The sequence below is a fragment of the Dasypus novemcinctus genome, chromosome 6 (genome assembly GCF_030445035.2).
Source record: "Dasypus novemcinctus isolate mDasNov1 chromosome 6, mDasNov1.1.hap2, whole genome shotgun sequence".
Taxonomy (NCBI): Eukaryota; Metazoa; Chordata; class Mammalia; order Cingulata; family Dasypodidae; genus Dasypus; species Dasypus novemcinctus.
In genome coordinates, this window is record NC_080678.1 from 18,502,690 (window position 1) to 18,573,421 (window position 70,732).

General features: G+C 48.9%; 1 protein-coding gene across 4 annotated transcripts; it reads left to right on the forward strand.

Moving 5' to 3' along the window:
• The first annotated feature begins 16,539 nt into the window (after positions 1–16,539).
• RGS10 (regulator of G protein signaling 10) lies at positions 16,540–54,230 on the forward strand. 4 transcript variants are annotated; one of them, XM_012526068.3, is made up of 6 exons: positions 16,540–16,680; positions 27,713–27,831; positions 29,412–29,498; positions 40,250–40,393; positions 51,517–51,603; positions 53,764–54,230. In XM_012526068.3, the coding sequence occupies exons 1-6, from the start codon at positions 16,632–16,634 to the stop codon at positions 53,908–53,910; spliced, it is 633 nt and encodes a 210-aa protein (XP_012381522.2). In that variant the 5' UTR covers positions 16,540–16,631; the 3' UTR covers positions 53,911–54,230. The 4 variants fall into 4 exon arrangements, with proteins under 4 accessions (XP_012381522.2, XP_004447779.2, XP_012381528.2 ...); XM_012526074.4 differs by lacking the exon at positions 16,540–16,680 and adding an exon at positions 22,062–22,156; XM_004447722.4 differs by lacking the exon at positions 51,517–51,603.
• Positions 54,231–70,732: the final 16,502 nt, after the last annotated feature.

Consider the following 70,732-nt stretch of genomic DNA (forward strand, 5'->3'; position numbering starts at 1 on the left):
GCTCAGGGCATTTGCATGTGCTTTCTACTTGACCTAAAAAGCTCTTTTCCCCACTGTCTACCTGGCTGTTTTTGTCAGCTTGTCTTTTCTTTCATGGATCTCTTTCTCAAGTCTGCACACACACTCCCCCTATCTAAATTAAAGACCTTCTAGTTATACTTTCATTAAGCACTTTTTAAAAAAAAACTTACGGTCCTTGAAACAATAGACAGCATTTGCATATGACTATTTGATTAATGATATTCTTCCAGACCCTAAACTTCACAGGACAGGGATTTTGTCTGTTTTGTTTGCCACTGGTGCCCTAGTCATAGTGCCTACTCAATTTATGATTATTGAATAGTTGAGTGACCAAATGAGTTTATAGGAGGAAAATTTGCAAACAATTGCTGATATAGAAAGCTTAATGTGGGCCTGTGGCCAGAAAGGAAATAGACGCATTGTGTGTGAAACTGGAGCAGTTGGCTACATCTTAAAATAAGGTAAATGCATTCGTAGGAAAAGCAGTATAGGTTGTTCTGCTTCCAGGGCACAGTTGCTGAACCTCCCAAATTGTCCCTTGGGTAGTTTCCAAGGTCAACCCGATCATTTAGAGCGCCCCCTAGTATCCTAGGGTGGCTACTGCTGGTGGTGGAAGCCTGAGCTCTCAGCTGTTTTAGAGAATGGACAAGCCTGCTTTTTTTTTTTTTTTTTTAAATGAAATTTCTTCATTGTCTTTTTTTAAAAGTCAAGTCTACTTTAAGGGGCTTGTGGCAGTGGTTGGAAAGGATATCAAGAGGAAAGCCAGTCTGGTTGCAAAACCCTCCCCTGCCCCTGTCATGCATGTCTCCCCACTGCCTCTTCTCTGCCACCATCAAGTCACTCACTGAAAATGTTACTGTGGGGAAGTGGATGTGGCTCAAACAATTGAGCTCCCACCTACCACATGGGAAGTCTGGGTTTGGTTCCCAGTGCCTCCTAAAGATGAGCAAGATGGTGAGCTGACAGGATGGGCTGGTGCGGCAAGCTGACCTAACAAGATGATGCAACAAGAGACACACTGAGGAAAACATAATGAGAGACCCAACAAAGTAGGGAATATAGGAGGCTCAAACGATTAGGCACCTCCCTTCCACATGGAATGTTCCAGGGTTGGCTCCCAGTGCCTCCTAAAGAAAAGAAGACCAGTGTACAACAAACACAGCAAATATAAACAACAGAGGGGGTGAGGAGAAATGGATAAATAAAATAAATCTTAAATTTTTTTTTTTACTGCATTCAGTATTGAGTGGGCCTTTACTCATCTGTTGCTCACTGCCAGACTTTTCATTAGGACAGAGTGTTTAGAACAGAGTGTTCAAAAGAGAGATACATAGAAATCTAAAATTCATAAAAAGATCTCAAAGTGAAAAAATTAAAGTTCTGGGAATATAGAACTGGGAATACACATAGTGAACTACATAAATTTTTAAAATTTTATTTGAAAATATTTAGATAATTTTGTTCCCATTTTCCCCCCTATTTTCAATAACTTACCTTAAATGGAAAACTTTACTGTGGATATAAAAGACACAAATTTTTAAAAATTTTGTAGATCACACTGAAAATAAACAAGAAACCCATTACTGCTTGGGACTAGATAATATCTTTCTCTTAGGTCTGTTAGTACCATCCAAATTCTTATTTTCTCTTTGGCAGAATTAGAGTCTCAGCTTTCTTTGTAGTAGCTGACTGTTCTTAGATACTTTTCCTTTTGAAAAGCAGTACTATTCCTCATCTTTGCTTTATCAAGTGCTTATTTTGTGTGATAAAACTTAGTTATTTAAGATATTAGGTGATCTAAGACCATACCTAATCATCAACTTATTAATGAATTTCCTCTTGACTCAAGATGATTTTAATCTACCTCTGCATTAAAAAACATTAGAAATGAGGAAATAATGTGGATCACCACCAAGCTCAACAACGCTAGTAGGTTCTAGGTACCTGCAAAACAGCAGATACCACGCTATTCCTTCACCGCCACAAATCCACTTAGCCTATAAAGTCAAGAATGGTACATTTGCCCTTGGAGAATTTATTGCTGTTTATGTTAAAGGTGAAAAAACTTTCTGGTAACTCTGACTAAAAAAGGTTGAAGGTAGTGGTGGCTGAGAACAGACTCAGCTTCAGCTGAAAAGACTGTTTGAGGTTGTAAATAGTACTGTTATAGAATTTGAGAGAAGTTCAGTTACTTGAGTATAGAGAGGCCAGGACTCAGGAATGATTTTGAGAAGGAAAAATGGTTTATTGACGGCCGGCCGGACTCAGGAAATTTCTGTTTGAATCCCGAGCCCCGAACAAGATTTTTTAGTCCCTTTTATACAGAGAGGAAAGGCCAAATGGTCCTTTTGTTTCAGTTCTCAATAGGCTTGAATTAGCATATATTTCCACATCTTAGTAAGCTTTTAGCATGGACCTCAGGCATTCGATAAGCTTTTAGCATATTTGCTTTGCATTTGCCCTGAATACTTAAAGTATATAGACCTTGCATTGTTAAACTGTCTCCTGCTCACCAAGGGCAGGACTGCAACCTTTCATCATCCCACACCCACAAGTCACAGATAGTTTAGGTTATCTCTGAAGAGACAAAGAGCCTGCCACCCATAGCCCACATCATTTCCCCCCTTTGCCAAAGTTTAACTTGCTAAGCTTTGGCATAATTATTGTTGGAGCTATGAGGTGGATGGCTGTTTGTTGTTTTGATTGATTATTTATCAATCTTTAGTGTAGCATCCAGGACTGTTTTTAAGAGTTTAGAAGTTTTCATTCTGGACAGCAGAATCCTGGGGCGGGGGCCTCCTGCAGTCATCCTGCGGCCACCGGTGCTTACATGGATTTCCAGTCAGGTTCCAGATCCATCTATTAATTTTATTTTACCCTTGAAGAGTTTACACCTTTAATTTAAAAGGGGTGCTGAAGGGAGACAGATCTCTTTTCTGTAACTGCTTCCTGCTGGCCATGGGCTGTAGTCATTGCCTAATAAGGTGTAAAACTCTTAATTTATTCTAACTGGAGGAAGATGGATCTGGCATTCTGTACGAAGTTGGATGAAGTTTTCTTATGGTTATTAAGATGTTCACTCTGAAAGAAACAAACTTAATTAAAAATTTGGAATACCCGTTTTTAAAAGAGGACACATTGGATTACAGAGGTAGACAAGGTTAGGTGCCTATAAAGATGGCACTCCTTAAAAGCTGGTGGGAACAGCATATATATTCTTTTTTAAGTTATTCATCTTTAGAAAGAAATTACAACAGACACTTAGCTTTGTCTGAAGACACATTCCAAGCTGTTCAATGACTGGCACTCATTCGCTCTGTCAGATGCTCCTGGTGAACTGGCACTACTTGGGCAACTGGCTTCACTCAGGATTAGAACACTAAGTTGGAAATTCTCTTCGTTTTCACCTGTGGGAGTGATCAGAACTACAGAATAAAGGTTTTTTTACACCTTGGTTTTAATTGTACAATTTCTAGCAATTTTGACTTGTTCAATAGGTGACTCACCATCAGCAAGCAAGCCTCACCTTTGCTACACAGCAGAGTACAGTAGAATATAGAAGTTGACTGAGACTGGCTGAGACTGCCACCTTATTCTATAGACATGTTTTTAACTGTTTAGAAAATGATTTTACCAGGAACTTAACATGTCTAATATACTTCTGCACTTGATCCAAAATAGAAAAGATAACGTTATAATTATTAGGCATATATTTAGTACAGGATAAAAGTACAGCACTTAATATTAACTAACGTATTACTTAATGCATAAGGATTCAGAGTTGCAATTATTAGTTTTGAGTTTCAGGTTTGTAATACTTTACATGTTATCTCTCCATGAGAGCAGGCCATAATGCCAATTGTGTTTAAGTTTCACTTACTGTATCCTGGTATCATGGCTCCACTTAGCATGTTCTTCAACGCAGTGAGCAAGTCGCAGCATCCTTGGTCTTAGAGACATTTTCCAGTATTCTACTAGCCTGGTGCATAGTGCTCTCTGGCACTATGGAACAGTGCCAGTCTGGAGGCAGATATCCATTGTACACTTGGCTGTACCGAGTCATTATTGGCTGCTGCAGGAGCTTGAAACTGCAACGTAGTTTCCATCGACTTCAGGAGCAGAACCAGAGGCTGATATAGCAAATATTTTTAATTGAGGGGTCAGTGACCAGCCTAGCCAGTAACTCACATGGAGAGGCCACCTGTAATGTATTCAAGGCCTGGTTTGAATGCACAAGAGTTTGACAATGTTAAAGTTTATTCCTTGTTTTTATATATATTTTAAACAACTTAATGCAACACATATATTAAATGACTGTTCACTTACACAATTTTACTATGAAGATAACAGTAGGTACTTTACTTTAGTAATAGAAGAAAAATATTATTTTTCATTGTTAAAATGAAAACAGAAGATTTCCAATAGAATCAAGATAACTTTTTATTACCATTTACTTAAATATGTACTTTGCGGTGGCCTTCAGACAGGTTTTATTATCATTAAGTTATTTCTGCTACCAGTACCAATCTAAGTTTTAGTTAACAATGACTTCTAGAACTAGAACTATTTAAACATTTTCAGTTTGGCAGATGTTTTACAATCTCCTTATAATTGACTATAAACACATTGACTAGACACCTCATGTTTAAATAAACTTATTAAATTACAATTACCAAAGAAATTTACTCTATTTATTTAAGAGAGCATATCTACAATCTTTTTCCTGTAGTCTAATTTGACCAATGTGAACTTACAATTTTCATTACTCTAAAGATTTTGTATATATAATGTTAATTTAGTTTATAAATTAACTATGGGAGATTACACTCACGTTAAATAAAATTGAAACCATAATGGTTTATGCAAGGAATGTTCTCTTTTTCCCTTACAGGAAGCTAAAAACTTCTTTTCTTTAAGTTATGAAAATTAATAATTTAAAAGCATACTGACTACCAGGTTTTAAAACACATTACACAATTACTTAATTTTTTAAATCATAACCCAGGAAAGATCTCTCCATAGTTTTTATGGACTTCCTTTTACTTATTGAAATTTGTTAATAGAGCCACTAATTACCTTTATTTTGTTGGAAAGAAATCTTCTGGAAGAAAATAAGGCTCACCAGATTGTGGAGAAGAAAAGAATTTATTCTCAATCTTGCAAGAAGGGGCACAGAGCCAGATATGGCTGGTGCCCCGAACAAAGAAAAATGACACAATTTATACCGCTAAGCCTAGCATGCAAGCTTTTCCTCTGTTTTTCCATAGATTGGATACTTCAGAAGTTACATCTTATCTGAGATTTAACTTTCCCATGCAAAAGTTTGTGATTTAACTGCTTCCTCTATCACATTCCAACCATTTTGGTTTTTACCTGCTCCCCTTTGTCAAATAAGGAATAGAATTTAGTGCTGAAATGGCACCGACTTAGCTCCTTCTTGGGCATCCTTCCATTGCCCATAGGACTGGCCTAAACTGGTCTCCTCCACTGCTGTCCAACCTGGGAGTGGGAGACTGAGGCAGCAGGCCACCAGGTTACACTAATCAACATTTTTCTTATGTGAAAATTAACCTAATCTTTGTTTTTTTACATTTTATGGCTGACAAAAGGTTTAAACTGGGAAATTACCAGGCAAACTGATTCTTAATTTCCTAGCCTAGTAGATAGGTTTAATCTGCTACACCTAGTCTTGCCTTTAAAGCTTTTACAAAGAGGAGGCCCTTTCCCAATTGTTTCTATAATCAGACTTCTATGACTTTTTCATCCTGCTTAGTTTAATTAGGGCTTTAAGAATATTTATTTACATATATAACTGCATATTTAATTAACAATTTGAATAGAGCTCTTTTAAGAATTTTCATTTGTTAATTTGATATTATTATCCTGATGTATGAAGACATACACTGAGCAAATGGGCAGACACAAAGAGTTAGACACAGAACAAAACTCATTGATATTATTTATAATTTGCATTATTGTATATACTATTTAGCTTAATTTGGGGTCCCGAAATATATATTACTTATAACTGCATATTTAACCTCAACAATTTGAGCAAATAGGCAGACATGAATAGTTTGACACAACAACATAACTTTAGTTACTTTAAACTTCTAATTCTTACAAAACAAGTGTGACTGCAAAACATTTCAAAGACTCTTGAAACTCTTCTTAATTTGCACTATGACTGTGCAGTTTTATACTACGACTATGCAGTTTTACACAAGAATTTTCTTTCTTAATGGATTGTAACCAAAATGTTCTCAATGCTTTAGCACTATTTTTTTTGTTTCAGAACTTTATATTTTACTTAGAATTTAGCAGAATTTTGGATAAGCAACAAGATTAATTTTATATATATTTACTGAGGCTATTTGAAGCCTCAGGGAGACAGACTGGTTTCTCTTATGAATTGCCACTCTTCAGAACACTGACCGTCAAGGCAGGAGACTTCTCCCCCTCTACCCCCCTTTTTGATTTTGGAGATAATAAAACTCCAGTGGTCATTTAACCTTATTCCATCAGGCAGCAATTTATTTAGTTTACACTTGAATTCATGAGAGAAAGGGTTACTAATACCAGGAGAGGAGACAGTGATGTCCCAGCTCTTCTCAATTATGAAGTAACCATAGGCAAAGGCAAAGGGTGAGGTTAGGCTTGAAGTAACCATAAACAAAGGAAAGGTTAGTTTAGAATTTACACTTAAATAATAGTTTCAGGCTAAATTCACCCAGCTATAATTTCAGTTATTGTCTTTCCACTGTTTTATAATATAAATGCATTTATAAATGATTTTAACTCTTAGTTACAGTTTTTATTAATTTTTTAAAACCTATTAATTTTATAACACCTTTAAATACCTTTCATTCGACTTATAACATATTAAATGAACTTAACCATTACTTTAATTTTTCCTTTAAAGTAAAATAATAAATCTCTTGCAGTTAGTTTGAAATAAAAAGCTACTTTTCAGGATTTGATTTCTAGAACATAAATGTTCTTTTAAAAGAGGTAAGACTCTTCTTCAAACACTGAGGAAATGATGAGGTTATTAAAGCACAAGAAGCTATTTTGATAAAAGATTTTCTTTGTATATTGGTCTTACTCAATTTTAATCATAAAAATTTTCCTTCCACAAACCTTCTACACTTTCAGTATTCATTCAGGTTTTGTCCCACACTCTACTCTTTCCAATAATCAATCATTTTATCTTAGGACAAAATCATCTTCTGTTTCCTTAACAATAAAAACACACTCCATATATCCCACATACTAAGTTACCAGGCAAACTTCTTACAACATATAATTGCCATTAATACTAAACAAGCTTGTTAAAATAATGAACTTTTCTTCACTTTAAATACTTAGTAGCATGTAATACCAGAAACAGTTTTTTTGGAAGCAAGTTGGCAGGGGAGACTGGCTGCCGAATAAGTTTGTTATAAAATTGCCTTTTATTATTATTATTATCAATTCAGTTTTTGTTAAATAATGACTTTCTGCAATTAGCCATTTAAATACCTTAATTTAAACAATGCTTTGTAAAACTTTTATAATTATTTATACCCTTAAGACAAATTTTACCTTCACAGAACACATTCTCTTACTTAAATTTACTACAATACCTTCTAAGAACCTGGGCAGAATGCAAAGGTATTTTGGCTTTGACACCCTGGGGAGGGAACTTTACTGCATTTATTCTGATTTTGCTTTTTACCCCCTTCACGGCAGTTGGGTGCACAACAATCAAACAGGAATGCAGCTTATGAATAGAAGGTGTGGACTCACTGGAAAGGGGCAAGCTGCTCCCCCCTTTCCAGCTTTCAGGCGAAAATGGGCAGACAGAACCTACTCAAATTCAGCAACTCTCCAGGGGACCCAGCCACCCTGACTGGGGCAGCCCCAACAAACTTGGGTGCATGGCACGGACACAGATGGCCTCCAAGCCCCAGCAAAGGGCCAGACCAGAGGCAAGACAGCAGAGCATGCACAAACATCTAGACTCCGCAAACATCCAGACTCCTCAGTTTTGCCCCATAATCATTTCACCCCCTTGCCAATGGCAAGGGAGGGCTCCAGCTCAGCTGTAATTCTACTTTACATAAGGACACAACTCCAACAATAGCATTGAGCTGACACAGACAGAAGCACAAAGGTCACTAATTTGACTCACAAGTTTATATATATTTTCACCATGGCTGCCCCCACAGCCATCACAAACCTCAGAACACTTAACATTTGGTATAAAGTGAATTCATTCACAAATTAGCACCATAACAAAAGATTTCAGCTAGACTTTTCCACTGTTTAAACTTTACACCCAGACCAAACTCCACCAGAAAAGCCGATCCATTTTCCTGTAACCAAGTTTTGTTTTTTTTAATCTAGACCAATTTCCAGGACATTAGGACTTGAACCTATAAATAGCCCTTTTTACTAAAATCAAGACTCCACTCCTTTAGTGGATATAAGACTAGTACCAGATTCTAACATGCAGTTAGACAAACCCAAAACTCCAGGGCTTTTCCCCGGTTTTTCTCCTTTTCCCAAGCCTAGAGAGAACGGATTCCCCCCAATTTTCTGGGGCTACTAGGGTTCTCTCCGGAGGTGATCAGCCTCCCCTTCCTAGCAGTTAAAGCTAGGGCCTTCCAGACTGTGCTCACCCGGGGAGTCTTACCTTCTTCCATGTTTGGAGTTCATTTTCGTTCCCAGAATCTTTCTCTTCAGACCTTCCATTGCCCTCGATTTTCGTCGGGAAGATTCTGGTGGAGCCCACATCTTTTCTGGATTAAATTTAATCCAGGGGCGCCCAGATTTGGGGCTCACCTGAGTCTTCCCGGCTTCCTTGGGGATTTGGAAGGGGCAGCAAAATGCTACCGTCTCTGGCCTTCGTTTGTTGTCCCTTTGCGGTCGCCAAAAATGTTGTAGAATTTGAGAGAAGTTCAATTACTTGAGTACAGAGAGGCCAGGACTCAGGAATGATTTTGAGAAGGAAAAATGGTTTATTGACAGCTGATCGGACTCAGGAACTTTCTGTTTGAATCCCGAGCCCTGAACAAGATTTTTTAGTCCCTTTTATACAGAAAGGAAAGGCCAAATGGTCCTTTTGTTTCAGTTCTCAATAGGCTTGAATTAGCATATATTTCCACATCTTAGTAAGCTTTTAGCATGGACCTCAGGCATTCGATAAGCTTTTAGCATATTTTCTTTGCATTTGCCCTGAATACTTAAAGTATATAGACCTTGCATTGTTAAACTGTCTCCTGCTCACCAAGGGCAGGACTGCAGCCTTTCATCATCCCACACCCACAAGTCACAGATAGTTTAGGTTATCTCTGAAGAGACAAAGAGCCTCCCACCCATAGCCCACATCAGTACCAGGCAACAAATTTTACCTATAAATCCCTTTAAAACTTGGACTGGATCCAAAACAGCACTTTATAGCCTATTAAGTAAATGTGTGGGACTTACAGTTATTAAAGAGAGAATTTTGGTATTTATGACTGGAAGCACACAAAAATTAAGTCGAATTAATGGATTCTCCTGTCTTTGTCAGTAGAGATCCTCTAACGATTCTGATCATCAGAAATATGGAGTATTTGCCTCCCTATAAAGGTAACTCCTTTAATGTGAAGGACCTCGGACTTAAAACTTTGGATCTGACAATCTCCAGATCCTATGTTTGAGAGTGAGTCATCAAAAGCAAGGAAGGTGGGAGCCAGGACACCTGTTAGGAGGCTACTGCAGTAATCCAGACTTGAGATGGTGGCTTGGACTAGGGCCAGTGGGTGGAGATGAAGATAGTGAGAAATGTGGGATTCCAGACTTATTTTAAAGGGAGAGCTGGCAGGATTACTTGAGGTGTGAGATAGGAGGATTAGGCATGAGGTATTAGAAAATGGATGGTCAGGAATGACTCCAAGGTAATTGGCCTGAGCACCTGGATGGATGGAGTTGTTTTTAATTGAGATGGAGAAGGAAAAGGAGTTCCATTTTGGACACATTCAGTTCGAGACGTCATTTGGCATCCAAGATGAGATGTCGAGTAGGTCGAGGGTGGAGATATAAATATGGGAGACCTATGGTATTTAAAGCCAGGAGACTTGATGAGCTCATAAAGGGAGCGAGCGTGCAAGAGCACCGATTCCAAGACTAAGCCTGCGTCACACCATCAGAGGAAGGGGAGCAGGGTGTGCAACACGTGGGGCAGCAGGAAAACCAGGAGAGTGCACGGTCCTGGAAGAAAGTGTTTCAAGAGGGATGTTGATGATAGGTCAAGTAAGACAGGGACTGAGAACTGACGGTCAGATTTCCCATTGTCGTTATCACCGGTGACCTTGATGAGTTTAGTGAAGTGGTGGAGATGGAAATGAGACTGGAAAGCGTTTAAGAGAATGGGATAAGAGGAATTGGAGACAGTGAGCACAGAGAACTCATTTGAGGCACTTTCCTGAAAAGTGGAGTGGTGAAATGGGGCAACAGAGTTTTTTGTTTTGAGATAGGAGAAATGTAAGTATAACTGTGGGCTGATGTAATCAGTCTGTCCTGTTAGGAGGAAATCCCAAGTAGAACCTTAAACTTACATAAGGGATCTTCCTTTCTGGGAGCATCTTCATGGATGCAGCAGGGGACCAGGTAAAGAGTGCTATACCAGGAAGACCACTTGCCAAAGAGCCAGGTAGACTGGCATCAAGGCCCTGCTACCTGGGCCTTGGTTTCCTGATTTGCAGCCTAATACAGTGATCTCCAAGGTTCCCTTCAGCTGTGACATGCTGTATTAATTCCCTAGCACTGCTGAAACAAAGTAGATGGCTTAAAACAAGAGAAATTTATTCTCTCACAGTTCTGGAGGCTGGAAGTCCAAAATCCAGGTGTGGGCAGGCCAGGGTCCCTCTGAAGTCCTAGGAGGAATTCTTCCTGGCTTTTGGTGGCTCTCAGTCGTCCTCGCATCCTGGGCTTGTAGTTCATCTCTCCACTCTCTGCCTCGGTCTGCACGTGGTCGTCTTCTGTGTGTGTCTTTGTAGAAGGACATAATTTACATTTATTTATTTTTCAGTTAGAGAAGTTGTAGTTTTATGGAAAAATCCTGTTTAGAACACAGCGTTCCCATACATCTCCCCCTCCCCCATTATTAACACTTTACATTGCTTTGGTACCTTTGTTACAACTCATGAAAGATTATTATAATTGTACTTTTTTTTTTAAGATTTATTTTTATTTATTTCTCTCCCCTTCCCCCTGTTGTCTGCTCTCTGTGTCCATTCACTGTGTGTTCTTCTGCATCCGCTTGTATTATCAGGTGGCACTGGGAACCTGCATCTCTTTTTTGTTGCATCATCTTGCTGCGTCAGCTCTCCATGTGTGCAGGCCACTCCTGGGTAGGCTGTGCTTTTTTCACACAGAGCTTCTCACCTTGTGGGGCACACTCTTTGTGCGTGGGGCACCCCTACATGGGGGCACCACTGCGTGGCACAGCACTCCTTGCATGCGGCAGCACTGCACTTGGGCCAGCTCACCACACAGGCCAGGAGGCTCTGGGGATTGAACCCTGGACCCTCCATATGGTAGATAGATGCTCTATCAGTTGAACCACGTCCACTTCCCTAATTGTACTATTAACTAGAGGCCATAGTTAACATTAGGGTGCATTATAATTTTTACCATACTTTTTTTTTCATTTGTTTTGTTTTTAAGGAGGTACTGGGGATCGAACCCAGGACCTCATACATGGAAAGCAGGCGCTCAACCACTTGAGCTACATCTGCTCCCCACCCCCATACCTTTTTTTAAGATTTAAAAATTTATTTTTCTCCTTTCCCCTCCCTCTCCCCCTCTCCCTGCCTTGCTGTTTTTGCTGTCTGTGTAGATTTGCTGTGCGATCTTCTATATCTATTTCTTTTTGTCTTCTCTTATTTTTTCTCCTGTAGGATTCACCGGGATTCCATCCTGGGGAACTCTGATGTGGAGAGACGTTCTCTGTCGGCTGTGCCACCTCAGTTCCTGGTTCCTGCTGTGCTTCACCTTGACTCTCTCCCCTTTGTCACTTTTTTGTTGCGTTATTATTTTGTTGCGTGACTCACTTGTGCAGGCACTGGCTCACCACGTGGACACTTAGCTCGCTGCACCGGCACTTGGCTCGCCTCGGAGGTACTGGCTTGCCATGCGGGCACTCAGCTCACCATGTGGGCACTTGAGCGGGCACTTGGTTCACCGTGCAGGCACTCAGCTTGCTGTACAGGCACCTGGCTCGCCATGCAGGCACCATGTGGGCACTCGCATGAGCATTTGGCTCAGCACACAGGCACTCAAGCAGGCACTCAGCTTGCTGTGCAGGCACTGGCTCACAGCGCAGGCATGCTTTCTCTTCTTTCTTTTCACCAGGAGGCCCTAGGGATCGAACCTGGGTCCTCCCTATGGTAGGCAGAAAACCCTATTACTTGAGCCACATCCACCTCCCCCCATACCTTTTTTAAAAAAATTCCTCCCCCCCCCCCTGCAGCTTGGTTGCTATCTGCTCTCTGTGTCCATTCGCTGTGCGGTCTTCTGTGTGTCTGTATTTTTTTATTTTTTAATTTCCCTCCCCTCTTCTACCTTGCTTGTTGTTTACTCTCTGTGTCCTTTTGCTGCATGGGCTTCTGTGTTTTTTTTACTGGTCTCCCTTTTTGTTGCGTCACCTTGCTGGGTCGGTTGCCTGTGGCACTTGCCGGCCGGGAGGCAATCCATGGCGCTTGCAGGCCAGTGGCTCTCTGCAGCGTGCAGGTGAGCCTGCCTTCACAGGGAGGCCTTGGGATGTGAACCCAGCACCTCCCATATGGTAGACGGGAGCCCAGCTGACTGAGCCAGAGTCTTTTGCCCCCATTCTCTCTTATAAGGACGCTATTCACTGGATTGAGGGCTCACCCTAATTCAATATGACCTCATCTTAACTAAATGCATCTACAAAGACCCTATTTCCAAATAAGATCACACCCTAAGGTTCTGGGTGGAACTGAATTTTGGGGGACACTACTCAACCCAGTGCACATGCCCTGAATGTGTGACTCTTGAAATGCAGAGGGATCTAAGATGGGAAAAGAAAGCACTCAGTGTCCGACCTGTCCTTTCATGGGAAATTAAGAGTTTAAAGAAAGCAAAAGCAGTGTTGCAAAAATGTGGGCTTAAATATTTTGTAGAATTAAACCTAGTAAAGTTCTAGTTACTCATTTTTTTCCTGATATAAAGTATATACGCTGCAGAAACTTCATGAAACAGGGAAATATATAAAAATGAAAATCACCCATTACCTCATCATCCAGTGATAACTACTAGTAACATTTTGATGTAGCGTCCTCCAATCTTACACATATTATATATTTCCTCCCTCTACCCTGAAGTTTACTTTTCTGTATTTCTATTCTTTTCAATGAAGCTGTCATCATAAGCATGTTCCCACATCACTAAATATTCTTCACAGTTTTTACACTTGTTAAATATTCCATCATATGAATATACATAGGAATGTAAGTTAATCATTCTATTAATGGGCATCCTCAGTTATTCTAAACAACACACATAAAAGCAGGGTTATATTGTTCAACTTTACACATACATCTTTGCATCTCTTATACTTTCTTTGGCACGAATTACCAGTTGTAGAATTACTCACCAATGAGTATAAACATTTTGAAGGTTCTTATGCACATTGCCAAATACATCTTTATGTATCCGTCTCTCTTGCCTTCCAGAGAGGTTGTAACAATTTACTTTCCTCCCTTCACCATGGGAGTGTCCATTGCATCCAACTGTTTCTAACCATGGCAACTTCCTATAATTAAAAAAAAGCCACTTTTCACTGGGTGTAAACTAAAGATCATCATTTATTAATACAGCATGTAGGGGGAGCAAGAGCAATTCAGATTCCAGTAATTTTTTGCATGCCTACATGTGCTGGGCACTGTGCCAGACGCTTTCTTGTTTCTCGCTGTTGAGCACCACGCCCTTAGGAGGTAGGTGGTATCTTTTCCTGGTCCAGTCCCAGGAGGCTCTGTTTAAGAACACACAGCTGGTTTGCCATATGGTCAGACTGGTACCCAGGTCTCTTAACTCCAAGTAGGGCACTTATTTATTTCCTTATTTTACTATATGTTGCCTGCTGCACCTGGCCTAGAGAAGGTTATATTTAACTTATGCTCTGTATTCATCCATCTATCATCTACCTGTTTTGGCTGTAAACTCTAAATACATTCACTGCTTACCAATTTTTAAAGTTCCTGAGGAGCATAAAAATTGCTGAACTCTGAAGTCAACGAGCACTCTGGAATTCTGCTCCACCAGAAGACAAGTAGGGCCCTTGCCCTGTACTGACTCTCCTGGATGGAAAGGTACCACCACCAGGGTAGAAAGGTAGCTAATCTGCTTGCCCTCTTCTTGCCCAGGTTGGTTACCATAGTTTATGAGTGCTTGAAATGAGCTCAGAAAGTGGGTGCTGAACTGAGAGGAGGGATGTTTTTTGGCTGGCAAGCTCCTTCAGTCCCATGGCAAGCCATAAGCAGAACTTTAGTGTGCTTGGTGTGTGCGTGTATTGCATATATTTTCTTTGGCGAGCTTTCGAAGCTGCAGGTCTTCTTATTTATATACTTGATCTTTTGGACAATGCATGTTGAAAACTGGCTTTTGGATCCCTAGACACTTAACACAGGTATTTATAGCGATTGCACGAGAACAGCTTCTTCCATGTTCCTAAACAAAAATTTTTAACTTAGGCATGGGCTTTATTTTTGTACTTACTATCTGATAAGCTAGCAGGACAGTAAAAGTGACATGAAATGAATATATTTTCCCTTTATTTTAGAGAGGCCCTGAGAGTTCTGGGCTCAGGAGGTATTCATAGCATGTGCCACACCACACCCGGGCTTCTCAGGACAGGGTGGGGTGGACCTGGCAATGGGCACACAACTTAGCTGGCGGTGCCTCACTTTTACCCCATTGTGGCCGGCTCCTTACTTCCTGAGTTAGGATTACTTATAATTTGGTCTCTGGACAACTTTTCTGGGGAAGGGTGCTGTACACATGCCCTTGTTATTATGAGAAGGCAGTGACACTTTTGGAACCAGGACTCAGCCAGCGTTTAAGAATCCTCCTCACACAAGGTGAAACTTCTGCCTGTGCTCTGAACGGCTGCGTCCCCTTACACCCAAGTGGACGCCTGCGGGGAGCCTATCCCCACTGCTCCAAGAGCTCCCGGGGTTGGCCGACAACTGGCTGGACGCGCCGGGTTCGGAGCCTGCTCCTCACCTCTCCGGGGCTCCTCGAGGGCCAGCTGAAAAACTCTGGAAACTTCCAGAGCCGGGAAAGCTCTCCCGACCGCAGACAGCGACAGTGCTTAGAAATATCCTGAGGGAAAAAAACGGCTCCGAGGGTGGGGAGGGCAAGGAGGGAAAGGCGAGCAGCAAAGAACCCCGGAGGTGGGGGCAACTGGGATTGGGGGGTGGGTGAGGGAGGGAGGAAAATTAGCGGAAGGGGAAGCTCAGAATAGAAGAGATAAAAGAAAGTGCCAGCTAGTGAAAAAACTGTGAAAGAATGGGGGGGGGGGGCGGCGACTGGGGAACGGTTTAGAAAAATAGCAATTAGTAGAGCTAAAAATAAAGACCAATTTCGAGACAAAGGCAGCCACACAAGGAGAAAAATAAGACTCGCCCAAAAGACAATCCTTCGCAAACCAAATGGACAAGAAAATGGGGCTGACACCCCCACCGGGGCTGCTGTGCAGATGAAATGAGTTTGGAGAGGAGCGCGCGGCGGCGGGCGGGCGGCGCGAGCGGGAGAGGAGAAACCCGGTCGAGGGCGCGGCGGGACGCGAGCGATCGCGTTCTCGGCGCGCAGAGGCCCTGCCGGAAGGTGCACCACATGTTCCCAAAGTTAGCGAAGTGCCCCCGCTTCCTGCCCGGGACCCGCAGGGTGGTGTAAAACTCCCCCGGGGTCCGCTTCTGGGTGCGCGAGGCCAGGGCGCCCGCGCGGCGCGTGACGGTCCCCGGGCATCGCGGCGGCGGGCAGGCCCAGCGCGCGTGGAGCCGGGGCGCGCCGGGCTCCCGGATCCCAGCACCCGCCTGCAAGCGGGCGAGGCCTGTCGGCACTCCGCGCCGCAGCGCCTTGCTCCCGGGCTGCCGAGACAGGGCGCGAGGCCCGGGGCGGGGGGGGGGGGGGGGAGGGGAAGGGGACGCCGAGTTGGGCCCGGGGCGGCCACTGGAGCGAGGGACCACGTGGGCGCGCGAGACGTCTCGGCGGGGGTCCGAAAGTCCCGGGCGGCTCAGGCTGCCTCTGGGGGTGGGGTCGGCTTCGGATAGCTGAGGGGGGGCAGGTGACGACACCCCAGGCCGGCCTGACCCGCCCTGGCAGTCGAGGTGGGACCGAGGGGTCGCGCTAGCGCCGCGGGCAGGGTGCCCCAAACGCGCCACGCGGCGCCCGGCGGGGCGGAGAGCGCTGGGGCGGGGGCAGGCGCGCTGGGGCGGTGCTGAGCGCAGCTCCTCCTCCTCCCCGGCCTCCTCCTCCCCGGCCTCCTCCTCCTGGCTGTCCCGGGTCTCCGCCGCCGCGCTGCGGGGCTGCGCCTCCTTCCTCCCCCGGCGCCGGCGGCGATGTTTAACCGCGCGGTGAGCCGGCTGAGCAGGAAGCGGCCGCCGTCAGGTAAGCCAGCGGCTCCCGGGGCCCGCGGGCGGGAGGGTCTCGCCTTCCTCCTGGGCTCCTGCTCGGGCGCGGCTCGGCGATGCCTCTCGACAGCAGCCCTGACCCACGCAGAGCCTCTTTCCGCGGCGTCCCGCGCCTTCGCGGTCCCATCCGCGACCAAAGCGCCGCGCCCGGGAGACGCGCGCCGGGGAGGAAGTTTGGCTGAAAGAGGAACAACAGCCGTTTTCTTTTTAGTGAGAAAACCCCAAGTCCCCCCAAACTTCGGAGATGGTGTGGGATCTCGATTCCGAAAGCAGAACGTCGGGCGGGTTTCCCGCCGCTGGGACTCTCTGCCTCCGCTGCCAGCGCTGGCGGGATCGATGCTCGATCGGCGCCCGGTGGAGACGCGGCTGGACCGCGGGCACCCGACGGGCTGCCCGGCCTGCGGCGCCACGGGGGGTGGGGGGCTGTGAATGTGGGGGAGCAACAGATGGAGAGGGAACCATCTGGACTTCGAGCCGGAGGAGCGCTGATGCTAAAAAGGGTTCCGGCTTGGCTGTCACGGTTCTGGACCAGCTTGAGCCACAATTTGGGGGCAGTATGATAGGGCGAGGAGCCCACGGTGAAGATGAAACCATACACTTGATTCCCAGCCTCTTAACCTTTTTTGTTCGTAATAATAGCGACGAGCTTTGAGCGCTGTGGGCCAGGGGCTGTGTTCACCACCTTCTGTGAATTTTGCCTTCACCCTGGAGACGCGCATTGTTATCATTGACAGGAGGAAACTGCAGCCTGGAAATAGTAGGTAATTTGCAGCAAATCACAAGTTGTAGGTGATGGACAGTGAATCTTGCAAACCAAAGGTTTGCTTGACTCCAGAGTTCAGAGGCTTTGCTCCAAAATGCACTTCTGGGTAGTACTGAGAGCCCGTATGTGTTGGTCTGCTTCCTTTTTCTAATTACATTGTTTTATGAGGGGCATTGTGGTTGAGTGTGGACTGCCCATCTCCACCACTCACAGCCAGTGACCTCACTGAGCCTCTGATAGATAAGGATCTGTAAAATGGGCATAATAGTAGCCACCCTTCTTGAAGCCCTTAATTGGAGCACTTGACAATTCAGGCAAATCTTTCCATTAAATATTTAGGGTAACCCTAGTCAAGTGCCGTCTTCACCTGGATATTGTAAGGAGTTTTATCTTGTTGCCCAGCACACAGTACGTGCTCAGTTAGTGTAAGTGGCCCTGTAAGCATTTCCCTGTTACCGTTGTTGAGTCAAAGGATTCCCCTGTGGGTGTGAATTCTAGCCCTAGCCTGTTGTTTGGGAATTCACAGGCCTATGGAGCTGTGGTCAGAGGGGGAGTCTGGAGGTGAACTCCTGCTTCCAGTTCTGCATCTATGGTTCCCAGTCCAGCTATCCTGGGCGAGTTCCCTGAGCCTTTTGTGCCTCAGTTTCAATGGTGTGCTGGAACTGGCTCAAACTGGCTTCTGAGAGCCACTTGCAAATAGAACTGAGTCATGGGAGAGACAAGGTTTGAGGGTGCTGTTGCATGCAGCCGAGTTGCACCCCAGAAGACCTGACATCAACAGAACATACCTCTTTCAGGGTAACACGTTATAAGCCTGATGAAATGTGGTTTGGTCTCTGGTAGAAGGGGCAGTTGCAAAGCATCTCAGATAGGTCCTGGACACCTGGACTCTAGGAGCCCAAGTTCCTTAGGGTTTTTAGGCTATAGCCTGTCCGGCCGATGGGAGAGGACAGGTGGGCCCCTGACCGGTTTGGTCGTCACGGAGCACAAGGAAAGGAAGACACTGAGTAAGAGGAGGGGGCTGTGGGCTGGGAGGCAGAGTTCCGGGGCAGCCAGCTAAGTGTGATCCTTGGGGCCACTCGCTCATGTGCCCCTTCCAAGGCTCTCAACATTTTTTTTTTCCTTTTTGTAATTTTGAATTGTTTTTCCTAAACAGGACTTCTAAATTGTATAAGCTCCAGGCGCCACAAGAAGCTGCGTCCTTCTCTGTGGGGCCTCTGATTTAGACCTGGCTGGAGTCCTGTTTCCTCCAGCACTTTCTCCTTTAGACCCTAACTGGCTTTTCAACAAAATCCTGCTGGAGATAATATCCTTGAAGTGAGGCCTTCGAGTCCCCTCACCCCTTCTTATTCTTTCATCCCATGTTCCTCGAAAGTGTGTTCCACCAACCCTGTGGGGTGGGGAGGGGCTTGATAAAATGCAGCTTCCCAGGCCGGGCCCAGGCCCAGGTTCAATCTCGAGGAGCCAGGAAGGAGAGCAGGCTGCAGCTTCAGCAAGGCCCAGTGGAGTCCTAGGCCCCTGAAGCGCGGCAACGCCTCAAGGGAGCCTATCCCCCCACCCTGCCCCCTTCCCAAAGATTGCACTGTTCAGGATAACTGGAGGGCTGCTCACCTGAAAAAACAAAGCCCAAAGGAGTCTCCTCCCAGCCTCCCCCCCCCCAGATGAGGGGTGCAGGTTGTTGGGGGAATAACCCCTTTGGGGAATCCCCACACCTGCCAGGCAGGCCCCTTCTCCCTGCCCGGCCTATTAAACATTGGCCCATTAAACTCTCGGGAACGTTTTCTGATTTATAGCGGGGCTTAAGTTTTTATTTAAAAAAATGACAGTCCGCATAGTAACTTAATGGTTTTGTTTTAACAACCCAGCAGCAGCAGGGCAGCCTTGGCAGTACAGAGAGCGTTCCCTGTGCAAGTCACTGACCTGGGCCTGCTGCTCGGGCAGAGGGGAGCCGGCCCGACCCGCGGGACAGAGCGGCTGGGCTGGGGTCGGGCAGCTGACCCGCGGGTGTGGACACAGCACCTGGGGCCTGCAGCTGGTGGTGGGTGCGAGGGGCTCGTGGAACATTCTTTGGCCTTCCTGGCCTTATGTTCTAGCTGCAATTTGGGAACCTAGATGCCTGGCTGGCCGTTTCCAGGGCCTTCCTGGGTGAACTGAGTCCCTTGGCGGGTGGGTGCGGGACACTGGGTGCTTGCTGTTCAACTCATGCTAATTATAGTCTCCCAAGTTTCTTCTGCTTCCCCCTGATAGCTCTGGACTGCAGCAGCCTAGGGGCGGCAGTGAGGACAGAGGGGGCCCCAGGCAGGCCGCAGCAGCAGCTCCTTGATAAGAGCTGTCATGAGGTCCTGGCCAGAGGGAGACACTCCCCTGCAGACTTCCAGGGATAAGCGCCCACTGCCAACTGTGCTGACACCCTCCGCTGGGCGCCGGGACCCCCTAACCTGGCTGTCTTTCCTCCAGTCCCCTTTCCCTGACTCAGCTCTCCGCTCCTGAGGGGTTGGACATTGGCCCCCTCCCCCCCCCCATGGCGCCCTCCGTCCTCGGGTCCCCAGGCCGGGCCTCCCTGCCTCTGGCTTTCCTCGTGGCCTTCCCTCCCCTGACAGCACCGCAGCCTGTCAGAGCGGAAGGAAGCTTTCAAGACCGTGTGTCTCTCCCCGGAGAGCGGCAGAGGCCACCGCATGGCAGGGCCTTGTCCAGGGCCACCCACCTTAGAAGTGGCAGGTTGGAGAACTGGACCGTGCCCCCCAGGCCAGGGCTCCCTACGTGACCGTCAGTGTGCACTTAGTCATCTGGCTCACATACATTTGGGGGTCTAATGTGGGGCTGACAACCCTTCACCTGCCCCCCTTCCCTCCTTCCTCCAGTCAGTACATTAAAAACAGAGCCATCGTCTGCCACCTTCATCAATGCATAAAAGAAAGGACATTTTAACCCAATATTGTGGGAAAGACGTAATCTCAGATAAAGAACTGTCTGTCCCTCGGTACACGAGACTCTTCCGGTGATAGCTGCTGCAGGGAGGGGTCCTGGGGGGCTGCGGGACAGAGCGGAGAGGAAGACTTAGTTCCCTGCTCTGCCCTCTCTGGCTCCTGGATTTTGTACCATTTAAATGCAACGATCTACTTCAGGAAAAACAATAAAAAGTGCCAAGACTGCCCTTAGCCTGTCAACCAAGGTCCTGTGGTCGCATCTCCTTAGGCTTACTCTCGTTTCTTCATGGCCCAGCGTGGGAATCTTCACACCAGCCTGGGGCACGGTGGGCGGCCCTGTGGGCACTCCTGGTCTCATTTGCTTCCTTAAGTTCAAGGTCAGTGAGGAAGGCCCCGCCCTTCCTTCCTTGCATCTTCCCCTGCCCTTCCCGTTTCTCGCCCTCCAGCCAGACCACCCAGGGACGGATCCCAGCCAGTCCTCTTCCTCGCCTGTGCCCTGGTACGCTTTTTAACTTGCCTGTGCCTCAGTTTCCTGCCTGTAAAATGGGGCCCACGAAGGGATGACCTCCAAGCACTGTTCGCCATTCGGATAGGACGCGGTGCAGGCTCAGCAGACACCAGCTAGTTGTATCAGTTGTGGTCTTGCTTTCCTCGGGCAGCAGAAGCAAAGTACCTGAAGCTTGAGGGGCGTCAAACAACAGACTTGTATTTGTCCCATGGTCCCGGAGGCTAGAAGTCTGAAAATCAAGGTGTCATAGAGTGGTGCTTCCTCTGAGCCAGGGGCGGTGGGGGTGGGGAGCCTTCCTTGCCAGCGTCCGGCAGTCGCGGGCAGTCCTTGGCATTGCTGGGCTTGTAGATGCTGCGGGCTCTGCCTGCTTCACCTGCACGTGGCCATCTTCTCGTGTCTGTGTCCACAGGACCCTCTTCTTCTAAGGACACCTGTCCTGCTGGATTAGGGCCCACGCTAATCCAGTTTGACCTCCTTTTAACTAATCACATCTTCAAAGACTACATTTCCAAACAGAGGTCACAGCCCCAGGGCCAGGGGTTAGGACTTCAGGCTCTCTTGTTTCGGGGCTACAGTTCAAACCTGAACAGCTGTCACCCTCCTACGGGCCTCCCCCACCTTCCAGTCCCCTAGCCCAGTTCTGAGCCCGCAACAGGCTTTGCTCATTGATCAGAAACATTGATCAATATAAACATATAAATGGGTGCCAGATGCTGGGCTGGCCCGGAGGAAGACACAGCCTTGCTCTAACTGACTGATCTGAAAGGAAAAAGGTCTCTTATTTTGCCTCGAGGTGGGCTTGGGGGACAATGAAGCGGAGCAGAAGGGGGGCAGCAGAAGGGGGGCGTATATGTGTAAATGTCAGGTCCCAGGGGAAGCACAGGGCTTCTGGGAAGTAGAGAAAATCAACAGCAGGGTCTTCATTTCCCTCCCTCGGAGGGGGCTTCTGGGAAATTTTCTCTTTTCTGGGTCATTTTCCCTTTTCTGGGTCTCTGCCTAGAAAATGAGGAGTGTAGGAAAACTACATATAACCGTTCAGCCTTCTTGTTTCCTTCCCTCTGGTAGAAACTGGAAACCAGTGGCCATCTGTTGTTTAGTCCACTCAAAAGAGGATGTTGAGGCTTGTTTTTCCTTCTGACCTAAGGGTGCTTGAAGAGCCCCGCAGCCCCCAGCATTTCTCAGGCAAAGCGTCTCTGAAAAGGCAGCGCACGTCTGGTTTGCGTTGGACTCCTCAGGTGGATCCAGCCCATGGAACGTAAGATGTCCTCAGCTTCCCATTGTCTTGGCCCCGGCCCAGGACAGGGCAGGGGCTGGGTGGGTGTGTGCTGTGCAGGCTCCAGAGGGAGTGAAGTGACCTCTGGAAGCCCGCTGTGATCGCTCCATTTTCTTTGGGACCTCAGACTTTGTGAGAAAAAATACCATGAGGCCCTTTCTGAACTGAGCCAACCCTCTGCAACCTCTCTTCCTGCTACTGCCTTTGGTGTTTGCTCCTGTTATTATTATTTTAAAATTTTTCCATTTTTATGATCATTTTCTGCTAACTGTAGTTCACGCAAATCTCACCACCAGGGGAATTGTTTGCCTGCAGGATAGTTATTCTCGGAAGCTAGATCCTGGAGCAGTTATAAACACTTAAGTAATATTTAGATAGAGTGTTTCCATGACCCAGTTTGTTCTGAATCTTACGTAGATTACGAGTTATAACAAACTGTAACAAACTAACTCTCTGGTCCTAAATTGGGATATCTTATGTGTGTGTGTAACACATGTGATGGGATATAGGTGATGTCAGATTTTAACTAAGTTGCGGGGTGTGTACTTTCTTTGAAGACTTACTACTAAATAGAATATTTTAAAGGAGGACAATTTGTGTGTATGTGTGTGTTTCCGTGTGGCGCATGCATATGTGTGCTGCACCAAAACACTTTAGAAATTTAGAAGTCTGCCTTTCCCTGGACTTGAATGTTCAGTTTGTCTTCTTTAATAGGCTGTGCATTTGGGGGCTGCTTAGGACAGACCCTTTTAGGATGTAGGCTAATTCTTTGCTGTTGAGGGAACAGGATATTTTGTGGTTTTACGAAAATGTTATTTGATTGGGGAAATTAAATCATCTCTGCGGAATTATTCCACAGACCTTTCTGCAGGCTAACATCAAGAATCCATGCTGTAAGCATTCAGTTCTGATGAGTGCTACAGATGCCTTTGCAGTATGGATTTCCAAGGAATTAATGTCTGGAAAAGGTCTCTGTTAGCTATGACATCAGAACATCTATAATTAATGCATTACGCAATATGCTGCAAGAAACCAGCCTTCTGTGCCACGACCCTGCACCCGTTATTGAAATGATGGCTTTTACTGAAGTCAGAAACCACATGGAACCCCATAAAAGTAAATGGAAAGCATCTGTGTATTGTGTTTGCTAGATGATTCTGTACCAGTCTTATGTGACTTCTTTATGTATGGAAGTGGACTGCTATCCTGTTTTCTCAGTCTTCTCCCCACAGCATGATTATCAGTCTCTTCAAGGCCATTTTGCTCTGGCCCGAGTGTGAATTCAGATGAGCAGATATGAGGAAAAAAATGGTAATAGGGGCTCTGGAGCCAGATTGTCTTGGCTGGATCATGACCCCTCATTTTCCAGCTGGGTGACCCTGGCAAGCTACTGTGCCTCAGTTTCCTCATCTGTAAAGTGGAGATATTATTAACCACATCAGAGGGTTGTAGTAAGAGCTGAATAAATGAATATGTGTAAAATGCTCAGACCAATGCCCAACACATCTTAAACAATTTCTGTGTTAACAATTATTATTATCTAATGACAAACTCAGCTGAAGATAACTTTATTGAAAAATAAGTATTATGCATACAAACATTTGAAGGTCCAAAATGCTTTCAGGAGTCCAGGAGTTTAAAAAAAACAAAACACCTTTTTTTTTCCCATGAGAAAATGTTTTACAGTTGAACTAAACAACGACAAAAAATAAACAGAGCAGGACAAAATTGAAATAAATGCTTTCACAAACAGGTCCTTACTAGCCTGAGATCTTAAAGCTGCTAGAAAAAACATGATTAACTTTTTTTTCCCACCTGTGCAATCCAAACTCAACTTCCTGCATTTTAAATTGAAACTTGCCAATGAAAGAGACAGGAGTATTGGAACTTTGTATTCCAAGTTCCATGAGTTGGGAAGCTGTGAAATCTTGGCTTTGCTTTATTCTTATGTGCTGAAGCAAATCTCCTTACTGTTGAGAAAGTATTTGTTTCTCTTTTATGTTATTGGACAGATTGTAAAATTGGATGTGAACCGAGATGATTTAGGAAGCACTTACTTGCATGTGTTAGAAAATAGTGGAAGACTCCTCAACAGGGGACCCTGAGTAGCAGAATGCTCTAAGTTCAAGGGCAATCTCTAGGGCAGTGCCCAGTGGAGCAGATCTCTACTCAGTCTCATTGGAAGTTTGGGATAACGACTTGGAAATGAGAGATGCCATTAAGTGAGTAGAGTTTGCAAATGCTGCTCCTTTAAGATCTACTTATATTGATGCCAATCAACAACCCAAAACCAAAACATTGTGGCCAGAAGCCTTAATCATGACAGGATGTGGGTTAAAAGCTCCAGTAGGAAGGACTGGTGGGGCAGAAGAGGATATTATTTTCTCTTTATCCAGGGCACCAAAGCCAGAAAACCCAGTAGCCAAACTTTTCAAACCATGGCTATTGAGAGTAGCTGTGTCTTGCTGTATTTTCTGAGCCATCCCTGGAAATATCATGTTCTTCCATATATAGTGTCAGTGGCAAGTGTATTTCCTTACATGGGATGGAAGGGAGCCGATGGCCCAGGAGAGAACTGAATGGAAGGCCCCCTGGTTTGCCAGCTGTGTTCTGAGCCGGCCCTGGGTTCCTTGGAGGTGGTCCCAGTGGGGACAGGGCTCTTGCTCTGTCCTGTGGACTGGTTCCGTAGCTGGATCACCTTGGACAGGTCACCGCTTCCTCCCAGTCTTTTAAATGAGGGAGCTACACCGGCTTAGCTGAGTTGCATGTTTCAGAGTTGTATAATTTTTTGTTCAAATGAAAGCTGGCCCAGAAACCTAATGTACCAAAAGCAGTAGAGTGTGAGGTAAAAGGGGGTTGTGGCTACCCACTGATGGTGGGGGCAGCCAGACATCTTAACTCTCAGTTAACCGGAAGTTCTGGTTAACCCGAGCACCCTGTTGGCTAAATGGGACTCCACCGTGTGTATTTATTTGCATGAGAGTGTAGCAGTAAAAACCCAAATGTGGTTTGGTTTATTACTGAAAAGAATGTCAAGAGTTTTGGAATAATTTCAGACCGAGGTAGAAAACTTATGGCCAAAGTAGTTGTCCTGCAATAGCAAGAGGAGTGTGTGATTGCTCAAGATTGTTCCTGGAACAGCAAACTTGTGTCTCTGCATTTATTTACTTAAGGGAAGGTCTGCTAGGGAAACGGAGGAAACTGTCAAACTGTATTCTCTATGTAATAAAGAACAGAAGAGAAACGAGGGAACTGCTTGGCAGAATGAACTCTGTTGCAGAAATTCTTCTAATAATCTTTTTTTCTGTTGTTTTTTTAATGATCTCTGAACCTGATATATACTTCATTGGGAAGAAACTGGGTGGTGAGAAGCTTGGTATTCCTTCATTTACAAAGAAAGCAGGGAAATAATTTAATAACCACAAACTGAAGATTCACTTTAGACATTCATTGTTTATGTATGTTCATGTATGAATGATGTACTTCAATAAAATTTTATTTTAAAAGAAAGATTCACTTTAGAGAAGAGTCAGGTCCATTGGGTGAGATTCCTCTATTAGAGGAACGGATCTGTCCCATGTAATTCTCTTTTGTAGCCCATCTCCAGGGCATACTAAAGCATACCCTCCATGGGATTTTTGGCTTCTGCTTCATTTAGTCCAAGTCAGCCAGCAAATATTTAAAGTCCAGGTAATTTTCCCTGGTGCTGGGAGGCAATCTCAGCCTTTAAGAGATTTACATGTGTGTTGACCCCAATAGAACATCAGAGAAGAGATCACAGAAGTTGAGTTACTATCAAGTCCAGTGTGTTCTGATACAAAGTTTTTCCAAAAACATTTTTAGCTGTATAACTCTAGCTATTTCCAGCAATTAATGGTTGTAAGACTTTAAAAATTTATCTTTGTAATTTACTTTACTGATTTCTTAATTCAAAGTTTATTTTCTCCTAGATTCAAACTTTTCTTTATTGAAACACAACTCTAGCTTTGAAAAAGAAAAGCCAATGGGGAAAAAAGTATTCACTATAAAAATAGTTCACTGGATGGTTCAATATTTTAAAGAGAGGAAGAAAGGAACTACCATTCCTTGAGAGTCTCCTGGGAGCCAAATACCCTGTTGGTGTCGGATATGCTTCCTCTTTTAATTCTCAGGATAACCTGAGAGAGAGAAGGATTTTCTTCATTTCATGCCCAAGAATTTTGCCCAAGGTCATACAGTTCGAAGTGGCCACACTGAGTTTTGAACCTGGGCCCATCCAAAGTGACATTTCATGGTTTTAACTTGACACCAGGAAGGGACCAAACTCCATAGAATGAGGCATGTCTATGTTACCATTTCTTCCTTTAGGCAAGTAGCCAAAGGGTGTCGGTTGGAGATCCCTTTTCCTCTTTTCTTTAATCAGGAGGCTTTTAAGTGTCTTGACTAAGGGAGGGCAGCTGAAGATGTACAGATGCAGATTCATTCACAACTACAAGGCACAGCCATGTTTAGGGTGAGGTGAGTGAGGCACTCAACACAGGTGCGAACATTAAGGGGGTGAAAAATGCCAAAAAACTCAGTCCTCAAGATAAATGATTATAATGCAGCATCTTAAAATATTTCAAAATCAACCTTTCAAGTGAAAATGTGTAAAATATTACATATTTAAAGAGAAAAATGAAATGTTTAAATAAACATCAAATATTATGAAATATTTTTAAAATAAAAACTTTAAAAAAATTAATGCAAAAGCATATTTGATGAACAAAATATCAAAATTTAAATTAAGATGGGATAAGTGATAACATGGTGCTGAATCTGAGGCAATAGGAAAAATCAGTTATAATGATCCTGTCTTTTTGGTATTTTGGTATTTTGTTCACTGTGGATTTTTTTTTTTTTTTGGCATTAATTTTCCTCTTTTAAAATATAGCATGAAAATATCATTTGTCTTAATGGCTGAGCTTTTTGTCAGCCCCCTTAAATTTTGCACCCACAGTGAGTGCCTCACTCGCCTTACCCTAGTCCAGGACCTGCTGCACACTTTCATTCCTGTGTAGGGCAGTGAGCAGGGTGCTGGAGAGACAGGATGGAAATATACAGAAGCTCTCAGACTAGTGGGCGTCACTCATGCAAACAATTCCACCACAGCCAGATAATTATAAGGCTATGAGCAGAGTGCAGTGCGAGCACTGGAGAAGGAGTTGCTGTTGAGTCATGTTCCCCTGGGAGGGGGTAGAGAGAGACCTGAGAGTTGGCCAGAGGACACGTGGGTGGGGATGGGGTAAGCCAAAGGGTGCAAAGGGCAGACTGGGAAAATGACAAGTGCCTTAATCACTCTGAGCCTCAGTTTTCCTAAATTGTAAAATGGGAAAAATAGTAGTCCCTGCCTCATAGGGTTGTTGTGAGGACTAGAATGAGTTCATTGTATGTGCCTAGAAATACAGCCAAGCACATAATGTAATATATTAAGTGGCGGTGTTGGTGATGATGAATGCATGCCGATTTTTAAAAAATGACGGCACCTTTGGGCCACATAGTCTGAACTTTGTCTTGTAGACCTCCATGACAGTGATGGGAGTTCCAGCAGCAGCCACCAGAACCTCAAAAGCACAGCCAAATGGGCAGCCTCCCTGGAGAATCTGCTTGAAGACCCAGAAGGCGTGAAAAGATTTAGGGTTTGCCCTTTTCATTGTTTATTGGGATTGATGCAAAATGTGACAAGTTTAAGATGCAAGTAGGGGAAAACTCAGGCCAGTTTTTTTTTTTTTCAGTTTTTTTGTCGTTCTTTTTTTTTTTTTTTTAAGATTTATTTTATTTCTTTATCTCTCCCCACCCCCTCGTTATTTGCACTTGCTGTGTCTGTTCATCTTCTTTGTTTCTTTTTTAGGAGGCATCAGAAACTGAACCCAGGACCCCCTAATTGCTACTTAAGTCACCTCCTTTCCCTGCCTTGTTGTGCCTCTTGTAATCTTTTTCCTCTTTTGTCTCTTGTGTCATCTTGTTGTATCATCTTGCTGCATCAGCTCGCTGCGCCTGCTCGTCGTCCCAACTTGCCATCCTGCTGGTCCTCTTTAGGGAGCACCGGGAGCCTCTGCTTCCTGCTTTGTTGGGTCTCTCGTTATGTTTTTCTTCTTGTGTCTCTTGTTGGGTCATCTTGTTGTGTCAACTTACCATACCTGCCTGTTGCGCCAGCTCACTGTCTTTTTCAGGAGGTACTGGGAACCGAACCATGGACCTCCTGTGTGGTAGGTGGGAGCCCAATCGCTTGAGCTACGTCTGCTTCCCTCCAGTTTTTAACACTGTCATCCCAACCTGAGAATGAGAACTTCTCACTTGTCATTACCACGGACCAATTCCGAGGGCCATGCATCGTCTTTTCGTGTAGGACGATGGGAGGGGGTAGGAGAGGATGGGGGAAGGGTACCGTGTTTGTTGGTGGAGTCTGTTTGTTGGAGGAATTTCCAGCTCTGTGATGCCAGGGAGGGTGGTCTGGTCTCTTGGCTATGAAGGTTGCTCTCCTGTGCCTGGGGATTCTCAGGATGTCATTACTTAGGGACGACAGCTGGCACAGTGAGCGTGGTCGGGGGGAGCTCAGGGGAGGCCTGCTGGACAGGGTGCCCATTGCTGCCTGGGAGGAAGGAACGTTATGGACCAGGAGGACCCCGAGGTGCCCACTGGGGGACCCCATGTGCATTTCAAGATGGCCTTGTGTCTGCCCAAGTCCTACCAACTTCTGTCGTTAAGCCTTGGGTCAGGCAGGACAAAGCCTCCTGCTTCTGTCGGTCCTTCCCAAAAGAAAACACACCCCCAACTTGAAACCATTTTCACCATGGCGCTTTTAGACAGGCTCACTGTTTTCTTCTGTTTAAAAAAAACACACAAAAAATGAGCCTGATTTTAGAGGAATGTGCTTTGTTTAAACACTGTCTGGAGGGAACGAATGTGTCTTCCACTTTAATTTACTCTTTTAGTAATTTATTGTCAGCTAGAATTGCAAAGTGTAAAGTAGAGTAAAGATTCATTTTTACTCTTCCTTACAATGTCAAAACCATTAAGTTCAAATGCATATGAAATTTTAGCTTTAACATTAAACATACACTTTATTTTTAAGTTGGGGTTTTCAAAGGATAATTGAACTGTGTTCATTTGTTGAATTTTGCCAAGTCAGCCTTTAAGGGGAATGCATTTTTTTATTTTATATTTTTTAGAGGTAGAATAATGTTATATGATTTTTCCCTCTCTTTTTTATCCATAGGAGTTTTTAAAAAAGGAGTTCAGTGAAGAAAATGTTTTGTTCTGGCTAGCATGTGAAGATTTTAAGAAAACTCAAGATAAGAAACAGGTATTTTTTCAACTCTGTAATTACTTTTTTGACAATTTTTTTTCTCTCCTTATAAATTACATCTGTCTTTCTAATAGAGTTCAAAATTGCCTAAAGATGGGAGTGGATGTAGCTCAAGTGGTTGAGCTTCCCATATATGAGGCCCTGGGTTCAAGCCCTAGTACCTCCTAAAAATAAAAACAGCAAACGAAAAAACCAACTCAGGGGAGCCAATGTAACACAGTGGTTACACGCTGGCTTCCCTCATATGAGGTACTGGGTTCAATCCTGGCCCTAATATTAAAAAAAAAAAAAAAAAAAAATTTGCCTAAGACACCTGATTCATGTTAGATTTGGGGAGAGATTTAAGCTTCAAGTTAGGTATCTTTGTTGATAAATATTAGTATTTTTAAAAGAGTGTTCATTTTCAGATGAACCATTTGTGTCATTTAGAGTTTGTCATTGCTTCTGATTTTTGTTTCTTCATGAATGAGTTATGAGGATATTTCTCTTGGAGTTTGACATGTTAGCATTTTATATGGATGTAGTAAAATGATAAACAGTTGTAGAGAAAAAAGCACAATGCAGATCAGGTAGATTTTAAGTTATTCAATTTACCTTTACAAAACACCCCAGGCTTGGCAGGCACTCTGAGTAGAAATGTTTCTGACTGTCCTAGATGTATACTCTTGGCAGGAGGTAGCCGTTAATTCTCGGTTCCATCACTGAAAGGTGGGTGACGGGGGTGGGGATGGATTTAAAAGGAAGGGGGCTTGTGGACTGTTCATAAGGCCTACACCCGTGTATTTATAAGAAGCTACCGGCTAAGTACCCACAGGTAACGGATGGGAACAAGTGAGGCTTCTGTTAGAGGCTGTAGGGAGCGGTGGGGACTAGGGCTGTGAGGGGACAGCCTGCCCTGCCTCCCAGGGCTGCGGCTGGGTGTTTGGCTGAGTTGGGCAGTGGCTGCTTTGGGGTGTGTGCTGTCCCTGCTGGGAGTTCTCTCTACCAAGTCACTGAATGGAATTTCCTGAGTCTGCCTGTCCATCAGCCCCCACCTCTGGGACCTTGAGGGGCCTTTCTTCCTAAGGTGTTGTCTCCCATCTTCAGCCCAGGGCAGCTTATTTTTCCAGAGATGCTGGCCTTTTGAATCCTTATGTGAATCCATCTGAATTTCAAATGTTGGAACTAATTTTAAAAAAATTTTTAAACCTTGCCTGCCAAGCAAAACATATCCACAGGCAGATGTGGCTTGCAGGCTGCCAGCTTTCACGTCTCTGTATATTGTCTCCAAAAGCTGGAATCCATGGGGCTAGCAGCCACTGAGTGTTTGCAGGCAGCAGCTTGGAAAATGTACATCGTCGGTTTATTCGAAGGCTCTTCAAGGCTCACTTCCCCCGGGATGGAGCAGTGTGGCCTTCTCTCTACTGTCTTCCTTTCTGCAGGTGGCAAATAAGGATTCCTAAGTGGGTTCCCTTGAGCTTGAATTTCCCAGGTTGGCCTACAGAGCTACCCTAGGCTCTGATACTAGGCTTTTGCCTCCTTCTGCCGAGCCTCCTGGGTAGTGAACGGGCTCAGGGGGAGCGTGAGAGAACAGGTGGGAGGCTCTGCTTCGGAAAGCTGGCATGTGGGCTGAGATGGCAGGACGCCCTTGTTCTCCTTTTTCCTTGGCACCCAGGAAGGCCCAGGGACAGCCAGGGATAGCTGCTGGGCTGTGCTGCTGATTCGTCCAGCCTCCCGCGAAAACCCCAGTACAGAGTCAGATGGGCCAGCAGATGGTCATTCATGTGCTTTAGTCTTTGAGTCTGGGGGAGGGAAGGGGCCTGGAAGGTGGCCAGCCCCTCCCCCACATTGTGCAGCTGGGAGCTGGCCCGGGAGAGGCAGTGGGACTTGAACCAGGACTGCAGACGTCCCCCAGTGCCTTCCCTGCCCGCCACGCTGGCGTGTTCTTGGGTTCGGTGGAATTCACCAGCTCCTTGGGGCATGCCCTCTCGGTGTCTTTGGGGAGAGTGCTGGAGATCCATAGGGGCGAGAGCGGGCACGTATTTAGGGAAATTGCATTTGGAGAGGAACGAGTCTGAAGTGTGGGGCGTGTAAAAACGGGAAGTGCGGTTACTGTGGGAGCACTCGCCGTGGGTGGGGAGGAGAGGCCCCCAGGGGAAGTGACTTCTAAGCTGAGATGCACAGTGAGGTTGGGGTGAGGAAGAGGGTCCGTGGAGGAGGGACCAGCACGTGGGCAGGCCTGGAAAGAAGAACTGAAGGAGAGCTGGAGGGCCATGTTGCAAGGGGAGGCTGGCTCTAGTTGAGGCCAGAGGTCCCCCTGGAGAAGTGGGTGCTGAGCTGAGGGGTGTCTTGGGCCAGGCCCGGAAAGCCATGGCAGGACTTTAACGGGGCATGTGTTGGGGGAGGTTAGAAACCTCCAGGTTTGTTTCTTCCAGCCTTTCAGGTGGGCAGGTGTGGCTGCACTGTCCCATCCAGAGAGGCAGAGAGAGAGCGTCCAGAGCTGCTCGGCCCTCTTGGCGTCCCCTGCCACCCCCTGCATGTGACCCTGTGAGTGACACCCGAGGGGTGTGGGCTGGTGGCAGCTCAGGTTGAGCCTCCTGGTCACACAGGTGCAAAGACTGTGGCCGAGAGAGGTCACACAGCTCGCCCGGGGCCACCCAGAGGCCGAGCTCGGCTTCAGGCCCAGGGCTGTGCCGCCAGGGCCAGTGCCTTCCCTAGTGGGTCAAACGGGGCGGCGGAGGACAGGGAGCTACTGGTTTAAAAAGGAGGACGTAGGCCCTGGGGCTCGTCGGCCCGACTGAATTTGATGTTCAAACGCTTCACATCTGACCCAGCAGGGAGTTTGTCTCTAACGGTCAACTGAGGCAAAACTCCCTTTGCCTCAGTTAGCCTAGATAGAACCTGTGTTTTTCCCATTCTCTTCGGCTGGGTTACCAGCTGGTTCTGTCCATTGCACTTACCAGCTTCATTTAATTACTTCTCTCCTTCTCTATGTTTTTCCCTCTGTGAGAGAGGCTTCCTTAGGCCAGGTCCTCCTGTCTGTCTTGTTGCCCATTGTATCCTGAGAGCCTGGGACGGCACCCAGTGCACAGGGCGCCCACCCCCTCTGTAGAATGAAGGTGCTCCCCCGCCCGGGTCCGCAGAGGTCTGAGCATCCACTGACGGCCCGGGCTCCTGGCCTCCCGTCTCACCTGCTGCTGCTGTCCCAGCCTGCGGGGCGCCTGCAGATGAACGGGCAGTCCCTTCTGATGGAGCTTTTCCTCCCCAAGGCGCAGTGTCCCACCTGCTGCGTCCCTGCCGCCTTCCCTGGTCTCGGCCTCTCTCCCCGCAGGTGGGAGAATAGCTCCTCGGTTTGACAGGGTCTTGATGCTCCGCGTGTCGGGCAGGGTGCTGGGGACTCTGGAAGCTGGGGCCGCCTCCCCGCCTCCGTCTTTGGAGACCCCGCGTGGCGGCTCTTGCCAGGAGTCTGTGTCGAGCTGTGGGCTTCCAGAGCAGCTTTTTCCCTTTGCAGTGCCTTTATGGTTTACCATTTCCATAGAGAGTGTCTCTGCCCCATGAGTTAGCACGGGAGAGGTATCTGTTTTCTAAAACAAAGCAGCATGTATGTCTCATAAAACCTCAGAAGAAGTTCCAAGAGGGAATTCTTTCTTGGCTTTCCCTACGTTCACTCAGTTACTCATTTATTCAGTACACTCTACTGAACCCGTTGATTGTGGGTAGGAACTGAAAGGGATACAGCTTGTTCTGATTTGTATAAAACATCTAAAGGGGGTGAGTAGGCTGGGGTGGTAGGTGGTGAGTGAGGGGAGTGGCGGGGGTGGAGGGGTGGTCCCAGGATTCTAATAGTCGTAGCTCTGAGAGCGACTCGCACAGTATTTAAATATACTAGTACCTCACATTTTCTAGTGCTTTAGAGTTTTCCTAGTTATTGGAAGGGGGAGGGGCCATGTTAGTTGTTATTTTTGTTTTGTTTAAGGCGAAGAACTAGGTCTGTTTTTATTTATTTATTTTTAGGAGGTACTGGGATTTGAACCCAGGACCTCATACACGCGCCGCGGGCGTTCAACCACTGAGCTCCACCCGCTCCGCTGGTGTTAGAGTGTTTGGTGTTCTCATTTGAAACAGTAGGAAAGGCTTTCCCAAAAGGGTAAGACACCCTCTTTATTCTTTTTTTTAGCGATACCTGTTCTTTATCAGAAACACATTCGCGTCACAAGCGCGTCAAGTAGGAAGAGCTAACCTCCTCTCGCCACCCGCGCCCTCCGAATCCCACTGCCTGGCGGGGGGACCTTTGGTGACCTTCGCCTGCTGTCTTTACACGTTGTCCTTCAGCGTGGGCTTGCCAGGGAGCAGGAAGGCTCCAGGGCGGACGGAGAGGGGCTGCGCGGCGGGGGCGTGGTGGGGCCCCTGGCCTCCACCCCCTGCCCTGTCAGGTCAAGGAGGGAGTTGGAGGCTGGAAGCTCGGCTGTCTGTCCTGCTCTCTGGGAGGACCTCTCTCCTGTGGGTGCTGCTGGTGGGGGGGCTACCCTGGGGAGGGCGGGCAGGCACACATTTCATTTGTCGGTGCTTTAATAAAGCCCCAGCAACTTCTTTTGCTTTTCTAATTAAATGTTTAACTTTGATGTAATTGTAGATTTACATGAGGTTATGAGAAAGGGTGCAAGGAAATCTGGAATATCCTTTACGCAGCTTCCCCAAATGATATCTACTTGCAAAAAAACCAGGATGTCGCAGGGGTGCACTCCACCCATCTCCCCCCCACCCCGTTTTTCTTGTACTTGTGTGTGTGTGTAAGTCTGATTTTATCACACCAAGGCGCAGCGCACGTCTGTCATGCACGAGGGTGCCTTCTTATCACCGCTTCTCTCCCACCCTCCACCCCTTCCCTCTTATCACAGCTGAGGTTTGGCTTTCTTACACCTTCTACTAGTGTTTCATTAAGACTAAACAAATTGTTCATTGCTGAGCCAAAGAGGATACTACGGTTACGTTTTCCTTCTTGCACTATCCCCCGCCCCCCCCCCCGCCATTTTCACACACTCCAACACACCCTTTAAAGTGTCTTTTGGTAACAGGCCTGCCAGATAATCTCTGAGTCCCCTTTCCCCCAGGGATGGCCCTCCGGAGCCCTCTGGCCACCTGCTCCCTCCTGCCCAGTTGCTCCAGCCTGCTCTGCTGCACCTGCCAGCCAGGTGTCTCCTTGTCCCCCATTGGGACGTATCCTTTGTGCCCCCTGCCCTTCTGCTCCTGGATCCAGGTCAACTTCTATCCTGACTGAGTCCTCATTTTGGTGGAACACAGGTATAGCTTCTGGAGAAAGGGGTCATGACTGGTAGACGTTTAAAGACCTTGTTAAGCGAAATAAAATGTTTTTCCTCTTCCCCCTTTTCATTTAGTCTGATGAGGCATAGAATTCCAGGTTGAAGCTGTTTCCTTGGAATTCTGAAGACATCGTTCGTTCCACTGTCTTCCACTTTTGTGGAGAATCAGTGTGTTATATGCGCACTGTTTGCTTTGCTTTGCTTTTTTTCCTCTCTGGAAAATTGTAGGGTCTTCTTTTCATCACCAATATTCTAAAACTGCACAGTCGTGGGCTTTGATGGGGAGAAGGGCTCATTCATTGTGTAGACACTTGGTGGAGCCTTTTAAAAAAAATGAAAATTTATAGTTCTAGAAAATGTTCTTACATTATTATTATTATAAATTTTAATTTTTTGGCAACTTCTTTCCTTCAATTTCTCTAGTCTTTTTTCCAATGACAGCCTTTAATCTTGTCTTTTTTTGCATCCTATTTTTCATCTCTTTGACTCTTGGTTCCTCCTTTTCAAATTTTGGAGATTTCAACTTCATCATTGGACCCTTCTCTTGAATTATTTCTGCTTTTGTTTTTTGGTTTTCTCTGGACAAGTGTCCTCCATCCTCCCCTGGTGGGTCACAAGCCTGGTTGTTGACCTTCTAGAACAGGGTAGGGAGATGTTAGCTGGGGGCTCCATATGAAGAATTTAACTTAAGCCCCATATTCACTTTGGCTTCTTGTCCTTCTCCTCCTTCCTGCCTCATTTCTGGAGGCTTCCTGAGTCAATTTCCGTGGAGAGAAAACTCCAGTCCCTGGCGTTGGGGGGGTGGGGGAGGGCCGAGGACCTGGGGTCCACCTGCTTCCGTCTGCTGCCCTCCTCAGCCCCTCCTTCTGGGATACCAGATGCCCTGAGTTCCTGGCATGTGGCTGGGCAGACAGGCCAGCTTCTACCTGGCACCCCCTCCCCAAAAAGCTTGACAGGTGCTTAGGGCGTCCTTGCTCTCTGATGAGCCCTTTACCGTCTCAACATCTGCTTTCCATTTCCTGAGCCAGTGAACCGGTTCTTGGAAATATTCTTGTATCATCTATGGGATATTTTCTTTTCCTCATTTTTTCTGTCTCATCCTCTTTCCGGAGTGGATATTAGTAAAGTTAGTGGGTATAGTATATCCTTTGCTTTTCTTCTGGGTTCTCTCTTGTCCGTCTCTGGGCAGAATGACAGGAATGGAGAGAGCTCAGGCTGAGGGGAGATTAGGAGACACATGAAGTCAGCAGAACTCGGTGACTGATGGATGTGGGTTTGGGGGGCAGTTAAAAGGGGTTCCAGGATTCCATCTTCCTGGAGGAGAGATGCAGGACCCCCTGGCAGGGAGGGGGCTGGTTTACTCCTTCGTGTGGTGTTTGAGGGGTCTGTGGCACATTTCTAGAAATCAGTTGGATTCATGCATCAGTAGCATGGGGGAGAGGGTGGGTGGAAGTCTTGGCAGAGCTTGGAGTTGGGAGGGCAGACCTCTGGGAACCCCAGTATTTAGGAGTGCACGGAGGGCAAAGGAGCCAGGAAGGGGGGATGTTGGGGTGTCCTGGGGGGTCGGGGCCCTTGCAGTGGAGGGAGAGGGGAAGAAAAATAGGACAGGAGTGGTGAGCAGGGCCTGTGCTGGAGACAGGTCCAGGAAACCCTCTGTGGGACGGAGCAACAGGGAGCAGGTGAGAGTGGCTGAGCTGGGGGGCGGGCAGCCTGCTGAGTGGGTTAGGGAGGGAGGAAATGGAGACTCGGAGTGCACACTCTGCCTTTGAGATGTTTCCGTAAGAAATGGGGGGTGGGGAGGCCATTAGCTCAGGCAGATGTGGACTTGAGGAGGTTTTATTTTATTCCCCAGTGGGGGAAGTTTAAACGTGTTTCTTGGGGGAAGGAGAGGAACCTTGAGGTATGAAGCTCCGCTCCTCTGAGCTTCAGCTGCTGATTACTTGGCTGTGGCCCTGAGGAGATTCTGGGGCTGACGTTTAAGTGAACTTGCTTCTCCTGGCGCACACCGTTTGGGAGCCTGGTTCCAGGGGTTGGCGGCTTAAGGAGTGTTCATCTCCAGGCCAAAAAAAGGCCCCAGACGTGTGGGGTGTCTGGGAGGAACTGATCTGGGCGCAGACATGCCCACAACACTTCCCAAGTTGATGGCAGGAACTGAAAGTCATCGCACAGACCCAGGCAAGACCTCGGCCGGAACCTTCTGGGGCAAGACCAGACACAGTGCCCGCTCTCCGTCCTCGGGGAAGACGGGCGATCGTGCCAGACCCAGAGAAGAGGAGACAGGCCCGGATGTGGCCAGTGGGCAGGGCTTCTGCTCCTCCCCGCAGTGGGTACAACAGGGTTAACAGACCTCTGGAAAATCTCCCGAAATAGCTTGACAGACCCAGTTCTTCTTTTTCGCTGAGTGTTCTGGGCCTGGACACCAGGCTTTCCCGTGACTGGTTTGTGGTCGACAGCCTCAGGGTTTCCCTTTTCAGTCACACTTCCTATCCCAGCAGAGATAAGCCTGGCGGCTGCTGGGAGCACCAACCCCCCAGGGGCTGGATTCAGCCTGGGAGGGGCCGGTGTACAGTGGTCCCCCTCGGGGTCCCCCTGGGGCTGGGCGACTCGGGGCTTGGCTCCTGGACACCCAGGAGAGGCAGCGGGTGGGTCTGTGGAAAGGCCAGGGGTCCTGGGGGCTTCTAGACTCCAGCTGCTGGGAAAGTGGCCTCCTTGCCTCCGCTGCCCCTCTCCACCCCCATCTCTAAGCCTCAAGCTGCTCGTTTGACTTCTCCTTTTCAGAGCACCCGAGAGAGCCTGGATTCACCTGGCCATCGTGTGTGTCTGTGTGTGTGTGCATGTGAGCCTGCATGTGTGCACGTGTGCGCATGTGAGCGATACTGATCGAGAAGGGAGGCTCAAGGCGATTCCTAGAAAAGAAAGAAAAAAAGTGATTCCTGCCTCCAAAGCTCTGCATGGACTTTGCCCATCTTACCTGCGGAACTTGTGCTTTTATGAAGTAGCTTTAAAACAGGAAGCGGGTTTCCAAAAATGCCCCTTCCTGACAGAAGCGGGGGAGTGGTGGGAGCGAGGGTCCCAGCTCCGCAGAGCAGGTGGGTCTCTGAGAGTCGAGCGGTTCCAAAGAGCCACCCACCAATCTCCCTCATGGACTCGCCGCCTGCAGGAACCGTATCTACCTCAGGACGCGGCTTGTGTCACTGAATGTGGCATCAATGGATTGTTCACATTGACGGTCAAGGAAGAACAGGCCCTGTGCCCTTGGGCGCTGTCACCCCCTGGCCTGCAAGTATGAGCGAGGTTTTCTTCCTTGGGGGACTGGAGACGTGTTGTAGAATTTGAGAGAGGTTCAATTATTTGCCTATAGAAAGGCCAGGACTCAGGAATGATTTTGAGAAGGAAAAATGATTTATTGACGGCCGGCCGGACTCGGGAGCTTTCTGTTTCAAACCCGAGCCCCGAACAAGATTTTCAAGTTCCTTTTATACAGAGAGGAAAGGCCAAATGGTCCTTTCCGTTTCAGTTCTCAATAGGGCTGAATTAGCATATACCTTCCACATCCTAGGTAAGCTTTTAGCATGGACTTCATACATTCTAGATAAGCTTTTAGCACATGCAGTTTGCATTTTCCCTGAATATTTAAAGTTTATAGACTTTGCATTGTTAAACTTACTCAGGGACTGGAGTCATTGCCTTGGTCACCAAGGGCAGGACTGCAGCCTCTTACCGCCCCACACCCACAAGTCAGGACAGACAGCTTAGGTTAAGGTTATCTCTGAAGAGACAAAGAGCCTCCCACCCATAGCCCACATCAACGGGAGGGCTTGGGCCTCATGGGGTTTTTTGGCCGGAACCAAGAAAAGCCTAAAGGACCACGTTTCTCCTGCTGTCAAGCTCCAGGTGTCGAGGTCTTCTGGCAGTTTCCATAAAATCCGGAGGTCTTTAGAGTCTGAGATTTCCTATACCAAGCTCTGCAGTGTAGACCTAGGTGGGCTGTCCGGAGGCAGTGGCATCCCCCAGGCCCTGCTAAGCCCCCTCCCCTCCCCTGTGAATCACGGTTCTGGGGCAGCACTTCTGAGACATTTACTGTCTGGATCCCCCTGCAGCGTAAGGTCGTACTTTAGACCCTGACGTTTAGAGACGCGGCCCCATCCTCGCCGCCAGCGAGGTGAGTGCACAGGAAGTCTCCTTCCTCTGAAAGAAAGTAGAACTCTGGGAGAAGACGGTGGGGGCCAAGCCCAGCACCTGCAGCCTCAGCCGGGGGGAAAAAGGAAACGCTTAACCATGAAGTTCCGGCTCCTCCTCAGTGTCACTGTGCCAGCCACGCTGGTGTCAGTGGAACGGGAGAGCAGGTGTGTGCTTATCGCTCACAACTGCTAGGAGACTTAGGGCGGCCGCTCCCTGCTCAGGACGCGAGCTGCCCAGCAGGACTGCGCTGGGGCCGCGGGGTGGGCAGCGAGTGGCCCTTCCTGTGCTTGTAGCTGGCAAGCGACACGACCTGGGAAGGAGCACGTGTCTCACATGCATGGAACTGAGCGTGGAAACGCAAGGCTTTGGAGCCAAGTGGCCCTTCGTCCCACGCAGGCACCTTGCATCAGCCACACCTCCCCTCTGGCCAGCGTGTCCTCGTCGGGAAAAGGACGATCAGGGTGTCCCCTTGCAGGGTGTGCAGAGGACGAGGGAGAGGAGGCCTTGCCTGGGAAGTGCCCGGCGTGTCCGGAGCATAGCTGGTGTTTAATAAGCGGGAAGGATGTGTGCGTGTGGTTTCACTAGGTTCTTCCTTCTTGTGGTAAAGAGCACATAACATAAAAATTACCGTCTTAACCATTTTAAAGTGTCAGTTCCGTGGCCTTAAGTACATTCATGATGCCGTGCAATATCAGCAGTGTCTAGTTCCAGAACCTCTTCACCCCAAACGGATCCTCTGTCAACCCCCATCCCCCATCCCGCCAGCCCCGGAAACCACAACTCTGCTTTCTGTCCGTGGATTTACCTATTCGGGACATTTTGTCTAGATGGAAACATACAGTGTGCGGCCTTTGGTGTCTGGCTTTTCCCACTTATCATATGTCTTCATGGTTCACCCATGTTGTGGCATGTATCAGCACATCATTCCTTTTTAGGCTGAATAATTGTCCCGTGAGTCCTTAGCTTGGAGAATTCACAGGATCGTCCTGAACTCTCACTCTGGACAATGATTCTTTCCATTGCCCGGTCTGAGTGGACGGTATAGAGACTTTGCTACAAGGGATGTGGCCGTGGGGCCATGAGAGGGTGGGGGATGAGGGCTCAGAGCTTAGCTGGGGCAACAGTAGGAGCTCCCAGAGCTGCAGGGGTCAGGCTGCTTCTCTTGCTGCAGCTTCTTCTGGGTGCCTTTGGACTGAGCGGGGAGCTGGCTCGGCCCGGCCAGGCTGCGCACACAGAACACAAACAGGCTCCCCGTGTCCCTTCCAGATGCAGGAGAAGGCAAAGGAGATCTACATGACCTTTCTGTCCAGTAAAGCCTCGTCTCAAGTCAACGTGGAGGGGCAGTCCCGGCTAAATGAAAAGATCCTAGACGAACCGCACCCGCTGATGTTCCAGAAACTCCAGGACCAGGTAACTTGATGTCCCTGGCTGCGCCTTGATTTGGAAACCTACATTACTTCCAGGCGTCTAAGAATTCTGTGAAACACCACGTATTAGACTGCCTGGAAGCCATCTCCTCGGCCCTGTCCTAGGCAAGCTGAGGTGCATTGAGGGGCCCTTTGGGAAAGAGTGGGGCTGGAGTCCAGGGCTCAGGATTTGACCCTTGGAGTCTTCCCGGGGTCTGTTTACTCTTGATCTGCATACGATTAGAACCAGCAGGGTCACCTGCATTTTCAGCTGAGATTCTGGGGGAGGCTGGCTTTACTTGAGGAGCCCACACAGAAGAAGCAACACATGATTACAGCTGAAGGTAGGACAGACCAAAAAATCTAGAAAGCAAGCAAGAAAAGAAAGAAGGAGAAATGGAAGGAAGGGTGGGGAGAGAGGAGGAAGGGAGGGAGGTTGGCTCTAGAAAGTGGGCACAAGGACTCAGAGTGGCAGGGAATCTGGGGCTGTTCTTGCACAGTTACCCAAACACCTCCACCTACTTCTGGTGGCCCAATACTGTCGACTGGCTCTAATATGGTATTGTGATTTCTGAGTCTTAATGAAAAGGTAATAAAGTTTGACAGCATTGCCCACTTAAGGAAGAAGGAAAAATAAGATTTCCAAAATTGACCTCTAAGGGCAAACTTAAATTTTGTAGCAAATGGTCTCCTGAGAAGGTCAGCCATAATAGGCAAAGGGGATGAAACCACACTGTCGAGATCTTTTGGACCTGAATTGACAGGTGGCGCTAGTCACATCATGCTGCGGTCTTACAGAATGTTATGTACACACTCGGAGACCGACAGAACACATGCAGATTTCAGGCTGCCCCCTTCTTTTGGAGCAGCATCATATTCTTCTGCTTGGCATCCAGGTGCAAATGAGCTTTTCCCTTAACCCAGCAGTCCTCAAACTTGAACATGCCCAGAATCACTGGAGGGCTTGTTAAAACAGATGCCTAGAGTTAACCACTAAATGCAGCGGATCCAGGGTGGGCCGAGACTTGGCGGTCCTGATAAGCTCCGAGGTGACGCTGATGCTGTGGGTTCTGGGGTTACACTTTGAGAACCACCTGCTGAAACTTTGGTTTGCCTTTTTGGACCATCTGGTGTCTGCACAGAGCCTGGAGCATGTCCTAGCACCCAGGAGGCCTCATCTTTGTTCTTCATCAAGCAGGAAACAAATTACAGGTAGAAAATACAAATGTAAGAAGGAATTTGAGAATGTTTTCCAATGATGGCGAATGCAAATTCCACATGAATTTTGAATCAAATACGAGTGTTGAAGGAACTCGACTTAGCATGGGAGCCCTGCTGAGGACCTCCTGGAGGTGGTGATTTTGAGCCAAATGGGAAGCACGGCCTGGATTTGTGGAGTGAAAAGGAAGTGGAATGTATGGTGCAAAGCCAGTCCTTGTGGCAGTTGCTACATGGGGATCCCTGGCCCCACTTGGACCTCAGAATCTTTTAAAAGCTTACTGGGGCACTTTGAAGAGTAGCCAGGGTCGAGAACCCTTACTGAAGCCCCAGCATACCGAGGTGCTCAGTGGCTGCTCTCTGTTCCTGATGCCACATCCAACAGGTATTATCTCATTTAATCTCTCATTTTGCTGATGAGAAAAGCAAGATTCAGGAAGAGTAAGTCATTTGTGAGCATGAAGTCACACCAGTAGCAGGAAGTACTGGAGACAGGGTTCACACTTACTGCTCTCTCCTACTCTCACGGCCTCCTGTTTCTCCAAACCCCATGTGGCTAGGTGGAAGACAGAGATTGAAAATGCCACGTAAATACAAGTGACTCCATTTCCCATGCCTACAGAAGCAGTCAAGGCAGCGAGGGATGAGACAGGCTGATTTGCTTGGGTGGAGGGACAGGCTCCCAAGAATCCAGAGCACCTGTGGTTAGACCTGCAGAGAGACTCAGAATGGAGCCAGAACTCTGGATTCATACACTGAAAATTTAGCTGGTACCAAAAGGAGGGAACACAAGGGACAGGAATTTTTTTTTTTTTAATGCCAAACAAAATAATTTTAAAAGCAACTTTCATCTAATTATAAAAGTTTGGAAAACCAAAATAATAGGAACCCTCTAATTTGGGCATGACTTTTTGTAAACCTACAACTCCTCTAAAAAAAAAAGACAACAAAACATAGAGAGGAATTGCTCATAATCCACACCTGGATATAAGCACTAAATAACATTTGATACCTATAGTTGCCATCTTTTAAAAAAATATCTATATACTTGTGCTATATACATACTACCAATGTGGTTTAATGTAGTTCCAACTATTTAATATAAAAGAGAACTTTGATGCCTGTTGCTAAAAATTACTTGAGAGGGAGAAAGAGACACTAGCAATCTTCCCAAGACATAACTGGGTGAAAACAAGGTATTTGGAGTCTGAGCTGATGCACCGCGAGCCCGGGGAGGGCCTCTGGGTGCCGTGGCTCATGAAAGCTGCCCCCGAGGGGCCTCACTGGTGACCGTCGCTGTGTCTGCTCGGTGCTGTGTGCGGGTCTCGCCGTTCCCCGTGAGCACCCTGTGTTCCTGAGAGCGGAGGAGATGGGAGCCCAGGTAGCATGACTAGAACCACAGGATTTCACATCACCTTGAAAAGCCCCTGGGGCTTCGGCTTCGTGGAGATCGTGGGAGATCGTGACCACGGAGCCGCCTGAGCCGTCCGCTTTCTGTGCTTTCAACACCCGCCCGCCAGGAAAACTTCCAACCGTCCGGCTCCTGGCGGCATGAGCTGCCCGCTGCTCTGCAGGGTGTGGGCATGGCGGCCTCTGCTCTATAGAGCCCCAGTCCAGAACCCAGACGGACCTGGGCAGTCCTGAACTTGGACCGAGATGACCCGACCTCCAGGCTTCTTGCTTAAACAAGCGCTCCTCGGGTCCTCGCTCAGATCCTGTTGGTTCTCCGTTTACACAGTTATAACCCATTCTGCATTTCCAGTCCACTGCAGATTAGAAGGTGTCACCCGGAGAGTTATTAGAGGGTGGAGAGTGATGGGCGGCAAGCAGGGGTAACTAGCAGCCAGGGAGGAGGTGATGCTAAACACGAAAGTGATGCTAAACGCAAAACCACAGCACAGTGATCTGGAGCCGCCGAGGAGGGGGCCCACAGCCCCACGCTGTGCTGCGGGTTGGTGACCCGATCGGTGGGCCCAGGGACCCCCAAGTCATAGGGCAAATGTTAAATCACGGTCAGCATATCCTGTGAAGAGTGGTTTATACGTTTTAATAAGCTTTTGATAAAAAATAGGGATCGTGAAGGCAGGGGAGGTGGCGGGAGCGGGTGGGTGGGCCTGTGGCCATGTCTTTGGTACTTTAACGTGGAGTCAGCGGCTGGGCACGTTTCGGCTGTGGGAAGCAGGGAGGAAGAAGGCTACCTTACAAAGACCTGGTTTCCCTGTGGAGTTGCAATTCCCTGCAGCCTCTTTTCTTCCATTAAAAATCCACTCCTGAGGGGTCTAGTTCAGTTCTGGTTGATTGGCTGGCTTGTCTGTTTCTTCACTCACTCACTCCTTTATGCCTATTGTGTACTACGGGTGGTATTAGGGACTGGGGGGTGCAGAGAGGACCATGCCTGTGGGGCTTCCATGCTGATTGGTGGAGACAAATAACGAACAGACCACTTCAGAGAAAGATAAATCTAAGAAGGAAACACCCCAGGGTGATGGGCCAAGAGTGGCTAGAAGGGGTCTGCTTTGGATCTGGTAATCAGGGAGGGCTCCCTGAAGAGATGACCAAAGACCTGCATAAGTAGGAGAAGCCAGGTGAAAGACCTGGGGCAGATCCTGCCAAGGAGAGGCAAGTGCAAAGGCCCTGAGGCAGGCCTCGGCTGGCTGGGTGCACTGACTAGAAAGGTCAGTGCAGCTGAAGTGTAGTGGGTGGTGGGGGGTGGATGGGAGCTAAGGCTGGAGGGGTTGGCCCAGCTCAGGCCCTGAAACTGTGTTGACCAGTTTAATTTCAGGGATTTTGCCCAGTGGCTCTTTACAGAATGTGCCAGTCAGGCTAAGAAGGTTTGGGTCTCTCGAAGGCTGGGCAGCTTGACTCTGCTTTCCAGCTCTGGCTGTGCCTGTCCCTCAGCAGCTGGGCAAGGAAACGGGGATGCCTTAGTGCAGAGCCGTCTCTGTTACTAGATAATCAGCTGCAAACCCTTGGCCTCCTGACCACGGCTGGTTGCTCATCCCATGTGGCCCAACTTGCCTTTGGACACTCTCACCCCACCCCGTCATCACGTCCTGGAAGCCAACTTGATTCTCCGTCATCGTCACTCCGTGTCGGGCCAGCACGTGAGCCACGAGGGGGGAGTGGGAGCCCATGCTCCCATGCTGCCTCCACCTGACCCCGGGTGGGTCCCGTTTCTTAGCGTGGCTTCCATGTCCTCACCGTAACATGGGGCTTTTGGCAAATGCTTTGCTGCCTCTGTGCTACGCTGCAGAGCAGCCTGCAGCCTTCCACGCCCCGGTGTCACAAAGTCACTGCCTGATAAACACAGCCTCAGCAGGACTTTTCCCCCCTTGTTTGACCTTAGAAGCTATGAGCCCTTGGTCAAGATTCAGCCTCTTCCTGTGCCTCACTTTCCTCCTTTGTGAAATGGGGATGATGATACGGCAGTTGTGACATGCTTCCTTCACGTAGTCAGCCTCTGTGACTGGTAAACTCTTCCTGTGCTTTAGAATGTAACATGAACATGAACTTCAGCGCAGTGCAGTGGCTCCCCGGGGGCGGTTTTGCCCTCCAGGGGACATTGGGCAAAGTCTGGAGGTACTTTTGTTTCTCACCACAGGGAACTGGGGGGGGCAGGTTGTGCTATGGGCATCTAGTGGGCAGAGGCCAGGGGTGCTGCTAAACGTCTTGCAGGGCACAGGACTGGCCCATGACAGAGGATTATCCAGACCGCGACGTGGATCATGCTGAGCTTGAGAAACCCTGCCTTAATCTGACCGCCCCTCCAAGAATGTGTCAGAGCTCATGCTGCACCCCGCAGAGCCTCCAGTTCCCACCTAAAGCACAGCAAGAAACATGTATGCTTGTTTTCTCCATAGTGTATTCTGGGAAAACACTAAGATTCAACCGCCTCACGCTTTGCGCGGTGCGTTGGTGTGTGCATCTGACTTGACCCTCAGGGCGTGGGGAAGGTGGGACCCGTCACCTCAGTTTACAAGAGGACATCTGCTGGTGTGGGCAGGCCACGCGACCCGCCCAAGGCACAGCTGGGGGACCTGGGAGCGGGACTAGGGTCCAGAGCGTCTGGTTCTTCAGGACTCTTCCTGCCAGGCCACCAGCCCCCCAGGAACAGTCCTCCACACAGAGCAGTAGTGCTTGGAAATGCAGTTTTTCCGCCTCTGAGTTCGTGTTTTCCCGCCCAGCTCCTCGTCTGTGCTGCCATTTCCCTTTGCTGGATGCAGGCAGTCGCGTTACTGTCTTTGGCATTTAGGACCGAAGCTCTCGCCTCCTTTCCCTTTTAGACATTCGTCGCCCCTTCTTGGTCATGCTCCCCCCTTGTCCCCCAGCGCTGGCTGCTTCTGCAGCATTTCCATCGGTTACTCAGGCCCTGGGATTCAGCTGTCGCGGTGAGAAGGAATGAGGCGCTGAGGCCTGCTCGACGTGGAGGAACTCAGGGCATGAGGCTAAGTCAGAGGCCAGCCACAGCGGCCCGCACCCGTGCTCCCACTCCGAGCTCCCACTTGTAGGAAGGTCCAGAGTAGGGGAACCTGTCGAGACAGAAGGTGGGTGCTCAGGCTTGGGTGGGGTTGGGAGTAGGGGAGTGTCTGCGTTCCCACGGGCTGGGTGGCTCAGACAGCAGAAACTCAACGTCGATGCTGAAATCCCGGTGTCGGCGGGGCCGCGCTCCCTCTGAGCTCGCGGGGGAGAATCCTTCCTTGCCCCCTTCTTGGCGTCTGGCCTTCCCGGTCCTGGGCAGCCCTGGGCGCGCAGCCGAAGCCCGTCCACCTCGGCCCCCGTCCTCCCGTGGCCCTGCCCTCTGTGTCGGTCTCTGAGTTCCGATTGTTCTCGTCTTGTAAGAACACCCCAGTCCAGTCTGACCTCGTCTTGACTAATCGCATCTCCGAAGATCCTGTTTCCATTCACAGCACGTGGGGTTCAGACCCGAATGTATTTTTGGGGTGATACAATTCAACCCATAACAGGAAGTGACATCTACAGGGGTTTCTTCTTGAGGTGATGGAAAAGGTTCTAGAGTTGACGTGGTGATTGCTGTGCATGTCTGCATTTACTAAAAGCCACTGAACTGCACTTTCCATGGGTGAATCGAATGGCATGTGAATTATATCTCATCAGAGAAAGCTATTTAAAAATATTTGTCCCTTGGCCCCCTGAGAGCAAACAGATGGGGCAACCAGTCAGAGCAGCGAACATTAGGAAAGGGGAGGAGGAAAGAAAGGGCCTTAGAAGGTCTAACCTGGGGCCCCACGTGCGCGTCGCACGCTGTAGCACACCCACACCTGTGTCTCGGGTTGTGTACTTATCTCGTTTTTTGTTTTGTTTTCTTAATAAACTCTTTACTCTCTTACCTATATAGACATATATATATATATATTTGTAAAACTGAATACATTTTTAATAAAAGGACTGAGCCATAATGCGAAGGAGTCAACCAGTCACGTCCTGTCTAACTTGGTTTTCTTTGTAAAAGAAATTTCAGTGTCCATCTGTACTGGCCTTGGCAGCCTAGTGGCTATGCACGGAGGAAGGGCAGCTCAAATCATCCAGTGTCACTCAGGATTCTGGATGAATTCACTTTTTTTTCCTTCTCCTCCCCCTCCCCCACCTTGCTGTTTTTGCCATCTGTGTCCATTCGCTGTGTGATCTTCTGTATTTCTCTTTTTGTCTTCTCTTCTTGTCTTTCTCCTCTAGGATTCACCGGGATTTGATCCTAGGAACCTCTGATATGGAGAGAGGTTCCTTATCACGTGCGCCTCCTCAGTTCCTGGTCTCTGCTGTGCTTCACCTTGACTTCCCCCTTCATCTCTCTTTTATTGTGTCGTCATCTTGCCACGTGACTCACTTGCGTGGGCACTGGCTCGCCACGCGGGCACCCATGTGGGCACTCAGCTTGCTGCGTGGACACTGGCTCACTGTACAGGCGCGCTTTCTCTTCTTTTTTACCAGGAGGCCACAGGGATCGAACCTGGGGCCTCCCATATTGTAGGCGGAGGCCTTGTCACTTGAGCCACATCCACTTCCCTGAATTCACTTTTTAAATGACTTTTAACTGTTAAGTTAGTGCATGGTCATTATAAAGATAAAGAAAAGAAAATTCAAGTAACTCAGGAGGATTTGAAGATAAAGTTAAAATCTCCCAGGCCCCACCTCTTTCCTCTCATTCCCTAGTGGTAACTATATCATGGTGTGTCTCCTTCCAGACCCTTCTCTGATAGCATTTAAGAATAGTGCACTTTGAAATCTGCTCAGAGACTTGAGTTTGTGCCATGTCAAAGATTTAAAGCAGAATTTTGGTCGCACGGTTTCTCAGCACCAGTTCACAACCTTTTTCTCGCTGAGGGCGCTGGTTTGAATTCTGGAACAGCAAAGAGGTCTGTGAAGACGGGAGGTCAAGAGCATCTGCAGCTCAGTGGTTGAGCACCTGCTTCCCACGGACATGGACCTGGGTTTAACCCCCAGTACCTCCTAAAAAACTCAAAAACAAAAACACCCTGCAAAGATCATCCGCAGAAGGCAACTTTAACTTTAGAGAACTACTTTCTCAGTTCCTGTGAAAGGAGGTCACAGGTTTGAAGGGAAGGGGGGGTCCTCGTTTTAGGGGTTCCGAAGCCTGCACACCAAAGCAGGATTCCGCGTGCTGCCGGAAGCCGGCCCCTGCCCTTCAGGGTTGGTGCTGGAGCCTATGCTGAGGAAGGCGGAGTGGAGGTGGCTTCCCCCCTGGAAAGGCAGTCCCCAGCCTTCCGATGCTGAAAAAAATGACTTCAGAGATGTCAGCACTCCAGCCACATCCTCGACAGAGAAAAGAGCCATGAATTGGGGTTCTTTTTAGCAGCGTAGTGTCTTTGAATTTCCCCAGAACCCAGGATGTGAGAAACACTTCTTTTTAGACATCAATAAGAAGGGCTGGACGAGCTGGTGGGGACCCGGGTGGGAGAGGGGCTGCCTTGTCTCCGGGGGTCATGCAGGGGCCCGTCCCTCCCCAGCCCCTCATTTCTCCAAATGAGACGTTGGCCTGAAAGAGATCGCGGGTGCCTCTCCTGGCCTGCGGAGAGAAGGCGAGAGCCTGGCGTTCCGGACCTTTCAGTCCTGGTTGCCAGCTGACATTAGTCCCTAAAGATCAAGCCCAGTCCAGAAATTGGCATTTTTCTAGCGTGCAAAGCCACAAAGGGCAGGTCATGGTGTTAAGTTCAAATGGAAGGAAAGTCAACCCCCCAGGTCTACCACAGCCGTTTGCTTTATGAGTGGAGGGGTATAAAGGGCTGTATTTGACATACTTTGGGATTTTTTTGAAAAAACTTTAAAAAAGGGTTTAGGGGAATTGGAAAAGTGGCAAAGGCTCCAGAACAACATTCACGCTCCTGACGGCAAAAAGCAAAAGGAGAAAACGCCTTTGCTCTGAGAAGAAGGCATGTCCCTCGGGCTTTGGATTCAGGATTGTCGACTCCAGGGACAAGTGCAGAGATGGCTGCACGCGCAGGATGCCCTGCCTCGGGGCCTGGGAGGGAACTTTGCCCCAGGCCATGTCTAGGGTTTGTCTGGAGTTCTGATCCCTTCCCTGACCAGTCACCCACCCCTGGTGGGCCTGTCCAGGAAGCGGCAGCGCCCTTCTGGGTGGGGGCACGGCCCTGTGGGTGCCCTGCTTGGCGCCTGGGGGCACGGGCTGCCTTAGAAGCCCTGTCGTCTCCCCTGCGCCCTGCCCGCCTGCCCGCACACCTTCTGGGTGCTCCCCGTTCCCACATCAGAAGAGGGTCCTTCATCTCAGGGCTGGGACATCCCTGCTTGCGCCTTGCCCCAAGAGCCTCTCCGGGGCCTGGCCAATTCTGTCCTTTCGTCGGTGAGGCCGGGAGGGAGTCGGGCGTGCCTTCTTCCCGCTTGTATACAGTCTGCACAGAGCCGTGATGCAGAGGCGGCAGTGCTGGCCGCCGCCTGTCCACAATTTCGTGTGAAAACTAATCAGAGTTCTTGAAGCAAATGTGAAATCACAGTAAAACAACTTTTTCTGTTGCATTAAAGGAATTTTGTTTCTCTCCTTGTACCCGGTTGAAATAGCATGGCAGAGAGTTTCGAAAAGCAAGGAGGATGCAGCGTTTAGTTTGAGTCTCTAGATGTACGTGTCTTCAGAGAACTGTTCAAATATTTATTAGGCTGGAAATGCAATTAATGGGGACAGTGATGAAATGTTCCCTGAGGGGCCTTCGAGGCAGGTTCCGCCGTCTGCGTCAGTGAGGGAATCCTTTCTGGAACATCAGCTTCCGCCCAGTCGAACCCTGCAGTTGGACATTTCTCCTTGCAAAAAGGAAAATTCCGATGAGTCGCCGCCTGGGATTTGCAGAGGGGGGTAGCCTGGAGGACGGCCCTCCTGCTCAGTTGCTCACCCGCGGGAGGAAGGCTTCCTTCTCACTTTTCACCCAGAGTCCTGCCGCCAGCTGCCTGCAGGACTGGATCCCAAGGCAACGGGGCTAAACAGTTTACCCTCCAGGCACGCAGCTCCTGGATGGGGCTGCCAAAACCCCAAACCCCGCTGAGCCGCAGCTGCCTTGGCCAAAAAAAAAAAAAGTTCCAAATACATCGTGGCTGCCAGCTTGCTTTCCTCCTCCACTGGCCGCCTGTCTCTTGAATTGACCGTCTGCTTTTGGCTTTGCTCTGATGCTTCCTGCCACTGCCGCCCCAGCTTTGTGTCCACTTTGGACTTTCTCTTCCCTGCAAGCAGCTTCAGGAGTCTGACAGCGCTGGATGAGGTCAGTGCTCCCGGAGGGGGTCTGGGTGTGTGTGGAACCATCTGGGACCACTAAGACCGGCTCCTGCCCTGTGCGTGTGTAGGCGTGAGATGAACCCTGTCAGCTGGCCGGCGCTTCCTGGAGCTGTCGGAACAAATGACCACGCACTGCAATTTGTTCTCTCACAGTTCTGGAGGCTGTACGTCCTCAGTCCAGGGGCCATGCTCTCTCTGAGGGCCCTAGGGGGAGATCCTTCCAAGCTTTTGGGGCTCCCAGTCATCCTTGGCATCCTGGGCTCGTAGCAGCATCACTCGGTCTCCGCCATGGTCTGCACGTGGCCGTCGTCCCTCGCTGTGTCTCTCTGGGTGTCCTCTCCTCTTCCGAGGTCACCAGTCATTGGATTTCGGGCCCACCTTAAATCCAGGGTGATCCCACTCGCAGATCCTTAACTAACCCTATTTCCAAATAAGATCACCTCCTGAGGTTCTGGGTGGACATGAATTTCAGGGGACGCTCTTGGGGAGGTTTCTTTCCCACTTTTACCCCCCCACACACATACATAACTGAGAGAATGCTTAGTAGGAGGCTGGCGCTCCTAGGTGTCCACTGGAAGGCGCCCATGGCAGCATTGCTCCCACCTCTGGGTGCCCGTTGGGCGGTTCCTACTCGGTATACATGTACCAGACCTGCTCGCGGCCACTCGCCGCCAGGATAAAGAAGGCTGCGGTGAGAAGCTGCGCAGACTTCCTTGAAAGAGATCGAAGGAGGCGTCTCCATTTTTCAAACCATCTTTCTGGGCATCATCATCCATGAGGGGCTCTGGGACGGGAGGACCCCAGGTGGAGCCAGCAGGCAGCTCAGAGCCCGGAAAGATGGGGCTACTGGGAGCCACCTCCTCCGTCCTCAGATCCCAGCCAGCGCAGCTGCCTCCACTGCAGCACCAAGAGGTGGCCAGGGGCTCCCAAGTTTTCTCTCCGGGCTTTTCACACTTGGCGGTGGCAGGGAGTGGCCCTTAGGCTCTTGTTAAAACCCAGCAGCCCCTTCCCCTCTGAGCTGGCTCAGCTCGTTCCAGTCAAGTTCCAGCCTTTTGGCTGGTGCAGCCCCTTCCCCCCTCCTCCCCGCCTCCTCTGGCCCGGGGGCGGGGGTGGGGGGTTCCAGTTGCGCCTTTTTCTTCTCTCCTTTGATGTCTCAGAGCCAGACCGGCAAACAGGATGTTCGGTTCCCACACGCCAAGAGCTCAGACGAGACACTGGGGCTGCAGCGCATCCTGCTTAGGCAGGTGGGTTCCATCTGCCGCGGGGCTGGGTGCAGGAGGGGCTACGCACTGGATGCCGGGGCGGGGGGTCACTCAGGAAGCTGGTGTCGTTCAGCACACTTTGAGCATCCGTTCCAGACTTTGAGCTGGGGGGGAACCTAAAACTTCCCTTGTGCCAGGGAGGGCTGGTTAATGCAGTTGGTGAGGGATGCTTCACCCACTTGTGTGTGGGGGAGAAGGGGTGCCATATGATCATGGCATTCCTCAACCTGCCTCCCAGGCTTGTGAATTTTGAATTTCCTGGGAGTTTTTTAATTTTTATTTTTTTTAATGATTTCTCCAAATTTTGGCAAATGATAATCACGTCTAGGATTGCTACAAAATAGGTAACTGCTGTGGAGAGGCACGGACGGAGGCTTAAGGGACATGGTGTTTCTGAGCAGGTGGAGATCTTTGGCAATTCTGGGAAGCACCAGGAGAAGGGCAGGCAGTACCTTTACTCATTAAAGGAAAACCAAAAATCCTCAGTCTTTCCTTAGGCTGTGGACGCCGTTCATAGCAAAATGACTGGCGTTGTTACCGTAGCTGATGCCATCTTGGGTTGGGAAAATGAAGGGGTAAAGGCCGAAGGTTCTCTCCAGGGGCACCTGCCATCCCCCAAGCAGATGTTCAAGGTCCTTAGCCCCCGTCAGATGTTTAAGTTACAAAATGGTTTGCGTGTGTGTTGAAGGGCATGCTTCAAAGTCATCAGGGTTTTCCCATCCACTTGATGACCACACCCAGCAGTGAGTGACATTCTAGACACCTCCGGAACTTTCCGTCTTGTTGACCCATGTTAGTTCAGTGAGTGAAGGCACCAGGGTGCATGGTGTGAATTGTTAGTCGACAGAATGTTCTGGAAGTTAAGTTGAAAGGTCCAAGACGAGAGAGACGAATGGGAAGAGCTTTCTCAGAAGAGATTATATCCCTTGTCTGCTGGAAAATGTGTTCCTCTTCTCCTCTCCCCACTCCTTTTGCAGATCAGGGGGCTGGGGAAGGATGGCTTGGTGTGGGGTGAGGGTAGGTGCAGTGGATTGAGTAGCGTCCCCCCAAATTCGTGTCCACCCAAACCCAGAATGTGACCTCATTTGGAAAGAGGAGCTTTTGTAGATGTGATGAAGCTAATGTGAGGTTACGGGGTTAGGAAGGGCCCGAAGTCCACTGACGGGCATCCTGGTAAGAAAAGGAGGCGGGATGCACAGAGAAGGCCACGTGAAGATGGAGGCGGAGCCTGGGGTGGTGCGGCCACAGGCCAGGGGCCACCAGGAGCCACCAGAGGCTCAAGAGGCCAGGAAGGCTCCTCCGCTAGAGCCTTGGGGGGAAGTGCCGACTTCTGGCCTCTGGAACTGTGAGGGAATCAGAGCGGTTGCCTAAGCCACCCAGTATGTGGTACTTTGTTCTAGCAGCCACGGGAAGCCAGTATAGTAGGTGAGATCAGTCCAGTGGATGGCCGGGGTGCTCTTTTGGGGACAGAAAGTGGCAACCCCCTAAATGGGGCGTTTAAGCTTGCTCAGGGGTCCGCCCCAGCTCTTTGCACATGCATTTGCGTTCTGTAGCTGACTGCTGCCTTTTAAAATTAGGGGCTGTGCCTGAAGTCTCTCCTTGCTAAGATTGTAGGTTTACTCTCCTGCCCTGCGTTGAATAAACCTCATTTTGTTTCTTGGCATAATAATAGATTTGTTTGAAATCTTGGATGCCTGACTTACTGGGAGCCTTAAAGATAGTGGTGGCTTCTGACCTAAAAGTGGCCCTATAGCTTCACTGTCTCTATCCCATGGTTTCTTTTCTGTTCTCTCAAGCACCTGGAGAAATGCATGCCTTTATTAATTATCCGAGTAAAGCAGAGGTTCTTAGAGGACCACTTGATAAAAGCTATGAATCAGTATTGTTAAGTCTATACTTCAGTGGAAAATAAAGATCTATTCATTCTTGTGACCCTCTAAGTTGTATATTCCTTGAGAATATTGACCCAAACATCCAGGAAATCTGCTTTGTCTAGCACATGGCTTACTTAGGCTCTGTCTGCAGGTGTTTCTACATGTCTGTATTCCCTGGCATATGGTCGGTCTCTAATAAATATCTGATAGAATGATTTGTGGCCTGGATTAGCCGCAGTCTTCAAATGCTTTTTCTTTTCTTCCTTAGATCTTCAATCTCATGAAGTACGACAGCTACAGCCGCTTCTTAAAGTCTGACTTGTTTTTAAAGCACAAGCGAACCGAGGAAGAGGAAGAAGATACACCCGATGCCCAAACTGCAGCTAAAAGAGCTTCAAGAATTTATAACACATGATTTGCCCCCCACATACACACACACAAAAGAGCCCAGGAGAGCTTTAGGAAGCATGGGAACTCACTCTTAGGTCCGTGCAGGGTTTATCATTGCTGTGTTATTTGCAAGGACTGAAGTGTACATCCCATTCGATGAGATGTATGTATGATTAACTGCTTGACCAGTAAGTTTTGCACAATGGCTAATCTTACATAAAAAAAAAAAAGCTTTGACGTTTGCAGTACACACACACACCGTGGGAAGATTCCTTAAACACTGGACACTTTCAGTATTTTTTAGCGTGATTAAACTTCCACAGGAGGCAACAAGGTGAAACAGAACCACTTGACCTTTTCATCTTTGCCCTGCCCTGGGATGACTGCTCAGGCACGCCCTGGGAATCACTTTGCAAATTAGCCCGAGAATAAGTTAATCTGACAAACTCAGGCCCCGGGGGTGGGGGTGGTATTGTCTGTCTGGCACTTGTAGGGTTAAATTCTTCTCGAGAGCAAGTCAGTGCTGGAAAAAGAAAATTAATCACTGACAGTTTCTAAAGATTTGGGGAGCTGTGTGAGCGTCATCAAAGGGTTATTATTTCTTGTGCGTGGGTTTGCCTGGTTTTGCCCACAACCCATGACATTTCATGCAACACAGATAAATAGTTCGTCTTGACAGAAACAAGACTTCAACGGGGAAGGGAAAAAAAAAAAGACAAATGGGAAATTGTTCAGGGTCCCCATGGCAACGCAAGGTGGTGTTGAATGGGGCGTGGTGTGAGACGGCTGGAGATGGAATCCTGGGATGGGGCTGGAGATGGAATCCCGGGATGGGCCCGTTCTCCCCCGCCGTCTGGGGACAAATTGCAACCCCTGCTTCTCTACTCCGACCCTTTGGCAGGCTTGGTAACCCGGGCTTGAGACTTCAGCAGGGGTAAAGGGACGCTGTGTTTTAAGTCTGCTCTTCTGGGGGCGGGAGAGAAAGGGGGACAGTGGGTCCCAGCCTGCCCAGAAACTCCTTTTTACGGTGCCATCCCCTCTGCTGACGGCCCCTGCCTTTTGCTGGGGCCAGGTGCTGCTGCTGTTGCTTTTCCCAGCTGCTTTGCCAAACCCTAGACTCCTCTTTATGCAAACAAGGCAGCCAGCCTCCTCGGGAGCCGTCCTGCTGACTCTGCCCCTTTGAAGAACTCCCTGGAGTGGAGGGTGCCTGTGTCAACTATTGCTCAGCCTTCTCTGAGGTTGGAGGGGAGGGCCGGGTAGTTAGGAAACACGGTTCAGCTGGGGGTGGACGGGTTTGCCCGTTACCCGGCAGGTGACCCTCCCTGGGATGATGCCTCGTGCGGGCCCCCGGCTTCTCCAGCCTCGTCCATCCCCTGGGTTACATGCTGCTTGTCCCCCAGTGACTTCCACCGTGGGCCTGGGGAAGGGCTGGCCCTCAGGCAGCCTTTTACTCAGAGCTGAGCAGCCCAAGGGGCGTTTGCGAGAAGCAGTAGGTACCACACGCCACGACAGAAGGGGTTCTCCCCGCGGGCAGGCCTGCCCCCATCCTGTCGGCCTACCTGTGGAACCTCAGAGCTCTGTCGCCATCCCGAGAATGACACCTGCAGTCCATTTTCAAGCTGAGGAGTAGAGCTGTGTGTTAAAGGGGATGGGCTCGATACCAACAGGCTCTTTAGTGCACCGTTGGTTTTACTAACCAGCAACGGGCAGGGACACAGACCCCTGCCCCGGTGCCCAGGCGCTGAGCCGCCTGGTCAGCCCCCCTGGGAGAGCATGTCCTGGGCAGGCCTCTGGGACTGGGGCGGGCTGGGAGGCCTCTTCACCCTTTAACACTGGGTTCAGGGTGCCTGTGAGGTGGTGATCTCTTTATAAGCACGCAAATAAAAGAAACAGCCTGCGCTAGGGAATTAGGAAAGAAAAGCCTTTTCCCTGTGGAGCTTCCTGGAGAGCAGAGTGCCCGGGAGACGTGAGCTGCAGGATTTAACCACAGCTTACTCCTGTCAGCGCGGCTCTGCCACTTCCTCCTGCTCGCTCTGCCGGCTGCTTCCGTCTAGGTCAGTAGGAGACCTGAGGCATATACATAACTCGGTTCCCCGAAGTGATCACCAAGGTGAGACCAAACTGGTGTGGGAGGAATTCACACAGCCAGATAGAAGCTGGAAAGAAGCTTCGTCCCTGTGTACATCTAGGATAGATAGGATGGGCTCAATGGTATTTAAGGACTAATACCATTGATTAGTACTTAAATTACATCTACGGTAGGCTGGGATCTGTGTTCAGTGCTGAGATGCATCAGGGGCAGAAGACAGATGTGACAATCCATGTTCTAGTGGAGGCTGTAGTCTGCAGGGGTCTCAAACTCAGCCTGTGGGGCTCTCAAACTCAACCTGTGGGCCATGAGAAGCATTTTGTTGTGTTTGGTGGGGCCCATGTTTTAAAACTTGGATGCGAATGCCTTCAGCAGAGGGTGTGTGTAATGTGCAGTTAGCCTCAGGCCTCACCATTCCCTATCACCTAATAACAGGTTGCTTATCAGTTAGCTCCCTCCTTTGTGCCCTGATCTCCCTTTCCCATGTGTGGAGAGCACAGCTGGGTGACGTCTGTGACTCTGTGGTCAGTAATTACACCTCCCTATCCACTCTCCTGGCCTGCCCAGTTCTCTTAGGGTATGATGTGGACCATTTCCTCCCCGGGGGCTCTAACCATCACACCTTCTCAACTACAGAATGTCCCTCTGAGGCATCATGGGGACCAGCTCACCTTTGCAGAGCACCTTACTGTTTCCGAGTGCTTCTCCCCCACTGCTTCAGCCACAAAGCCTTACACAGGGATGGGAAACAATGAGACCCGTGCTTGCCACCAAAACACGGCCTGCCAGGTGGAGTCTGAGGCTGGCACCAAACCTCCCATCTCCTGACCCAGCATGCTTTTTGGTCCATCCTCTGCCTGGATAGGCTCCCCAGAAAAGCCCAGGTCCGGGGTGAATACTGGCTTTTTGGAAAAGACACTTATTCCCATGACATTTCATGAGCACCATGTCCCAGGTAGTAGGTATGGGGGTGTAGGGGTGTGAAAGAACAGGTGTTAATCCTGCCCTCAGGAAGCAGCTGGTCAACCAGTGAAGGAGTCCTCACAAGAAAACTATGAGAAAGTGGCCAGTGCCTAGGACAGGGACCGATGGCGAGTGACCTGCTGGCTATGCTCATCTCTGAAGTTTACAAGCTGGGCTGTTTGGCCTTTCCCCAAAATAGCAGTATCAGTGCAGAAGTGATTTTTTTTTAAATATGAGGAGGAGAGCTCTATTCTTTTGATGATAAGCTTGTAATTTCATTCTCAGGTGAATTCCGGAGAAGGATGGGCCAGCCAGTTAAGTTTCCTGTTGTGGCTTGGCAAACAAGGGCATTTGTCCATAGGGTTGGGAGCTTCCAGCCCTGAATTTGGTAGCACACTTTGTTTACCGCCTTTGCAAACCACTAGATGAGCTGCAGTCACGACTCACATTATGTCATTACTTTCATTTTGGCTGTGGAGGGTCTAGAACTTGCATTATTTAAGTGCTACATAGTCTTGTTGCACTATTTGCTCCAGGGTTTTCTTTCATTGCTTTCCCCCACAAGGGTAGTTATGTAAAAGTGTGGGTTCCTGGGCAGGGGAGAGGGAAATGTCATGCACAGCTTGCGGAGGGGTAGAATTGCTGTGTTGAAATGGTCCCTGAAATTTAGGCAGCGTCCAAGGATCTCCTGGGATTCCCACAGGCACCGCGAGCCTTGCAAGTCCGAAGTTGTTCAAGGAGAAAACTGGGGGTCCCTCTTCCAGGGCCTCCAAGTGAGGGTTGTACCCTGTGCTGGGGCGCTTAGCTGAAGGAGTGCTCCTCTTGTCAGAACTCGTGCCCCCTGCTGGGTGCTGCAAACTCCTGGGAGAAGCAGGGTATTTTCCCAAAGTCCACAGAGCCATGGGATAAGGGCAACTGAAAGTGGCCCGAACCGCTTCCTCGTTACTGCACGTCCACATCTGCCCCATCAGTAAATCTTCTAGATTCTTCTCTAAAATCCAGCTTGACTGCATCCACACCCTCCCACCCCTCGCCCATGGGCCCGGGCTAAGCCCAGACGGCTGTGACAGCCTCCTAGCCGGCCAGGACCTCCTTCCTCACCTGGCCCCACCTTGACCCAGCAGGCCCCCAGCAGCAGCCAGGGCCATCTTTTCCAAGCATGAATCTTACATGCTGATCTCTCTGCTTAAGCTCCTTCCAGACCTTCCTCTTGTTCTCAGAATAAAAACGCAGACCACGACCGTGACCCCAGCCCCGCCTCACCCTCTGCTCCCTCCGCTCTCCCTCTTCCCCTCTGCTCTGCCTCACGTGGGATCCTTGAGCAAGGCAAGTGTGCCCGAGCCTTCGCACCTGCTGTCTCCTCTGCCCCGGACGGCCACCTCCCGACCTTGACGTGGCTCCTTCTCGACCTTCATGTCTCCAGGTCCCTTACCTCCTGGGGGAGACCTTTCCTGAGGACCCCTTCCCAGCAGCCCCCCACTTTGTACCCCTTCTGAGGTGGGTAAGCCCAGGGCGATTTATCTTTTACAAGTTTGTGATTCCTCGCCCCAGGGATGGAGACCCAGGCTGTGCTGCCGTGTTCCCAGCACTTCCCCCAGAGGAACCCCAAACTTGGGCTCCGCAAACATTACCTGAGTGGGCGAATGGATGCCGAATGGATCCGATTCACCACTTGGCACCTCAGTGCTGCTCCTCAGTAATGCGCAGCCTGTGACATTGTCATAAAAATGGGTCAGGGGAGCTTCGTGTTTCCGGAGGGCCTCCCGCATGCCAGCCATTGTCCTAGGCACCTGCAGATGGCATTGGGCATCTGTACGGTTTCCACTCTGCCAGTGGGAACCGCTCCTGGGAGCTACTGGGAAACCTATACCAGGTCACTATGGCTGAGAGTTGGTGGAGCCAGGATTGGAATCTGGGTCTTTTAAAATTTTTAAATAATTATTTTTTTATCGTGGCAACATGTATATATAAGATAAATGTTGTCATTTTAACCGCTTTTTAAGTGTACAATTCAGTGGCAGTAATGACATTTGCAACATTGTGTTACGATCACCACCATCCATTACTGAAATTCTTTCACCCCGGAAACTGTACCCATTAGGCAATAACTCCCCGTCTCCGCCGTCCAGCCCCTACGAAGCTCTAATCTACTCTCCGTCTCTGTGAATTAGAACCTGGGTCTTTTCGTCCTTTCCCTACCACGAGGCTGGGCCAGATTTCAGCCCTGGCAGAGTCTTGATTGTTACAGCTAGAAAGTGATTATTTGGCGGGGAAGGCTGCCATCCAGCTCTTCTTTTTCTTTTTTTTTAATAAACTTTTAATTTTAGAATAACTTTAGATTTACAGAAAAGTTGCAGATGGTACAGAGAGTCCCCAGTTTCCTCTACTGTCAACAGTTTACATTACCATGGCTCTTTTGTCAGAACTACTTCTAAGGACACTCCAGACCTTATCCAGGGTCACCTAGTGTCCTCTGTATTCCAGGGTCCCAGCCAAGATCCCACATTTAGTGAGCCTGTCTCCGCCATCCTCGGGCCTCAGGTAGTTTTCCATCTTTCCTTGTTTTTCATGACCTTGACAGTCCTGGGTACTGCTCAGGTAGTTTCTGGAATGCCCCTCAAGGCGGACTTGTCTGATGTTCTTCATGGTTAGGCTGGGGTCAGGGGGTTTGGGAAAATGCCCCGAGGCGGGGTCCTTCTCATCACGTTCCATCGGGGGTACGTGACATCAGCACGACACCCTGCCCGTGGTGGCGTTCTCCCCCTTCCCCGACTCTATTACTTAGAAGCAAAGTCACCAGTCCTGCCCAAGGAGGCAACGGGAGTGAGGACATATGCTTCAGTGCCTGGAGGGGGAGACTCGACCTCGGTTATCCGGAATTCTTCAGTAAGGAAGACCGCTATTCTCCATGGATGTGTTTTTCATGTATTTAAGTCAGTGTAGAGTCGGGTATATTTATTTCATACTGTTATATATACATACCTTTTGCTGGGCTTTTCATCTGGGTGCTTTAGGCTTTAGGGCGGCGCTCAGGCTGGCCCCTGCCTCCTGCCTTCTCCACCCACTCTTCCTTTTCCCCTGCACCTGAGGCCGCAGCCGGCCCAGCCGGGGAGGCGGAGCCAGGTGCTCCTCGAAACAGTTCACTTTCAAGACTGAGGGTACCCTCCTATTTGCTTCCTTGTTAAGCATTTAAACTCCGTTTTTTAAACTGCCGGGGCACACAGATCGCCTAAGAGTAACAGACGTCTGCTTGATAGAGCTGCTTCCTAGGAAAAGAATTTGCTGCTTCTTGGTCTCCAGAGGAAGGATGCCTTTGCAAGTATGTGGCTTTTGGTCCACAGGTCGTCCCGCTCGCCCTTGTAGGAAGCAGGGTGCCGCCGGCAGCGTTGTCCACGTCCGGGTTTCCAGGTGCTGGCTGGGCGCAGGGGTGAGACCTGCCCACCCAGGGGAGCCTTGCTCGGCGTTTTCCTCAGCTGTGACGTCACTCCCCGTGAACGGAGGCATGGACATGTGGAGCCACCTCTCCTAAATGGGCAGGACTCCACGAGGAACTTCTCAGTGATCATCATTCTTTTATTATGTTGTTATTATTACTGTTTTACTATTGGTTAGCGTTGAGATTTCAGTTAAGATCCTGTCGCGGAGTGTGTTTAAATTCTAACCCAGCTCTACCACCTGCTAGCTGTCTGACCTTGGACGGGTCACCGTCTCCCTACGCCTAAGTCCCCTCCCCTGTTAGGTGGGGATAATATTGGTCTGATCCCTGCCTGAGGTCCGATGAGGTGGCACGTGTCATGTGCTGAGCACGGTGCCTGGCCCGTAGGGGTCAATAAATTGTAATTATTATGGGGCCACTGAGCGGCCATGTGGCTGTCCAGGGCCACACAGGGAAGGTGTGGCAGATTCCTGACTCCTGGGCCGGGGCCCGTTTCACTCTCTCCCGGCTCACACCTTCCGTCCTCCTCCCACTCCCGCCAACCCCCCACTTCCCCGCAACGGCCCCGCGGCATTTGAGGGGCCACAGGAGGAGCCTCCAGGGCTGGATTTGAGTACTGCTGGGATGACCGACTTCTTGAAAGTGGGTATATTCTCAGAGAAGGTGAGGGTGACAGCCTTGGGGTGCACCCACACCTGGGGGTCCAGAGGATGAAGAGCTGAGGGGCAGCCAGGGAGGTGAGCACGAGACCCAGGTGGCGGGCGCCCCAGAAGCCGGAAGCCAAGCTGCTGGAAGCCGGGCCCAGCCAGGGGCAGCGAAGTCTGAGAGGGTCCCTGTGTGGCCGTCAGGTCCCCACGGGCGTCAGAAGGAACAGTGTCCGTGGAGTAGAGGGGCTTGCGCTTGACTCCCGGGCAGAGGAGTGAGAAGACAGCAAGGTTTGCCTGTTCTTCCAAGGAAGGCACAAGTTCTCCAAAGCAGCCTCTAGTATCAGTTCCCTTGGCATACAAAAAACCATGGTTTCCCAGGGAAGAGCCTCTCAGGTAGCTTCCAGGAGTGGAGGGAGCTCAGGGGAAGACACCTTCCCGAAGTTCCCAGCTCGAGCTCATGGGGGAGCTAGTGAGCCACAGAGGGAAGGAGGCGCTCGGCTCCCAGCGGGGCGTGGTGTGGGGAGGCGGATTCCTGCAGTCAGGGCGACCCTCCTAGGCCCCGCGGTGCCCTGCGGTGCGCCCTTGCCAGGTCGAGGGGAAGGGGTCTTGATGTTCATAGGTGTCCCAGAGCTCAGGCCCCGGGGCTGCCAAGTCTGTGCCAGGTGACCACAGCCTTCACCCTGATCTCCAGGTGTGACGGACAGAGACTGGGACTGCGCAGGCAGGGGGCATGGCAGTGAGCGGCTGCTCCCACCCTTCGTAGCCCCCACATTTCCCTGGCTGCCAGGCGCTTCCTGGGTGTGCACGGAGGTTTTCCTTCGCCCACCCCTTTCCACTGGATCCCACCCCCTCCCTGCCCTGGCCTCTGCTGGCCCTGCCGGTTTGTTGCCTTCCTGGAAGACCTCAGATATTCCACAGGGCCTTCAGTGGGAGATAGTTTAGTTCATTTCACCCATTTTTTAAAAATTTATTTATTTATTTATTTTATTACATTCAGAAAATATGAGGTCCCCATATACCCCCCACCCCTCCTCCCCCTACTCCTCCCCCCGTAGCAACAATCTCCTCCATCATCATGAGACATTCATTGCATTTGGTGAATACATCTCTGAGCACCGCTGCACCTCATGGTCAATGGTCCACACCATAGCCCACACTCTCCCACAGTCCACCCAGTGGGCCATGGGAGGACACACAATGTCCGGTAATTGTCCCTGCAGCACCACCCAGGACAACTTCAAGTCCCGAAAATGCCTCCACATCTCATCTCTTCCTCCCATTCCCCACACCCAGCAGCCACCATGGCCACTTTCTCCACACCAATGCCACATTTTCTTTGATTACTAATCACAATAGTTCATGAATAGAATATCAGTAAGTCCACTCTAATCCATATTCTATTCCTCCATCCTGTGGACCTTGGATTGGTTGTGTCCACTCTACATCTATATCAAGAGGGGACTTAGATTCCACCTGGATGCTGGCTGCAATCCTCCTGCTTTCAGTTGTAGGCACTCTTGGCTCCATGGTGTGGTGGTTGACTTTCTTCAACTCCATGTTGGCTGAGTGGGGTAAGTCCAATAAACCACTTTCTTCAACTCCATGTTGGCTGAGTGGGGTAAGTCCAATAAACCAGAGTGTAAGAGCTGAAGTCTGTTGAGGCTCAGGGCCTGGCTATCATATGGTCAGTCCAGAGATTCAGATCCTCTGGGTATATATTAAACCCCAGCACCAACTACAGTTCTGGTAAATGTAACAGGAGAGGCTTGTGAAAAAAGATCACATCTGAGTCCAGCTCCATCACACAGAAACACAAACTCCAAAGAAGGGCCAACTGACATAGCACTGAACTCCATCTGCCATGACCATAGAACCTGTGGGTCTCTGTAGCCCTCAGAAGAACTAATACCTGGGGTCGTATCTACTTTATCTGTCTCTCATTTCACTCATTTTTTAAAAGCCATGCTAGGGAAGCGGACTTGGCCCAATGGATAGCGCGTCCGTCTACCACATGGAAGGTCCGCAGTTCAAACCCCGGGCCTCCTTGACCTGTGAGGAGCTGGCCCACGTGCAGCACTGATGTGCGCAAGGAGTGCCGTGCCACGCAGGGGTGTTGCCCACATAGGGGAGTCCCACGCACAAGGACTGCGCTCCATAAGGAGAGCCGCCCAGCGCGAAAAAAAGTGCAGCCTGCCCAGGAACGGTGCTGCACACAAGGAGAGCTGACACAGCAAGATGACGCAATAAAAAGAGACGCAGATACCTGTGCCGCTGACAACAACAGAAGAAGACAAAGAAGAACGCGCAGCAAATAGACACAGAGAACAGACAACTGGGGCGGGGGGCAAGGGGAGAGAAATAAATAAATAAATAAATCTTAAAAAAAAAGCCATTCTATAAATTTTTTTAATGCTCAGAAACAATGTTCTGAGGCAAGGTTGTTAAAGAATGGTGGGGACATTGTACAATAAACAATATTCCTTATAAAATATAAAATATAAAATATAAAATAAAGTTATATCAATAAGGAGATGGAGATGACTGGCAAAACGCAGAGCGGCTTAAAGGTTCAAAATGGTTGAAATTAAACTTCTCCCTTTTTCACCTCTGACTTTTCAAAGCATATCTCCAAATTCTCATTTTTTTTGCCTTCTCTTTTTGGGGTGCTCTTTCTCAAATGCAGTTATTATTTCAGAAGCCTTCAAGACATGAGGCTCAAATTTCACTCTTTCCTCCCCAACTCTTGGAGGAAGGGGGAACTATTTTTTTCAATTGAGCTGTAACTAATATTCAGGAAAGCATGCATATCTTCAGCGCAGCTCAGTGAATGTCCACATTTGTCTACACCCCATACAACCACTGAGCTATAGGATACTTCCGGCATCGGGGATGCAGTTTGTAAGGGGTATCTTAAGAAACTCACCCCAGGAGGAACATTCAATGTGAGCCCTGGGGGAAGGAGGTCCTGGGATGCTGTGGTGGGTGGGGATGAGGGGGGGATGTGTGTGGGTAGGCTGGGTGGGGTGGAGAGGGGACCCCCACCGCACTTGCCCTGTTGCCATCAGTTTTCACTGATGGGGAATGACCGTGCCCTGTTCCAATATCCTGTCCAGCTGCCTGGAAGGAATAAATTGCAGCCTCTCCTTCATGCACAGAACTCTTCGAGGTTTTCCTCTGGAACCTTCTTACTTAGGGAGATTAGCAAATTCTTCAGCAGGTACCATTTTGTCCTACATTTTTGTGGTAAATTTTGGAGGGATTTCAGTGGCTGTGTCTATATCATTATAACCTTGCTTCTTCAGGGCTGACAAATGGTATAGCTCAGTTTGCTACTAACCCTTTGCTTTTAAAAAAAAATCTGTTTATTAGGAAAAACTTCAAAACAATCATTAAAGTAAAAATGCTATTACAATACAACCATCTTCTGTATGTAGTAATTATTAACACTCCACCATGTTTCCTCCATCTGTTCATATTTTTTACCAAATTGTTTTTGGAGAAAATTAGACACAATGCTTCACTCCTAAAATAAGGACACTTATTACACTGAAGTAATAGGAAAATAACAGTTTACACTATAACAGTAAAATATGTGATAGTAAAATAACCATAACAAAGACTAAATTTACAATAATAAAATTACATCTAGTAAAATTAACAGTTATTCTCAATATCATCTAATTCCAACTCCAAAACCCACATTTCCCAGCTGACTTCAAAATGTCCTTCTTTCAAAGCTGGATCCAATTCAAGACCATGCATTTAAAAAATATATATATATTTTATTTATTTATCCCCCTCTCCCTCGTTGTTTGCAGTCACTGTCTGCTCATTTGCTGTGTGTTCTTTGTGTCTCCTCGTCTTCTCTTTAGGAGGCACTGGAAATGGAACCTAGGACCTCCCATGTGGAAGAGAGTTGCCCAATGTAATGTTGAAACAGTGAGCTACCCTGAGCTGGTTTCCACTGTCGATTATCAGGCTTCCCTTAAAAGTTGAAATTAGGAAAGTGGACTTGGCCCAGTGGTTAGGGTGTCCGTCTACCACATGGGAGGGCCACGGTTCAAACCCCGGGCCTCCTTGACCTGTGTGGAGCTGGCCCATGTGCAGTGTTGATGTGCGCAAGGAGTGCCGTGCCATGCAGGGGTGTCCCCCGCGTAGGGGAGCCCCACATGCAGGGAGTGTGTCCCGTAAGGAGAGCCGCCCAGCGCGGAAGAAAGTGCAGCCTGCCCAGGAATGATGCCGCACACAAGAGAGCTGACACAACAAGATGATGCAACAAAGAGAAACAATGATTCCCGTGCCGCTGACAACGACAGAAGTGGACAAAGAAGAAGACGCAGAAAATAGACACAGAGAACAGACAACCGGGGCGGGGGGAGTGGGGGAGAGAAATAAATAAATAAATAAATAAATAAATAAATAAATAAATAAATAAATAAATAAATCTTAAAAAATTTTTTGAAAATATCCTATGGTACTCCTGGGAGTTGGCTGCAGCACCCATGGGTACCTCAGTGGACTGTGTGGGAACCGTCGTATGAGCACAATGTCCAGTAACTCCAGCTGCAAGGAGCTGTAAAGGCAACAGGAAGAAGCATAGGTGTGTCTTGACCAAGCGAAGAGAGAACCCCAACTCCTTACCCCTGGTAGTGGTTCTCAACTTTCCCATGTTTCAGAACCATCTGGAGAAATACGAAAATGAAGTCTTCTGATGGCGTAGGTCTCAGGGATCTGTTGCAAAAGGAACACTCCAGCGTTTCCTAGTTACCCAACGACTGCATTTGAGCAGCCCCGGTAGTTGGCCCAAGTCCTAGGGCTGCATTTGATCAGGTCCACAGAATGCCAAGTGCCTGCACGCCCATAGCCCCAGCTGAGACCCGGCGCTCGCCTCTGGGAGGACGCGTCTGGCTTAGAGGCACTTCTGCATCCTCAGAAGGCCCACATTTGGAGACCTTATTTGTGGGTCCATTGGGATGTAGATTCCTTAGTATGCTTAATTCCCCGGAAAAGGCCGATATCTCAGCAAGTTTTCTCTTTTCCATTGGCGCCTGGAAAACCTTAGGCCACACCGTGCTGGTGCCTGACTTGACTTAGGGGCTTGCACTCATTTGCTGCCTCTGCTGCCTTCAGCCGCCTCTGCTCTGCTTCCTGGGCAGATGTCTGGTTTTATAAATTACCATCGTGCAGGGACCCTCAGGGCCTTTCACCATCAAGTTAACGACCGCAGAGGCAGCCGGGAGCTTTGAGAGCTGCTAGCGTGGCCAGCCCCTCGTACAGAAGGGGAGCCAGGCTGAAAAGGGAATGGGGCTGCCAGTCCCAGGTGACGGGCCCAGGGCCACTGAGCCTCACGACAGGCCCAGAGCTGGACAGGTGTGGATCTGCCTAGAGGGCAGATGGGAAAAGTAAGGCTGGGAGGCATTATGTGACAGCTGCACAAGGAACATGCCGTCTTGGAGCTTATATTCTCTGAAGGTGAATCTGGGGCTCTTCCCATGAGGACTACTGCCTGCCCCTCCACACCTGGCCCCGCTCAACTGAACGTTGGCCGGAAGTGGGGTCAAGTTGGTTTGGCTTCGCTGTCCCCAGAGCAACTCCAAGGAACTTGGGAACTCAAGGCTGAGTTGTCATTCTGTTTCATTCCCCGTGCCTTTCTTTGCTGGTTGCAGGCGCTTTTAAAAGACGCCCTGAACTATTTGTGAGAATGAGTGACAGTAGTATATTTGCCAAAGCATCATGTGGGCATGTCGTGCCGCTGTCTGCTCTGCCTGCACAGACAAAGGCTGCTGCTGCTGTCATCTGCTCTGCCTGGCTGTGCCCACCTACCCCTGCTGCTCCTCCCCCGGGACAAGAGCTGACGATGGCGCTCTGTGCCTAAGCGGAGCGCGGGCGCCGAGGGCTTGTCCTCTCCGGGGTGTTGGCTGAGAGCCAGGGACGGGCACTGGGGTTGACGTTCTTGTTTCCATTTTTGTTGTTGTTGGGAGGTGGGGTAGGAAGGAACAGGGCGTTTCTTGGAGATACGTGGGGTGGGGTAAGGCAGCCTAAATTACAACTGAGAAATGAAACCTTCCATGATTTAACTTGCAGCAAGTTCAAAGGATTTGCTAGGAAAATGACAGGTGCTGCTTCTGAGGTATTTGGGGTTTAGATGACAAAGAAAAGCAAAGAAACTACTTGGCAACTCATCCCAAAGAAGGACAGGTGTGCAGCTCACGCTTCCCAACTAGGACCCCGCTTCTCAGGGTCCCCAAGGATACAAGGGAGATGGACAGGACAGGGGGGAAGGAGGAGGATAGTAAAATATATTTTTTGAGACACCCTCCAAAAAGAACCACTTGCTCACCAGCTCTCTCTATGGAAACAGAGTGGGGACGTGGACCGTGCACCACATGGGAGGATTTTAAGAGACGCAACAGAACAAAGGGAGTTTTTGATGTTCTAGTTTTGCTAAAGTTCAGGCTATAGAAACTAGAGTTTTGTTAAGAGATGGAACCAATTCATAAGACTTTTTTTCCCCTTTAATGTAGAGAAAAGTATGTTCTAAGTTGCTACTAACTCTGCAAAACTTATGCAGGATATCACAGTAGGAAGGCCCTGGCAGAGCTCTTCGTTTCTTCAGCTCTGGCTGAGAGGTCAAGGGTCACATGACCTGCCTCGAGTCACCCACAGAGGAAGGCAGAGACTGGGGGGGCTCTAAGGGCTGCTCCTGCGTCCTTACTCACCTCTGGGTCTTGGTAGCTTTCAGTTTCATGTTATATTAGTCAGCCAGAGGGGCTGGTACTGCAAGGTACCAGAAATCTGTTGGCTTTTATAAAGGGTATTTATTTGGGGTAAATTTTATAGTTACAAGGCCATAAAGTGTCCAATTTAAGGCTACTTTCTTACCAAACTCTGTTGTTGCATGTTGAAGCAATATGGCGGGTAACATCTGTGAGGGTTCAGCCTTCCTCTTTCCTCTTAAGGCTCCGTGGGTCCAGCTTCTTCCAATCTCAGCTGTAGGCTGGCATAAGGCTCATCTCTCTTCCTGGGCTTGTTTCTTTCCTGACTCAGCTGCTCTGGTCTCTTCACTTAAACTATCAGGTGAATGACTCATCTCTCGTCCATGGGCCTCTGCCATGTCTATGGCGTTCTCTCTATTCCTGTGTATCTTCTCTGTGTATCTACTTTTGTGTGTCTCCTTGACTGAGTATCATTTATATAGCCCACAAAGGGGGTGGGGACTCAAACTGAGTCACCTTAAAAGCATGGTCAAATCAAAGCCCTAATCTTAACATAATTTAATCAAAGTCATCTCAGCTGAATCTTTTTTTTGAAGATTTATTTAATTTATTTATTCTCCCCTCTCCTACACCCACACCCTTCATTGTTTGCGTTCGATGTCCCCTCATCTTCTCTTTGGGAGGCACCAGGAACCAAACCTGGGATCTCCCAGGTGGGAGAGAGGCGCTCAATCCCTTGAGCCACCTCAGCTCCCTGGTTTGTTGTGAGTGTCATTATCTTTCCTCTTTGTGTCTCTTTGTTGCATCATCTTGTTATGTCATCTTGCCATGCGAGCCCCTTGCATCAGCCCCCACCTTGCTCATCTTATTTAGTGGGCACCGGGAACCGACCCTGAGACCTCCCATGTGGTAGGTGGTTTCCTAAGGGCTTGAGCCACATCCACTCCCCTCTGTTGACTTTCTAAGTCTCTGAGTCTGAAGTCTTCACTTTCTTTGCTTATATGAAGATAGAGGCAAATAGATACTAGCTCTAAACCGAGACTTTCTCTGTAAGGAAACCTGAGACAAAAATAAACAGAAAGCTTCTGCTACATGCTACAACACATTGAACCTAGGAGACATGCTGAGTGAAATGTCAGACCCAAAATGACAAATATTGTGTGATCTCACTGATATGAAATAACTAGAATATGCAAATTCATTTAGACAAAGACTACGGGGTGCTGGGGCAGGGTGGCGCAGGGAGTGGGGAGTTCAACCTTAGGGTACAGGGTTTCCACTTGGTGTGATGGAAAAGTTTTGGTAATGGATGGTGGTGATAGCACAACAGAACGTAATTAACACCACTGAGTTGTACACTGGAAAGTGGTTAAAATGTTATGCTGTGTGTATGATACCACAATTAAAATAATAAATAAAATAAATGGAAAAGAAGTGACTTTTCCAAGATGTCGATTTATGTTATTTAACTCTGGGTCTGAGCACCACCTGGAATCATCTCACATGTTGGGGAAATAGAGGCTTTCTAGTTCAGGGGTCCCCAACTTTTATACTTTTCGTCTCGCCAGAGGCTTGAGGTGGGGTGGGGTGGTGATTTGAATTATGTGCCCCAGCAAGAACCTGTTCTTAGTCTTAATCCTGTGGGTGTGAAACCACCTGTAAATAGCATCCTTGACTATGTCAAGGTGAGTCAGGGAATAGGATCTACTACAATCCCATTTAGGTGGGGCCCAGTGGGATCTGGGTGGGCTTTAACCCACATTACTGGAGGCTTTACGGAGAGAAAGCCCCGGGGAGGGGAGCCAGAGGTCAATAGATGCGAGGATGAGATCCCCATGGGACAGGAGGCAGCTGTGAGAGCCAAGCAGCCCCAAGGTTTGCGGCAGGCCAGCCCCAGAATGTCGCGGACTGGAGAGGAAACAAGCCTTGCCGACACCTTGATCTTGGACTTCCAGACTCCGAACCACGAGATACAAATGCTTAAGCCACCCCCTTGTGCGGTATTTGACACAGCAGCCTGGCAAAACAAGGAGGTGGCCACCCCGTGCCCCCACCTCCCCCAGGAATCACCAAGAAGGTGGGAGGGGGCAGCTGTTCCTCCTGCTCGTGGACAAGGTGAGGGTCAGTCCCCTGCCGTCTCCTAGCGGTGCAGAGGAGGGTCTCGGCTGGGGCAATGCTCATGCACAAGCCCCACAGCGCCATGCCGCGGTGAGCTGTTCTCCTTCCGCGTCCCCCCACTCAGCGGGCACAGGTTCCTTGTGGGATGGTGGGAGGAATAACCTACCCCACATTAAAATGCAGCCCCCCTCCAGTGGATGGAGTTGCGCCCAGGTGTTAAAGGAGCTTCTGACCCCCCCTGCAGTCAGGGCTCCTCCGATGGTGGGGGGTCCCCAGCCCTGAGCCCTGACCCAAACACAACACCTTCCCTCCTTCTGCCAGCTCTCGTTCCCCAGGGCTCCAAGCTGACCTGGCCCAGCCCTGGCTTGCCTCCTTCATCCTTTCCTGAGCCCACCCGCAACCCAGCCCACCACAAATTCCACGTTTATGCAACAGGGCCTTCCAGGCTGGTGCCAACGCCGTCCTGGCCACTCAGTGGGGTCTGGTCCTTAAGGGACCACCGCCAGGTTCCTTGCCAAGGATTGGTTTTCTTTGTACGTATCTGGAGCATAGCGATACATTTACTTGGTTTGGTTTATAGGTTTTTTTGTGTTTTTTTAAGACCTGTTATTCTGGCTTCATAGTTGGCGGATTGAGGAGTTTTATTGACCCTCTGGTTTCTATACTTGCTAAGAGGAAGTAGAGGTGCAGAAAGTGGAACAGGAATGCACAGGAAAGGATGAAAGAACATCTAGACCCTTGAGGTCTGCAAGGGACCAAGGAAGAATCCGGGGAGACACCCTGGCTAAAAGGTCATTTGTGTCCAGCCTGTAACAATCCACCCTGCCATGTACTGGGTCCAGCACGGGCAGCCCCTGGGAGCAGATCACATGCCTCAT

Coding starts and splice junctions, on each gene's coding strand:
- RGS10 (XM_012526068.3), top strand. CDS start 16,632: ATGTTTAACCGCGCGGTGAGCCGGCTGAGCAGGAAGCGGCCGCCGTCA. Junction 27,832..29,411: donor AAGGCGTGAAAAGATTTAGG/GTTTGCCCTTTT, acceptor TTTTATCCATAG/GAGTTTTTAAAAAAGGAGTT. Junction 29,499..40,249: donor AAACTCAAGATAAGAAACAG/GTATTTTTTCAA, acceptor TGTCCCTTCCAG/ATGCAGGAGAAGGCAAAGGA.